Here is a 71038-nt window from a genome sequence, read left to right on the forward strand (position 1 = left end):
AAACAGGAGATGATTGGCTCCATTCTGTCCTGCTCTCTGCCCCCTGTTGTTGTTGTTGTTGTTGTTGTTTTGTCTTGATTTAAGGTGAGCACCATGATCACCTCAGTACAGACGTCATTAATGGATTACTCTTTGATTATTCCCTGACGTCCTCGCGCGGCTCCACGCGCCATGACGCGCCGCCTGGAAGTGGGTCGGCTCTGTATTAGCGCAGTGAAGGTCGGTCTGTTCTGTCTGTTACCGTCTGTTCCTGTCTGTCAGTCAGCAGCACAGAGGAAGGTAAGAACTCTTCTTATTATTAAAATACTTAACAAGTTATTGCTTTAGTGTAAACTATTTCTGGGTCAGTGTAAAGGCATTTATTAGCCTGTTGCTATAGGAGACACCTGTGGACAGAACCAGGACACTACATGGAAGTTAATTAATGGAGGTTAATGGTAAATATAATGCTTGTTATTTCCATATCGTCACACTGTTAAAATAATCGCCTAAGTCATTTTTTTGTCAAAATTGTTTTGTTTTTTTGTTTTGTTTGTTTTTTGCCCAAATCATCTCCTCATAGCCACCTATGGTGAAATCTCCTCCATCCTCAGTTGATCAGATCATGTGATTATACCCCTTTAAGATAATGGCCTATGTCAAGTGTGTGACTTAAGCGGATTTATTATGCCTAAGTCAAAATAAAATGTGATTTTTTTAAACATGCCTTTGTGACTTAAGCAAGATATGGTACCACTTTATTTTGAAGGTGTCTACATAAGAGTGACATGAGCGTGTCATAAACATGACATGGGATGTGTCATGAACATTAATGACACTTTGAAGTAACATTAATGCTCATGATACTTGTCATGTCATGTTTCTGACAGGCTTGTGTGACTCTTATGTAGACACCTTCAAAATAAAGCGTTGCCATATCTTGCTTAAGTCACAAAGGCAGTTTTAAAAAATAGCCTAAGTCATTTATTTCTCTTAAGTTACATAATTTACACACAGTGTTATTACTTTGCCAATAGCCATCCTTTGTTACATCATTTTTGAGTGAAATGATCAATAAATGTCATATGTTACACTTTTGGTGAAGTTTTTGTGTTTCCCGCAAAACTTTTTTTTTAAAATGAGTTAGGTGATTATTTTAACAGGGTGACGATATGGTATTAAGAAAAGCAGCACACATTTTAATGTAATTCTTATTCTATAGCTAGTCTGTCCCTTTAGAGAAACTATTGATTTCAATCCCTTCACCTTTCATCATCAGTAGTGTTCAGATAAAAACCAAAACGGGGAAAAATGATGATGCATTTCAATGCATACCTGAATATGTCAACCTTGGATTTGCAAAAAAAATATGAAGGATGTGGAGACACAAATGGACACATTTTGTCTGTGTGTAATCCAATCCAATCCAATCCACTTTATTTATTTATGTAGCACAATTTTAGCAAACACAAGGTTTCCAAAGTGCTGCACAAACAATAAATACATAACACAATACAAAGAGATGTAGTAAACAATAGAACAGTAAGATGCAATAAGATAAAATAAATAAAAAATGGGATAAAAATAAATAAAATAAAATGTTAAATGTACTGCCCGCACAAAATAAAATATGCATGAATACATGGAGGACAAGGAGGTGTTGGTGGAGATAGCAGGTCATCAATAGATGCCACATAAAAATTAAATCTGAAATCTGGAAACCTGAAGATTAATTTGAGGTGAAAACTGAACTTGAGGTGAAGTTGTTGTTGTCGTTAATCTGTTTTAACATTTTTATGGTTAGGTATCTATTTAAATGTTGAAGAGGAAGCATGTTTACATGTTTAGAATATCAAGAAGGCTCAATTATGTCTCATAAGATGCTGCAGCATTTTTGGGGTTGATACCATTTGTTACACAGATTTGATGCAAAATTTTCAATTTTAAAAGATTTTTTTTTTTAAATGGTCTCACTGCAATAAAAGTGGCTGCTATTGGAGCTAACAGCATCACACATGAATAAAATATGACTCATTGAATCCACAAGCTTCCAAATGTATTTTAGGGAACAGTATGCAGAAATTATATTTGGTGATAAAATAACACATTTGTACTGGATGAGAAAAACTTGCAGGATTTTGCTGCCAACTTCATAAAGTGGGCATGTAAAAATGGGACTTGTGGGGACCCACAGAGCCTGCTTTCATTCAGGTGTCTTGAGGTCAAAGGTCAAGGGACATTTTTGAATATGGCTGACCTTTGCATTGTTGTATCAATAGATGGTCTAGTTTGATATAATAACAGTAACTAAGCGACTGCTTAGGGCCCCGTGGCCACTAGGGGGCCCCCAAGAGCAATTCACAAAAAATATGTACATATTTTGTTTAATATTTTGCATGCATGAGTGACACTTTCTATATGATCAAAGATATATTATTGAACAAAAATACAATTTTATGACAACATCGCCAAGATAAAGGAATGTTTTCACGTTTTTCAAAAATAATAAACCAGATGACACTTTTACAGTAAAAATAATGCTTTACCATTTGGATTGATGTGTAAATCAACCCCAGGTCACTCTATAGTGGAATGAGATACATTTTTAGATTAAAAAACACATGTGACACCCTGGACATCATTCATTCATTGGTATCATTTGTATCATTATTGCATTGGTATTATTTATGTAATTACTGGACCAAGCCCTTAAATGTGTGAAGACATATCAGGCTGACAATAGCATAATGTTAACAACACTGCCATATTTGTACTTTACTTGAGTATTTCCATTTTATGTTACTTTATACTTCTACTTCACTACATTTTGAGGCAAATATTGTACTTTTTACTCCACTATATTTAGCTGACAGTTTTAGTTACTTTTCAGTTCAAGATTTAACATAAAAACATAATTAATATGAAATGTTTGCTAACATGTTAACATGTTTTAAATTGAACATCATAAGAGTAAGTTGTTAAAATGAGCCCTACCTTGAGAAAATTAAAGCGCTCCGTACATAAATGCATCAAAAATAATAACCCAACAATATATTTTTAGAATATATGAAACAATCTGAGTGGGTCCATTCTGCATAATGAGTACTTTTACTTTTGATACTTTAAGTACATTTTGATGCTGATACTTTTGTACTTTTACTTCAGTAAGTTTTGAATGCAGGACTTTTACTTGTAGTGGAGTAATTTCACCGTGTGGTATTAGTACTTTTACTTAAGTAAGAGATCTGAATACTTCTTCCACCACTGTGTGTGAATGATCAACAATCAATATGATTGGCAGAAGTAGAGGGCCCCGAAATTGAATTTTGCTTCGGGCCCCATGGAGGCTTGGGCCGGCTCTGCTTTTACAGCCTCTTAAACACAGTAATGTAGGTCAGCTGTTCTCAACCTTGGGGGCGCGACCCCAATTGGGGTCGGGACCCCAATTGGGGTCGCGAGATGATTTCTGGGGGTCTCCAAATCATTTTGGAAGTCAGCTCTGTCTCCACTGTGTTAAAGTGTTCATGTGTTAATGTGTTTTAGTCTTTTTGGTCATTTAATGTCTTTTTTTGGTCATTTTGTGTCTTTTTAGGTCATTTTGTGTCTTTTTTTTAATCCTTTTGTGGTCATTTTGTGTCTTTTCTGGTCATTTTGTGTCTTTTTTTAATCCTTTGGTGATCATTTTGTGTCTTTTTTTAAATCCTTTTGTGGTCAATTTGTGTCTTTTTTGGTCATTTTGTTTCCTTTTTTTGGTCATTTTGTGTCTTTTCTGGTCATTTTGTGTCTTTTTTTATCATTTTGTGGTCAATTTGTGTCTTGTTTGGTCTTTTTTTTTTTTTTTTTACTTTTTTTGGTCATTTTGTTTCTTTTTTGGGTGACCTGAACTGTGTGTGTGAGATTGTGTTCAGTGAGTGGGGGTCACGGACAACTTGCATGTTAAATTGGGGGTCGCGACTCAAAAAGGTTGAGAACTACTGCTGTAGGTAATGTAGTCTCAGAGGAAGGAACCAATAATGAGATGAGACCTGATCAGACAGGATGGTAGCTGGGTGTTCTGGCTGGCCTGGTGTCTGCTGGCTCAGACTTTATCTTTCTGTGTCTGTGATCTCATTAGTTGACCAGTTTGTTCTCTCCCTCCAGCTTACCTTCCTGTCAGCCACCTCCCTCCGTCACACCGTCCTCCTCCTGAAGCTCTCCACATGGCAGAGGCCCCAGCATGCACCTCCTCTGAGGAGAACCTTCCTGTCCAGTGGACTCTTCCCAACCGGCGCAGCAGGAAGTCTGGCTGCTCCAACATCTTCACGGGGGTCAACCTGCACCAGCTGCACCGGCTCTTCAGAACGGCCGGAGACAGAGACGCCGAGCACCGCGCCAAGCTGGTGTGGCGAGGGATGGACGCCGACATGGAGGGAGCGGAGGAGGAGAAGGAGGAGGAAGGGGGGTTCATCGTGGAGGAGGCGGGGCTGGCTCAGGCCTTGGTGGGGCTCCGGGTCCGAGCCAGGAACAAAGCTGGGTTCAGAGCCGAAGGACACAAAGAGCACAAGTGGCTCAGATCAGCTTCAGGGTACCTGAGGTGAGAGAAGGAGGCAGAAAGTAGAGACAGGATGTGAAAAGTGACGTATAGACGAGGTGTTAAAGGGGAAAAGGAACTATACTCTCTATACTATTCAGAATATTCCCTCCATGTTTATTAATAATGTGTCAGTTTATGTACATATGAACATTTAGCTGAACAAAGTGTTCTAACTTCAGGTCCTGGCTCTTGATTCCAGATTCACTCTGCATCTTGAAATGCACTGTGTAAATTGTCATGTGCCTAACAAACTCAGCATGACCTCACAAGACCGTGTCCTCTTCTCTCCGCATACCATTACACACACACACACACACACACACACACACACACACACACACACACAAACTGTCATGCTTCGACATTCCTCACTTGAGACTAAATTAGATTTGTTGGAGGAGTAATGAAATGCCACAAAATGGGAAATGGTGGTGTGAGTCTGCAGGCCAGAGCAGAAATAACAAAATGGTTCACTGCAACCATCTGTTAGCTAATCTGTTAGCATGTTTCTCAAGAGATGAACATTTAATTTTGTAGACATTATATGTTCAGGAAGAACTTACTGTATCTTTTCATCTAACTTTTAATCTAATCTAATATTTGTCCAGTTTGAATGTCTGTAAAACTAAGTAGTCCATAACACAACATGCTTAAAAACGGCCAACAACAGTGTACATGGCGTTTTTAAAACAGCTGTTAGAAAAGTCACTGTTATTAAGGAGGATATCATACAAACCGTATTGCAAAAAATACTATTCGACTACAGCCTTAGTTTTGTTAGATTTTCAGTCTTGTTTCTAAGAATCTAACGTATTCAGTTAAGTTGTAAAAGTAACTCTTATAAGGCATACTGCTCTCAACATCTATATATTTTAGTTCCTCTTTTCCTTTTCCAGAGAAAAAAAGAACAATTGTGAGTTTTTGTGGTCTAATGTTCTCAGTGTAATGTGAACAGCAGCCTGTAATCATTGAGTCTTTCTGTCTTCCAGGATCGAGGAGCCTTTGTCTGATTACACTGTTGAAGAGGACGAGGCTGACGTAGCAGCCAGTCCAGGAGAGTTCCTGCTGGCGACGGAGGAAGACCTCCCAGAGACCCAGAACCCCTTCAGACCCTCCACATGGAGGCTGGGCGTGGTGAGGCAGGAGAGCGCCGGACACTCAGAGCGCTACCTGCACCGCATCCTGCACTGAAACACTCTGAACAGACTCAACAACCAGTAGTGAAATCATGAAATACAGATTGATTCTGTATCAAAGGGCACTACTGTAAGCGCCTTCTCTACGTCTTAGACCCAGAATAAAGAAATGCCAGCGCACTCATTATGGTAAATGTGGGGATTAGACAATTAGGAAATTCAAATGTGAATCTGTTCCAACACAGGCATGTTGGAGAGACTGCAGACTAACACAGCAGCAGGATCAGAGACACAAACAGCAACAAGCTGCTGTGTAAGTAAGGCCTGAAATTAAAGTTCTGATATAAATGAGCACAATGCACCAATGAAAGGAGTCAGCTCAGCAGCTGGTGTTCACTAGCCAGAGAACTCAGGACTCATTGTTAGATCACACTAACTGCATCAAGGAAGAGCAAGAGTTTACTCTGTACCATGATGTTTTTGATTTTATGACTTAATACTGAAACGTATGAATGTATGTATGAATAAAGATGCCATCAGTCACATTCTTTAAGATCTGCGTTAACAGATTTTAGGGCCAAATCAGCTTCACTTGATAAATTCCAGTCAGATATCTCCTCTCCTTGTAGTTCTGTTTCAGTCCTAATGAAACACGACTTGTTAGCTGCTGAACGCTCCACAACCTCCCAGCCTGAGAAGTGAAGCGATGTGGAAGTGCCTTACGGCTGCATTCTGTCTGATGGCCAGCAGGGGGCGACCATCAGGAGTCTGATCATATGGAAGGCTATATAATAGCCGTGTTTCCATCAACACATTTTTAATGCATATTTTCAGCTGTTTCCACTCAGCCAGTCAACATGATGTGACATTAAAGAACAATTATAAGTTGCCCAACTCCTGAAGACATATTTTCTCTCATGGTGTCCAAAGCCGATTCCCAAACAACTTTTTTTTCCCTTTCTTGCTCAATCTCTTCTTCTTATAGTTTTCTTTCTCGCATAATTTCTTCTTCTTCTACTGTTTACTGACAGATTCTTCTACAGCAATACGTTACGCTGCCCTCTTCTGATGAAAAATACGTTAATGCAGCTTTTTTTATTTGCAGTTGATGGAAACATCCATAATTCGCATTTTCTTTTTAAAAACTTCACTTCAAAATTCGATTTGACTTTAATGGAAACACGGTTTATGAGAAAATGAGCCTACTTCTCATTTGATTTATTACCTCAGTGAACATTTTCCTAATGGGATAATGGTTCCAATCACTAAGTAGTCTTCCAAACCTGAGCTTAGTAATAGTCCACAAACCAACTGGTGTAAAAGAAGCCACATCCACTTCTTTACTGTCTTCTGTTGAGTGCTGAACAGATTTAAAGCTTTTAGAGCTTTTCTACTGAGAAGGAGTCAGGTGAACATTTTCTGTGAGTCACATTAAACAGAAATTTGATCAATTGTTGTTATAAAACTGTTCATATAAACAGCTTTTACCATTAGCATATTAGTGTGAGACATTTCTAAAACCACCTGCAGTTAATTATAAGAACTGTGCATTAACAGAATACAGCAAAGTCCTGAAGGTCCCTGAATGTTTCATCATTATGTTGTCATCACAAACACATGAGTCATCAACTGTATTAATGTAATATGTTTTAATTATAATCTATCATTAAATATTACATACAAATTATACAGTGCATTGTCACAATACATTTCATGTCAGTCGAGTACAGCAGGAAGTTACTTTGTTGTTTATTCAGGTTCACCTCAGCAGCCAGACAGTCAACAGAAACCAAGATGGCCGATCAAAGAGGAGCTTTTGGACATTTTCTTCTTGTTTTGTTGCTTCTTCACCAGAGATTTAACTCATCAGTGACAGAAGGAAACATTAGGCAGCTTAACAAACAGTTTGTGTGTTTCACCAAAAGTGCCTCCACTATCTAACATCACCCAGATGACTTGCAGATCCTAATCTGAACAGTTAGGAGGAGCTTTGAGTAGGTGTGAAACCAGTTCACATGGCTTGTGTCACGGTGTAAACACGCACTAACCCAGTTCCTAAATCTGCAGGACGTCCCCACAATGAACACTTCTCTTATTTGTTTTAAAAAAATAAAATAAAATGCTCTTCTTCACCAGTGGCACCGCTGCTTCCACCTTCACCAGCCCAGGGCTTTACTGCGCGGGAGGGAATATGCAGGTGAATATTAAAAAGGCAGAGAGGTATGAAGACAAAAAAAAAAAAACATGGAATGCAACAACACCTCCCGTCCATAAAGGAAACACGAGGAGCTTCTGACTGGCAAACATAATGTGCACCCAAAAGTCCAAAAGAAAAGTCTGACACTGTGAAACCTTTTTCCTCTCGCAGGAAAGTACAGAATCTTCATCATTTTTAGGCGTTAATTCTTCATTGACATCCACGCAAGGCACAGAGGGCAAACAGGAGAGAAATGTTCTGAAATTCTTCCTCTTTTGGCCTCATCTCTCCATCGCTCTCTGTCAACAAACATCCACCAGGAGAGGAGGAGAAGAGGAGAAGAGGAGGTGATTATTTCCATCTCCGGGACAGAAACCAGCTCTCAGAGTCGGCCGGTCTTCTTCCTCACATCAACACTCCTCGCTCCTTCTTCCTGCTGTTTCTCCTCCTCTTCCTCTTCCTCCTCCTGGCTGCTTTGCTCCTACCACCAGGTGAAGAAAGGTCTTCTGCTCTGGAAGCTCTGTGTGTAGGACTCGCTGTTGGCTCTCTGAGGAGCTCTGGCTGTTTCTACGATCACTGGAGGCATCTGGACCAGCTGCAGCGGGGTTTTACCGTCCTTCAGGGCCTGGCACAGGTTCAGGATCTTAAAAACAGGAGAAAGAAAAAACTTATTTCTCAGAATTTCTTTCACATAACTGTTGCTCTTAGCTGAGTCATTCAAGGCTTCAGAGTTGTGCAGAAGAGTGCAGAATTTGATGTTTTTAACCCTTTGATGCACAACATGGTCTAAAGTGAACCAACAGAGTTTTTATGTTCTATATCTTTGCAATAAATTATTTTCATCATTCAGTATTTCCAGGTTTTGATCATCATACATCCTAATTTTATGTTTTCCTTTATTCATTTTTTAATAAAATTGCACATGTATCCATTTTTTTAGCTAAGTAGCTTGCTAAGCTAACTACTTAGCTAACTTCTTGGCTAAGTAGTTAGCTAAGTAGCTTGCTAAGCTAACTACTTAGCTAACTTCTTGGCTAAGTATTTAGCTCAGTATAATGATCTGTTGTTATCAAAAACAAGATATTTATCTGGTTCTGGTTAGTGCAAATTGTTTATTTTGGGGGGAAATTTTAAATGTGTGTAAAATCATTCTTGTAGAGTAATTTCACTATTAAAAAGCTTTGATTTGATTACTATTACTGATGGAAGAGATTTTCTGATGTGCAGAATTTGATGTTTTTAACCCTTTGATGCACAACATGGTCTAAAGTGACCCGACAGAGTTTTTATGTTCTATATCTTTGCAATAAATTATTTTCATCATTCAGTATTCCAGGTTTTCCTCAATTAGTTTGTTTTTGATCCTCATACATCCTAATTTTATGTTTTCCTTTATTAATTTTTTAATAAAATCCCTTTTTGTGTCACTACTCTTCTAATGCACAACATGGGTCAAAAATGACCCAGATCAATTTTTTTTTTTAGCTAAGTAGCTTGCTAAGCTAACTACTTAGCTAACTTCTTGGCTAAGTAGTTAGCTAAGTAGCTTGCTAAGCCAACTACTTAGCTAACTTCTTAGCTAACTTCTTGGCTAAGTAGCTTGCTAAGCTAACTACTTAGCTAACTTCTTGGCTAAGTATTTAGCTAAGTATAATGATCTGTTGTTATCAAAAACAAGATATTTGAAAAATACTTGGAATATTCAACCATAAAATAAGTTGAATAAAAAGATAAAGCACATGAAAGCATTAAATAACAGAATGAATGCGGGTCATTTTTGACCCATGTTGTGCATCAAAGGGTTAACAGGATCTGGTTAGTGCAAATTGTTTATTTTGGGGGAAATTTTAAATGTGTGTAAAGTTATTCTTGTAGAGTAATTTCACGATTAAAAAGCTTTGATAATAAGCCTTGATAATAACTAAAATCATTATCACGAAAGCCATGGAAAATGTCCAGATATCAGTTCTTAAATTAAACTCTTATGAGCTATTTTTGTTGTTATCATATTTTTTTTTCCAAACAAATGTGCCTTTAGTTGTACCAGGCATTAAAATGAACAAGAAATTGAAGAAAACAATGGTCTAATATATTTTCCATGACTGTAATGCTTGTTACTACATTTTCTGCGTATGATAAATGGTGTATTTTTGGCAATTTATTATAAGAAAACATGCTTTGGGGTTATGAGTTAAAACCTTTGGGTGAATTTAGGATTTAAAGTAGAGAGAATAATTCAAGAGGGAACATTTAGACCCATGAAAACTCACCTGTCCTCTCATTACAGCTACTTGTTTGTGGAACTGTCCTCTGTCGAAGCCGGGATCTTTCTGTGGGACGGAGAGACCAATAGACACATGTTATATATATATACCGGTATATGTATATATATATATACACTACTGGTCAAAAGTTTTAGAACACACCAACTTTTCCAGAATTTAATTAAAATGATGCAGTTTAATGCCTCAGTGTACTCTGAAATTAATGCACATTTGCAACATTTAAAATTCTTTATTGAGCGTGTTTTGAAAATAAAAAAAAGATTCAAATCACATTTTATGTTGGACTAAAGGACTAAAAAAAAGACACAAAATGACCAAAAAAAGACACAAAATGACAAAAAAGACACCAAAAGACGCAAAATGACAAAAAAAAGACACAAAATGACCAAAAAAAGACACAAAATGACAAAAAAGACACCAAAAGACGCAAAATGACTAAAAAAAAAGACACAAAATGACCAAAAAAAGACACAAAATGACTTACAAAGACATGAAAAGAATTCAAAAATGGACAAAATAGCCCAAGACTCCATAGAGTTAAGTTGTTAACCCATTTCTTGTTCCCTGAAAAAGGCCTACTTGTATAATTCTGAAATGTACATTATTTTCCAGTTTTGGTTAAGCTTACCTTTTTTTATTTACCTCTGGCAGTTCACCACTTACCTTTGGACCCTTTCAAGCTGTTCATTTGACTTGAACTGCTTGAATTTCAATAAAAAACTGGAAAAATTGGGCTGTTCTAAAACTTTTGACCGGTAGTGTATATATATATATTATCATGTTTACAGCCACAGAACTGAATCATCTCCATCTTATATTATCTCTTGTTTAAATGTCTGCATTCATTTCCTCATCCCATTCTCTTACATAACTTCTACGTAATCTGACTGCTTCCATCCATACCTTGAATAATTCGTACAGATCCTCTTCCAGGTCTTTGATGAAGTTGGGGTCTGAGAGTTTGGGCAGGACCAGCTCTCTGATCTCCTGGGAGAAGGGAACTTTGGCCTGGGAGAGCCACGCCCAGTAGAAGGGGTCTGGTGATTGGACACACAAACTGTGTCTTAATAATTATCTACACCACATGTTAAGAGCTTGAAATCGCTGTACAGACACTTGCAATCAAAAAGATATGAATAGAAGAGCAATGAAATAGATGAATAGAAAGAAAAGGAGACATGTTTTAGATGCTTTCACTGGACACACTGTTGGAAAAGGGAGTTACGGTTTGTTCAGAAGCATGAATAGCGTTGTGCTGAAGATGCTTACAGGCTCTCCAGGAGTCAGGGTGTTTGAGGGGGAAGGCCAGGCCGTTGTCTATCGCTGCCAGTTTGATGATGGGATCCTTTACCACCACCCAGTCTGTGTCCTACATGGAGACAGATACAGGGAGAAAATAAACATGTTCCACCATTTGGGTCAGAATTGTTTTTTTAAATGTGTGAGTCTGTGTTCCTCACCCTGTTCCCAACAGGATCCATGGGACAGTCATACTTCAGCAGCCAGTTGTCATTTCCCCTGTCTACAATACAAAATACACACAAGACTCAAAAACAAGCAAATAAACAGACTTCCATGGATGAATTCAAGACTGTACCCAACTGTATAACATCTTAATAACAATATATAAACTAATAAACCTCTGCTGAGCAAGGTCATAATAGTTTTGGATTTTTCATTAGTTTTAGTTTTAATTTTGTTGTGAATTTTTGTTTTCAAATTCAGTTAGTTTTAGTTAGTTTTTAGAGTGAGTTTTCTAGTTTTAGTTTACTTTTTATTTTTTGAAAATGCTTAGTTTTAGTTTAGTTTTTATTAGTTTTAGTGTTAGTTTTAGTTTTTTTGTAATGGGCTATGTGTTGGGTGCCAGATTCAAAGAGGTCATAATAAATGTTTCCTTTATTTCCTTTGGTTTATCATCTCAGCCCCAATAAGGTTATTAACTCTTACAGTTCTGGTGTTTTGAATTTTGGTTCTAGTGTAAACATCCCGGTCTCAGTAAACATATTCACCATGTGTTGCATGTTCAAATAGAAACACTGAATTATGAATGAAAAAAGTTAACAAAAACGAAAACTAAGGACATTTTCACTATAATTTTATTTAGTTTTGTAACCACAAAATACAGTTTCAGTTAGTTATCGTTTTTTTAAAAACTCTAGTTTTTATTTTTATTTCAGTTAACGAAAATGTAGTTTTCGTTATTTCGTTAGTTTTCGTTAACTATAATAACCTTGCTGCTGAGTTTATTCTCTATACCTATAACCCAGCCCTGACTACGTGCCTGTGTTCCTGATGATGTAATCGAGGACGACGAGCCGCTCGAACTGCAGCTGGAGCTGCCGGTTGGTGTTCTCAGGCAGAGGCTCCGCTTCAAACCTCCGCAGCCAGAAATCTGCATCCTTGTACCCGTCAACAAAGAGCTGGAAGGAGCCGACCTGGTGGAGCAGCAGCAAATCAGGGTCTTTATGTTAGACACAGCACATAAAGCACAACACAACATACTCAGAAACAAGCTGACAGAGATGGAGAGGATCTTTCCTTCATCTCCTGGATCACAGATTAGCTGACAGGAAGGAAACAGTATGTCAGGTTGGGGAACTGTGTTTCTGGGACATTAATGAGCAGCACAGGGGCTCCACAAGGCACTGTTCTGGCTCCATTCCTGTTCACACTGTACAGGGGCTCCACAAGGCACTGTTCTGGCTCCACTCCTGTTCACACTGTACAGGGGCTCCACAGGGTACTGTTCTGGCTCCACTCCTGTTCACACTGTACAGGGGCTCCACAAGGCACTGTTCTGTCTCCACTCCTGTTCACACTGTACAGGGGCTCCACAAGGCACTGTACTGGCTCCACTCCTGTTCACACTGTACACAGGGGCTCCACAGGGCACTGTTCTGGCTCCACTCCTGTTCACACTGTACAGGGGCTCCACAGGGTACTGTTCTGGCTCCACTCCTGTTCACACTGTACACAGCCGACTTCAAATACAACTCTGAGTCCTGCCGCATCCAGAAGTACTCGGACGACCCTGCTATTGTGGCGTGTATCATGAATGGACAGGAATCTGAATATAGGGATCTGATAAAAGCCTTCAGTGACTGGAGACAAGAACTATCTCCTACTGAACACCTGTGATGAACATAGATTTCCGCAGGTTCATGGACCAAAAAATCAGCAGTGGACGGCTCTTTTCTCACTGTTGCAGGACGGAGAGAAAATAAAAAAGATCCTTCTCTCCTACAGCCACCAGGCTGTCTCATTCTAACAGAGTTACCAAACTAACTGAATTTCCCCTCAGGGATGAATAAAGTAATTTTGAATTTGAATGTATTCTCTGAATTAATAATACATTTTAAATATTATAATTTGTTTTTCCTTGAAGGGATAGTACAGATTTTCAGATTCAGTGTATTACCTACAATAGATGGCAGCTTAGCAAAGCAGCAGCAAAATGTTTTTAGCAAAAAAATCTGTTTAAGTTACGTTATACTACTTATGAAGTGAAGTTTTTTACTTACAGAACACTGAAGTTGTCAATCTACCACTGCCTCAACCAGTTAGTTAGTTTGTGTTATTGTGTGACTTTGGTGCCTTAGAGGGTTAGTTTACAATAACACTAACTAAGTGAAAGAGGCAGTGGTAGACCAGGTCCTGGGTTCTGCAAGGTAAAGTTAAAGTTTCTGTCATAGAAGCCTGGTGGTTTTGAAGAGAACAAAGAACAGTTCCAGTTCCCCTCACATGAAACCTTAAACAAGGCTCTCGGACAGCAAGGTTAAATTATCTAATACAACGTACACTTACACTGATATTGATTTTTTTTATTTTTTTTTAGGCGGCTAAAATGCATTTAGCTGCTTCCCCTGTACAGCAGTACAACGCTTAGCTTCTGCGTCATGCTAACCGCCATCTACTGGTAATACACTGACTATAAATAAGTACCTCATATAAGTCCACCTCAATACATTTGACCTTTCCCTTTGATGCACTAAACAGAGTTAAAGAAAGAATCCCTCCTTAAACCCTTCACATAAACTGACTTGGTCTTTTTGTTGCTTGGGGGTGTATTTTTTTAACAAAAGCCCCGAAAAAAACACAAATCAATCACAGAAATCAATCCCCTGAGTAATACAACAGTTGGTTAGATTACCTTGGGTGGCAGTCCAATCCTATGGAACCGCTGGCCCACTTTCGGGACCTTCTCCAGGGCGAGCCTCTTTCCTCGAGACTTCACTCTGTCTATGGCACTGTAGTTGAATGTTTCACTGGCCAGGTACACCACCTAAAGAGCAACAGACTGATTCAGAAAAAGGGAATTTGCAAAATGGTTTGTAGCTGTTGTAATGCGGCGGCAGCACCGTGTGTTGGTACCTTGGTCCGTGGAACGATGTTGAGCTCCAGTTTCTGGTCTACGAGGCTGGCCCCGGCCTCCGACAGGTAACCCTGGTTCAGGACCAGACAGTCGCGGCCAAAACAGCAGGGACAGCACAGCTTCTGGAGCCATTTAGTCCACTTAGGGTTCAGCTGGCCGTAAGGCTCCTCATTCTTAGGTTTGAACACGCCAATGATTTTCTGTGGAAGGAAACAGAGAGCAGACAGAGGTAAGGAACCCTTAGGGAGTTAGGAAAGGAACATTTAGGAATAGAGCAGAAAGGAAGGTTTGGTTCTAGGAGGGCTGTATGAAAGAGGACTGCAATATTATGTTTCTGGGATACTGTATCCATCCTCAGAAACACTGGATTGATTTTGAATTAATAGTTTACATGTAAAGATTCCAAGCAGACAGATGTTGGATGTGATATACACTACTGGTCAAAAGTTTTAGAACACACCAACTTTTCCAGAATTTAATTGAAAATGATGCAGTTTAATGTCTCAGTGTACTCTGAAATTAATGCACATTTGCAACATTTAAAATTCTTTATTGAGCATGATAGTGTTTTGAAAGTAAAAAAAAAGATTCAAAATCACATTTTATGTTGGACTAAAGGACTAAAAAAGACACAAAATGACCAAAAAAAGACACAAAATGACAAAAAAAGACACCAAAAGACACAAAATGACAAAAAAAAGACACAAAATGACTAAAAAAAGACACAAAATGACCAAAAAAAGACACAAAATGACTTACAAAGACATGAAAAGAATTCAAAAATGGACAAAATAGCCCAAGACTCCATAGAGTTAAGTTGTTAACCCATTTCTTGTTCCCTGAAAAAGGCCTACTTGTATAATTCTGAAATGTACATTATTTTCCAGTTTTGGTTAAGCTTACCTTTTTTTATTTACCTCTGGCAGTTCACCACTTACCTTTGGACCCTTTCAAGCTGTTCATTTGACTTGAACTGCTTGAATTTCAATAAAAAACTGGAAAAATTGGGGTGTTCTAAAACTTTTGACCGGTAGTGTGTGCCAATGCAGATCTCACTGCTTGTTCTGTGTGTGAGGACAGTTTTCCAGGTTTGCCCTCCGTGTTTACGAGGACCGTGGTTAGTGGTTATTGGTTGTCCACAGCCACCGTGCTCTGTAAAAAGTGAAACTACAAACTGTCCTTAAAGCCTTAAAGCCTCGAGGGGTCGAGCGTTTGATCAGCAAAAGATAGATTTGGGGCGTGGTGTCACTTTAAAGTTGTATTTAGAAATCACATGTTGCATTACGCGCGTATCACACGCATAAACACACACACTTACACACCGATTACATGATGAAACTTGGTCATCGTGGGGAATTATATCCTCACAGAGCGAGCACATGACTACTAAGCACACTGGTGACTAACTGAAGAAACGGGAGTGAAGGAGGGGGGCAGAGGAAGCAGGTCACTGGATGAAAAGCTCACAGCCCAGAATACATTTTTCTGTTTGGTAAGCCTTTAGTGAGTGTAGAAAGTGGCACATAAAAAGGATTATCTTGTCTTGAACAGACTTCGATTGCAACGAGTGAAATTTGTGATAATCCGGCCACAAAGTCCAAAGACACACTTCCTTTTTTTTTTTTTTATTGAAATGGGCTAATCACCGCTCTGTCGATAGAGGACACAGTGTGAGGACATCGTCTGGGAGTTGTGCAAGACTTTTACTGGTCGGCTCCATTAGATCAAACTTTACCGCCATTAATCTGCATGATTAGAGTCAGGAGACAGTGTCGAGAGGGACAAATGGGAAGAAATGCTTTATAGCTGTCCTTGTGTGGTAAAATAAAGTAATTTCAAGCGCTCAATAAGCCAGACAGACGTGAGCTCAGCCTTTTCTGTTTGATTAGATAGTTAAGACTTTGTTCTCTGTCCAGACTTTCAATCAGGGGAACGGCAAGAAAAAAACAGGAGAGCGAGCAGAAAGCATGTAGACAAGCATCTTACTGGGACGCTGTTATTGTTGACATTATAGTGACAGCTGGTCAGAGATTTCACTAACAGACAGGTGTGAACACCTGCAGTCACACTGATGCTAGAAGCATTTCAGGGTGAGCTAACAACTGGATCAAGAGGTTAAAATACTAAAAAGTGAATGTAAATGTTGTATAATGTTTTAATGAAATACACTACCGGTCAAAAGTTTTAGAACACCCCAATTTTTCCAGTTTTTTATTGAAATTCAAGCAGTTCAAGTCAAATGAACAGCTTGAAAGGGTCCAAAGGTAAGTGGTGAACTGCCAGAGGTAAATAAAAAAAGGTAAGCTTAACCAAAACTGGAAAATAATGTACATTTCAGAATTATACAAGTAGGCCTTTTTCAGGGAACAAGAAATGGGTTAACAACTTAACTCTATGGAGTCTTGGACTATTTTGTCCATTTTTGAATTCTTTTCATGTCTTTGTAAGTCATTTTGTGTCTTTTTTTAGTCATTTTGTGTCTTTTTTTGGTCATTTTGTGTCTTTTTTTAGCCATTTTGTGTCTTTTTTTGGTCATTTTGTGTCTTTTTTTAGTCCTTTAGTCCAACAGAGTACACTGAGACATTAAACTGCATCATTTTCAATTAAATTCTGGAAAAGTTGGTGTGTTCTAAAACTTTTGACCAGTAGCGTATATGCAATTTATGTATCTATATCTTAATGGCTTTAATAGTGTAAACTATGGCTGTACAATTGATCAGTTTTATTTAAATACTGACTAGTGCAAAATCCAAATTATAGGAGGAGTAATACTTGTTACAGGCAAAAAATATTACCAAAACAAATCACACCATGGCCATTTAACATCATTTTAAATGAAAATAAGAATAATGATGGAGTATCAGAAGTGAAATATCAGTCAAATATAATTGCAAATCATGCGGCTCCAGTGTAAAAGTGTTCAGTCAGACAGTAAAGACAGGAACCAGCTGCAGGGTCACCAACAGAAACAACACAGCTTCATTACTTGTAGTATTCACTCTGTCATGCATTATAACGTTGCATTGTATTCTTTTGACACAGTTAAACATGCCACATCAGTAGCCATTTTTAAAAACAGATTAAAAACCTATCTTTTCTCTACAGCATTTGGTTGAACTGTGTGCATGTGTGGTTGTGGGAGTGGGTGCACATGTGTGAGTAAGTCAGTGTGTATGTGGTGAATATGGAATAGCTTGTCTACCTGCACTCTTCAATTAATTTGTAATCGATTGTTGTTTGATTTTTCTGTGTTTTTTGTTGTTGTTGTTGTTGTTTTTAACCGTAATTATGTGTATTGTGAAGCACATTGAGTCTGCCTTGTGCATGAAATGCGCTCTATAAATAAAGTTGAATTGAATTTAATTTAATTTTGTATTCAAAGGATCTGTTGTTTACAGCTCGGTTAGCTCTCATGGACTCAAGTGCTCTTATTGAATGTACCCAATGTTTGTATAGCGTTTGAATATGTTTGTCTATGTACTTTGTATATCTATGTCAAAACTCTAATAAATATATTGTTGAAAAAAAATATATATATATAATTGCAAATCATGCGGCTCCAGTGTAAAAGTGTTCTGTGAGACAGTAAAGACAGGAACCAGCTGGCAGGGTCACCAACAGAAACAACACAGCTGCCATTAGTTGTAGTATTAACACTGTCATTATAGTGCATTATAACGTTGCATTGTGTTATTTTGTATTGAAAGAATCTGTTGTTTACAGCTCGGTTGTGTCTAAGTTTAACCTGCAGGCTCGTGTTGTGTTTTGATGCCTTGCAGCCTATTTGCCCAGTCATCCAGGCTGCTGGAGGCCTTTTGATTTCAGGAGCCACTTTATCAAAACACTCATACGACACACAAGACTTCACAGAGCTAAGACCGCTCATAGGACCGTGACATGGCAGCAGCTGTGTGTAATCAGTAGATATAAGTGGCATCTCTTCTTACCCCCTGTGAGTCTTTGACAAAATAGCTCCCACTGGATCCCTGGTAGATCCTCTCCGGGTAGATCCCCTCCTCGATGGCTCGCTCGGCCTTCCGGATGATCTCTCTGAACTCGGGATCCTCCGGGAACTCGTTCCGGTGCGGCTCCCGCGGCGAGCTCCCACGATCCCGGTCCAGGAGCGGCTGCCTCTCCCGGCTGCGCCCCGGACTGCCTGCCGGGATGCGCACCACCGAGCCCGGGGTGCTCCCGAAGCCGCCCCGGGGGCTGGGGGGCTCCGCGGGACAGTAGCTGAAATCACCGGAGTCCCGGAGCGGAGAGACGAGCGGACTCGTCTCGTCCATGACTGCGGAGGAGGAGGAGGATGAGGATGAGGAGTTGCTTTAACTCCTGGAGGAAGAAGAGAAAGAGAGGAAAGAGAAAAGAGGACAAAATAGAAGAGGGAAAGAAAGTGGGACGGTTGTTTTGTTGGCTAGTTGTGACGCTGGCTAACAAGGAAACACGGGAGAAAAAAAGAAAAGTCAGCTGACTGTCAGCTTCCGGGAAGAGGCGGGGCTTAATGAGTGTTTTGATTTTCAACCAATCAGCATTCAGATACTCCTGTCAACAACCTCATCTCTTGCGCTGATTGGACGCAATCATTCCGCCTACGGAAGGCACGTGAGACCATAGAAATCAATTCATTAACGCCATACCGTCACCCTCATAGACATATATACATATATATATGTATATATATATATATAATAAATATATATATATATGTCTATGATCGTCACCCTGTTAAAATTATGGCCTAACCCATTTTTTCAAGTTTTACAGGAAACACAAAAAACTTAACCAAAAGTGTAACATATGGCATTTATTGATCATTTCACTCAAAAAGATGTAACAAAGGATGGCTATTGGCATAGTAATAACACTGTGTGTAAATTATGTAACTTAAATAAATAAATTACTTTGTTGACTTAATTTTTTGAACATGCCTTTGTGACTTAAATAAGATATGGTAACACTTTATTTTGAAGAGTCACACAAGCCTGTCAGAAACATGACATGACAAGTATCATGAGCATTAATGTTACTTCAAAGTGTCATTAATGCTCATGACACATCCCATGTCATGTTTATGACACGCTCATGTCACTCTTATGTAGACACCTTCAAAATAAAGGGTTACCAATATTAGTGTCAACAATAAAACACTGATAAACTAAAGTGATAACTAAACAATCTCCCTCTAGCTCTTCTTTGCTGGGTTCTTATCTGATGACTATCAATGTGGAAAATTGTCAAAGAAGTGATTATTTTAAAGGGGTAAAATCATGATCTGATCAACTCCAAGGTGTGTTTACACCCTATTTTAAAACTTCCCCAAATAAATTAAACAAAATGTAATCATTAAATGTTGATATCAACATATTATTAAGTCATTTTATTTCACGTCTAAAAGAGCTGGTGGCTTCAGTTTTGTTTTTGTTTTTTAAAGCAAAATTAAAAAAAATATTGTTCTTTTAACTTTACCTTTGCCATCGGTTAGTCTTCAATGACTTCCTCTAGTTTCAAGCCAGTGAGTATGGATATAAAAAATGTGCTACTCCACCCTCCGTTGGAAGGTCAAAGGTCATCTTTGAGTAATACTTTGAAAATCCAAAGAGTTCCAGAGTCAGTGTGTGTCATAGCTGGAGGGTCCAAGTCACAAGTCAATGAGTCTTCATTACCAAAAGATAATAGTCTCTCAAGCTGTTTTATAGTGTTTTGCTCTGTTTATGCCTCACAATAAACGTGATAATTTTTGTAATAATCATGTGTTTTCCTATTTTTATGTCTGTCTGATCCAGGTTCAGTGTTAAAATCTACAGTTCTAGTGTCTGCAGCCGTGTTTGAGAGAGAGAGAAGGAAAACAAGGCCACCGATAGATAGAAAGTAAAAAAGTAAATATCATCTGTATTGTGTGTTTGACGTCTTATAACTGACTGGGATTTGAACATGTGTATTGTGAGATGTGAACCTGAGTTACACAACTGAGACTCGGTCAGATTCGAGTCACAAATAACTCCACCCCAACACTAACACTCACACGCACACACACACACACACACACACACACACACACACACAGATTCATGAACACGCATACATGCACCACCGCTTATTTTTTCATTATATTATTACCCTTTTTTTTGTTTTTTTTGTTTTGTTTGTTTTGTGTCATTAGTTTGTTGTTTATTTCTTTTCTTAGAGATCCTCATTTGGGTAATACCAGTTAGCCTTGTATATATGTTTGTCTGTTTACCCTATGTTTTTGTTATTTACTTTGTGAATATATACCTTGAAAAAAAAAGGGGGGGGGGGGGGGGGGGGGATGCAAGGTACAATTTTGTAAAGAAAACGAAATGACTCATTATGTTTGTGAAAGTAAGAAGCCTTGCAATAATAATAATATAAAAAAAATAAAAAAAAATAAAAGTTTGGGACTTGTGCACCAAGACTGACATGTGACCTGCAGACCAATGAGTCCCTCTGGTGTCTACTAGTATATTATATATATTTTCCAGTTAACGTGATGATCATGATGCATGCTGATGTAACCATGTTCTGTATAAATGCAGTGGTGGAAAGTAACTAAGTACATTTACTCAAGTACTGTACTTAAGTACAATTTTGAGGTACTTGTACTTAACTTGAGTGTTTCTATTTTCTCTAAATGTATACTTCTACTCCACTACATTTAGAGGCAAATATTGTACTTTTTACTCCACTACATTTAGCTTTAGACAGCTTTAGTTACTTTACAGGTCCAGATTTAACATAAAACAAATGATCAATTTAAGGTGATTAGACTTTTTTTTATTTTATCAAATCTTATAACAGTATATTAAATACTTAAATGAGCCATGTCTTTACAAAATTAAAACCCTGCTTACATAAAATCATCAATACAAATAATGTAATAATATATTTAGAATATATAAAACAATCTGAGTGGGTTCATTCTGCACAACAAGTACTTTTACTTTTGATACTTTAAGTACATTTTGATGCTGATACTTTTGTACTTTTACTTAAGTAAGTTTTGATTGCAGGACTTTTACTTGTAGTGGAGTCATTTCATAGTGTGGTATTAGTACTTTTACTTAAGTACGGGATCTGAATACTTCTTTTTTTTTTTTTTTTTTTTTAAATAAACTTTATTAAGGCAGTTGGTTGGGGTGTAATACAAAAAAATACATCAGAACGTCGCCAGGGGGTTTCAATAAATCATAAAGAGGTTGTCATACAAAAATATTATAAAAATTACAAATATTCAGAGTTTTAGCAGCTTTCAAATTAGTAGAGTCTTTAATAGAATTAATATACTGCTTGGTTTCACTTATAAATATAGAAAAGAGGGGATTTTTTTTTGTGTATCGAGATTTATGTATGTGATATTTTGCCAATAGTGTAATTAGATTTATAATGTAATATTGATTTTTTTTGTGTGTATGGGAAGTCAGTGAAACCAAACAGTATATTTTCAAAACAAAGGGACAAATTAGGTTCAATTGAAAAAAAAAGGAAGTTACAAATATCTTTCCAGAACATGTGAATACTTCTTCCACCACTGTATAATGTATCATGGCAGGTTTCCATATGATGCAGCAGGAGGCCTGCTGGCCGGGTGGACGTGCCGCTGTGCGCATCATCATCATCCTCCTCCTCCTCCTCCTCCTCCTCCTCCTCCTCCTCCTCCTCCGGCGCACTCAGCTCGCTCTCTTATTGGCTGAAAGCAGCAGGAAGAGCGTTTGTGTCGTGAGATCTGTCAAGTTCAGACAGGCAGACCAACTCTACCCAAAAACTCTCCTCCAGCTCTCCAAAATACTGCGCCCGCGTCTCTGCAGCCGGATTTGGAGTTGCGGCGACACCAGGACGCATCTGCGGACTCTTCTGTCGCGTTATAAGAAGACTCACTCACCACACACTTCCCGGAAATACAGCGCAGAGGGCATCGGTGTGAGGATGGCTGCCTACAAGCTGGTCCTGATCCGCCATGGAGAGAGCTGCTGGAACCAGGAGAACCGATTCTGCGGCTGGTTTGACGCGGACCTGAGTGAGACCGGAGAGCACGAGGCCAAGAGGGGCGGGCAGGCCCTGAAAGGTACCGGATACCGGATCATGTTGTGGTGTTAGGGCCCTAATCTGGATCTCTCTCGGTCATTGGATTAATGCAAGCCAGTGCTTATTATGCAACTCTGGCGGATAGAGGAACAGGTAGTAGAGGGCCCACTGCGACACCAGACCAGGGAGAGAGAGAGAGAGAGAGAGAGAGATGCAAAAATGAAAAAAAAAATGCTGTGTATAGAGCACCATGTGTGTGTTTAATGGGAAAAGGTCGCTACACTGCACTGCTCTGAAGGATTTAATGCCTTTTCATGACATTTGGTCACATTTGTCATCACACTAGAGTACCAGCCGTTTTAGTAGATAACAAATATGCTACGGATAAAACATTTATCACACTAAGAATGGCAAACTTTATTGTTTACATCTCAAATAAGCAAACTGTGACATTAAAATATGAGAGAGAGAGTTTACATTAGAGAGAGAGAGAGGGAGAGAGAGAGCATTACTAGGCTGGATTCTTGCTGTTAGACCTTGGAACAATACCAAACTGGAGAGTTTTCACTTTTCTAGGAGGATTTAGATGTTTCAGATGGTTTGATAAGTCATCAGTCAGAGTTTCCCTTGAGCACATGTGTCCCACACCTCTAGTCAGGACTCTGGCCCTTGTCATATGCTCTTTATTTAAGGTATTATTTGCCTTAGATATATGCATTAAATTAAATTATATAAAATGTATAATACAGTTGTGGGGAAAGCTTAACACTAGAGAAGGTGTTGGGAAGAGATGATATTTTACTGGAATGTGGGAACATTTTAAAGATATACATTTCCTTTACTAAACATACTAACTTGGATGTTATATGTTCAACAGAAAGATGAAGACTGAGCCACAATGTAACTGTCAGTAGACAGACTGTCTATATAAATGCTGACATCTTGATAAAATCCTTCAGATCTGAGGAATAATGCAGCACAAGGCCAGATCTCTGAGGACGAATGCTTTAGTTATCAGTAGAGATGCTGTGAAGAGAAATGCGTGAAATGTTGCAATTCATTGTGCTGGATTTTGCAGTTTTATGTAGAGGAAGGTGGGCAAGGCCAGGATGGTTTAATTCTATGTATTTCTGTCTGTGTGACACAGTCCCTGTTGTTTTTCTGTGACCCAGAAATCCTCTGCAGGAACCACCCTGCAGGCCTCAGGCTGCCTGAGTCCCCTGACCAAGCAAAAGCAAATATATATCTAAATGTTGGAAGAGAAACAATACATAATGCTGCTTTTATTCCCCTCGCAAGTAACAAAAAACATGGTTATTTGTAGGGCTGGTGATATATCAATATAAAAAATATATCGATATATATTTTAAATGTGATATAGAATTAGACCATATCACATATGCCAATATAGTTATTTTTTTTCTTTCGTTATATATTAATGCTGCCCTTACAGGGTTTGTCATATTTAGTTCTTTTGTAATGTTCGTTAGTCTTTTCTCATAGAAAAATGTTATTTCAAAAAAAGATTGGCCCATTTTATTTCTTAGGCTATTTTTATTTAAGATATTTTTTTATTTAAATGTGCACTTTATGGAGCTTTGATCTTTTTAAAAAAGGTTCTCCTGTTGTTATACAGTATTTATGTTCACTTAAATAAACGGTTTCACTAAAACTACTTGTGACATGTCATATTTGGCTTTAACTGAACATTTGCTCTCTAAAGATATCGGGATGTATATCGATATTCATCCTAAATACACTACTGGTCAAAAGTTTTAGAACACATCAACTTTTCCAGAATTTAATTGGAAATGATGCAGTTTAATGTCTCAGTGTACTCTGAAATTAATGCACATTTGCAACATTTAAAATTCTTTATTGAGCATGATAGTGTTTTGAAAGTAAAAAAAGATTCAAAATCACATTTTATGTTGGACTAAAGGACTAAAAAAAGACACAAAATGACCAAAAAAAGACACAAAATGACAAAAAAAGACACAAAATGACAAAAAAAGACACCAAAAGACACAAAATGACCAAAAAAGACACAAAATGACTTACAAAGACATGAAAAGAATTCAAAAATGGACAAAATAGCCCAAGACTCCATAGAGTTAAGTTGTTAACCCATTTCTTGTTCTCTGAAAAAGGCCGACTTGTATAATTCTGAAATGTACATTATTTTCCAGTTTTGGTTAAGCTTACCTTTTTTTATTTACCTCTGGCAGTTCACCACTTACCTTTGGACCCTTTCAAGCTGTTCATTTGACTTGAACTGCTTGAATTTCAATAAAAAACTGGAAAAATTGGTGTGTTCTAAAACTTTTGACCGGTAGTGTATATGGGGATATGACTTTATGTCCATATTGCCCAGCCCTCCTTATTTTACCTCTCTCTCTGTCTGAAGCATCAGTGAATATTCACATTAACCATGTTTTAATGTCTCTGACTCTCCTCAGATGCTGGCTATGAGTTTGATATCTGCTACACCTCGGTCCTGAAGAGAGCCATCCGCACGCTGTGGTTTGTCCTGGACAGCATCGACCAGATGTGGCTGCCGGTCCAGCGGACCTGGAGGCTCAACGAGCGCCACTACGGTGGCCTGACGGGGCTCAACAAGGCTGAGACGGCGGCGAAACACGGAGAGGCCCAGGTCAAGATCTGGAGGCGCTCCTTCGACACGCCTCCCCCCCCCATGGACGAGGGCCACGACTACTACCAGAACATCAGCAAGGTGACGGGTCCTTCTCCTTAACGTCTCCATGACAACAGTGTGAGCTAAAACACAACTGACCACTATAACTATAACCTCTGGTGTTGTAGGACCGGCGCTACGCGGAGCTGACGGAGGAGCAGCTGCCCAGCTGTGAGAGTCTGAAGGACACCATCGCCAGAGCTCTGCCCTTCTGGAACGAAGAGATCGTCCCTCAGATCAAAGACGGGAAGAGAGTGCTGATCGCTGCCCACGGCAACAGTCTCCGGGGCATCGTCAAGCACCTGGAGGGTGAGAAACACAGGAGACTTGTTTCTAGATAGATAGATAGATAGATAGATAGACGATGACGCGTACTACTCGGCACTTGGAAGCTTTCCGGATCCAACATGGCTGCTGCAGACGCGAAACTCTCTTTAGCTGCAGATGGTGTTTTAAATAGTTTAGAGCGAAAGTTGAAAGGCGATAGGTCTCTCGGCGTCTCCGCTGTCCCGCGGCTTGGAGCCAGATCGCCGGTAGCACCGGCTCGTAGCGCCGCACCGGCGAGACCGCCGGTGATCTGGCTCCGAGCCGGGGGACAGCGGAGCCCCCAGAGACCCCCAGCAGCTTGTTTATTGCCCATAAAATCAGTGGATGTGTGGCTGAATGACATGAGGGGGAATAAAGCGTGAAAATAAATAATCTTGCAGAAAGCGAGAACTGGAGAAGCAAAGCAGCAGCAACACTCTCTCACAGACACACACACAACAAACATCCATCTCTGTTGCTCTACTACGTCATCTGGTATAACTGATCTGATTGGCTAAGAGCTACCTACAGACGCTTTGATAGACATTCTAAGCGTCCAATAAACGGCTCCGGAGGATCGTAAACCACACCTCCTCTACGGAGAAATGAATGGCTGGTATGTACCAAATAACATTTGGTACCAAGTACCAAATCTCAAATGAGATTTGGTCTGGACACCAAGGCTAGCCAGGTGTCCACCAAGGTGTTAGCCAGGCTATGAATTTCAATAAAAAACTAGAAAAATTGGGGTGTTCTAAAACTTTTAGTGTATATATTACCTCTGGACACACTGCTTGAAATAAAAGTGTATTGTCTCAAACTGATCAGATGATTGTAAGTCTTCTCTATGTAGATGATAAAGTCTTTTCTATGTAGGTTATAACTCTGCGTGTGTGTTTCTGTGTCCAGGTATGTCTGAGGAGGCCATCATGGAGCTCAACCTGCCGACAGGAATCCCCATCGTCTACGAGCTGGACAAGAACCTGAAGCCTTTAGGACCCATGCAGTTCCTGGGAGACGAGGAGACCGTCAAGAAAGCCATGGAAGCTGTGGCGGCTCAGGGCAAAGCCAAGAAATAGACTCCCCCGACCCCTGACCTCTGACCCCTGACCCCTGACCCCTGACCCCGGCTGAGCTAGAGTACACATCTATCATGTGCTGTTCAGTTACCACCAGGTCATTTACTGTTACTGTCATCACAACCTTGCACCCACACAGACATATAATGTGCACTTTATTTTGATAATTCCCTGCTTAAACACAATGATTTGATTGGTCTTTACTTTATGACATAAACTGAAACATACATGTCGTTATGATACGCTGGATCAGCTGTAATACAGTTTAAGCACTGACCAAAAGGCTAAATTGGGGACCAGGAAATAGACGAACCTGCAGAATCATCCCATGTATTCTTCCTGTGTGAGTGAAGCTCAGAGGAACAGTAGAACTAGAGAGAAACACTGGTAGAACGCTCTGCACTGCTGATATCTGTTTGTTTGCTGTGGCATTGTGATGAGAATAAATGTTGTCAGCCATTATGTGATGAAATCTGTGTCTGTGTTTCCTTCCAGTATACAGGAGCATCTCAATACATTAGAATATCATAGAAAGTTTATTTATGTCAGCAGTGGTGGAATAAGTATTCAGATCCCTTACTTCAGTAAAAGTACTAATAGCAAACTGTGAAATGACTCCACTACAGTAAAAGTCCTGCATTCAAAACTTACTGAAGTAAAAGTACAAAAGTATCAGCATCAAAATGCACTTGAAGTATCAAAAGTAAAAGTACTTGTTATGCAAAATAGACCCACTTAGACTGTTTTATATATTCCAAATATATTATTACATTATTATTATTGATGCTTTTATGTAAACAGCCTTTTAATTTTCTTAAGCCAGGGCTCATTTAAACTACTTAATATACTGTTATGAGTCTAATCACTCTAAATTAATCACATTTTTTGCGTTAAATCTCGACCTGAAAAGTAACTAAAGCTGTCAGCTAAATGTAGTGGAGTAGAAGTATAAAGTTACAGAAAATGGAAATACTCAAGTAAAGTACAAGTACCTCAAAATTGTACTTAAGTACAGTACTTGAGTAAATGTACTTAGTTACATCCCACCACTGTATGTCAGTAATTCAATTCAAAAAGTGGAAATAACACATTATATAGATCCATTACACACAGAATGCAACATTTCATGTCTTGATTTATTTGATTTCTTCTAATTATAATGATAATGGCTTACATTTAATTAAGACCTTAAGCTTCAGTGTCTCAAAAAAATATATTACAAAAGACCAATTTTAAAAAGTATGTTTAATATGGAAATATTGGCGTCTAAAAAGTACGTCCACCTATATGACTGGTGCTTAAAAATGAAGAATGATCTGAGTAATTGTTATCCCATCATGGTTTTCTGGTGGTAATTTCCCCACTGGTCCTTTCACACTTTGGAGATTTAACTTTTTTTATTTCCCTCTAATGTGATGTGCCATCAACATTTGCTAATATACCTTATGTTAAAGGTAGGTAGTAATATAAATTCTGTAGCTTCTGTTCATTGTTTGTTCCCCCTAAAATAAATTATTTTATTCCTACTTGCAGTTCGGATGTACTGAGAGCTACATATAAAATAACAAGATGTATATCAATTCTAAATATACTTTCAAAGTTGAAAGTAAGATGAAACATACCTGATATTGCATCCTAACAAAAACAGTATCTCTCTAAAATGTAAACATGAGATTGTATTACCTGGAAAATTCCATCATAATATGCAAGCCCACTTTAGTATTTTATTTCCTGATTTCATAATTGTTAATACTGAAACAGTGATCTCCAAAAGGAGTCCCATTAGCCAACTGCTAATATTACACACAACAAAAACTAAAACATTTTTGGCCCTAAATAAACAGTGTACTGTAAATATATCAACAAAAGTCTCTCATTTTGTTTATTCTATTATCTTTTTTCGTCCTATTACTTTTATTTACTTTATTGTTGTTTATTGTCTTTATATTAATTCTATTTTATAATTTGCAGACGTGTGAAATGGCATATCAGTAATCATTACTATTATAATGAATATGTGCTAAATAAATAAAAAGAAATACAATCTAACTGAATAAATTGTGGCTGTAGAAGTAGGCAATCATACATTTTAACTTGTTAAAATGTTTATAATAATAATTTTAACTTATTAAACTGTCTGCGGATGTTTCTGCTACTATGAGGCAGCGCTGCATGGATTGACATGTGCGTGCCTCAACAAAGATGGCGGACCGAGCCGTCCTTATTCTCCTTCCGCTCAGCCTAAGACTGGCCAATCAGAAGCGACCTGAGCCTACGTCACAGCCAATCAGCGGAGACTCTGCTCTTCTCGAAAACATGTCGCCCATGAAGCTGTGTGTTCCAGGTGGGTGCTCTACATTTTCTGTTATTACTATTAATTAGGATGTATTTAAACCACATTTTAGACTGTTTTCTGCTTCCGTATTGTTGTTGGCATCCGTACACGTCACCGTGTTGTTATTAAATGACGTCACGCTGCCGTCTGATGGTGTTAAACTCTGTTAATTATTTCCATCTGCCATGAGTGTTGAGAGCTTTGGCGTCTAGCACATTTTAGTTTCATTCTCAGTCACTTTTAAACGCATTGCTGGTTCTCTCAGGTGATTAAAGGTGTGCTAGGTGAGTTTGGAGCTATAATGTAATTGTTTTACAGTAATTAGTGCTCTTGTGCAGAGCTGTGAGCTCTTAACTTTTACTTTCCTTGGAAGGTTTCATCCTGCCCTGCCCATGGCCGCAGGCAGCACGGCAGCATTCCTTCTCTTGTTTTGACTCACTATGTCAGATCCTCAGATCCTCGGTGTGTGTTGTGGGTTGGTTGGCAGCAGGAAATGTCAGCAAAGCTGTTTAAATCCAGTTCTGATAGTGACCTTTAAGATGGGTCTAACATTGCATGGAGACGCCAGTTTTCAGAGTTGTAATTTCATGTTAATGTCAAAGTTAAGTGGAGGAGTGATCCTGGGGCGGTAATTATACCTCTAGGGTCTGACAGATATGGCATTTAACTCTTAAGAGGGGGAACTCACTAGTAAATGAAAGTGGAAAGTGATCTGTTTCATTGTGAAGAGTCAGCTTTTTCTAAACCAACATGGCTCAGTTTGACATTTTGTTTCAAAACCAAACTTCTCATCTCTTGTCTGACATGATTCTGACATCAGATGGTTTGCTGCCACTACACTTCATACTTCATCTGTCACTGGGTTTAAATTAATGCCTGACTAGTGAATGTTTCAGCTGGAATGAAAACAGACCTTTTCTGTTACGGTTCTGAACTAATATTTCATGCAGAGATACTAAGAACTGCTTTCTAAAACAAACAGACGGCTGTTTTTTAGCCAGATGAAGTGAGGAAAGAACATTTTATCTGGACAAAATATGTGATGATGAAACTATTTCTAAAACAGCATAGATTTCTGCATTATGTTCTGTAAAATAATGTTTTTATATCGGTGCATAACGGACAACATAACAACAGATACAATAACAGATGCTGATATGTCTATGACAGGCTGGTAATATCGGCCTACTGATATATTGGTCTTGCTCCATTGTCCTTCTAGACCAGGGGTCTCAAACTCAAATTATCTGGGGGCCACGGAGGCAGTATCAAAATGACCAAAAAAAGACACAAAATCACTAAAAAAAGAAACAAAATGACACAAAAAAGACACAAAATGACCAAAAAAAGACACAAAATGACAAAAGAAAGACACAAAATGACTGAAAAAACACTAAATTACTTTAGTACGACACATAATTAACCAAAAAGACACAAAATTATTAAAAAAGACACAAAATGACAGAAAAAAGACAAAATTATTTTTTAATAATAATTAAAAGTGACACAAAATTACCAAAAAAGTAATTAAAGGGACCTTCCACACACAACACGGTAAAGTGCCATTCATATAAAAAAGGTGGGGGCCACAAAATATCTTCATGAGGGCCGCAATTGGCCCGCGGGCCGCAAGTTTGAGACCCATGTTCTAGACGGATATTTTTGGAAATCATGTTGAATGAGTTACATTCTGTTCTGACAGGACTGTGTTTGCTACTGTAAGGGGGAATCACTTTCATTCCTAAAGTCTGCAAATGTTCTCAGAGTCTCAAAGTAAACCAGTCTACAGCTGGATGAAGTTCTTGTTAAAAGTCCCGTATTACCCCAGTTACCCCAGTAAAAGTGTTGTGGTAATCCACCCTGATCCTGATGTCTCATGATCAGTTCAGTTTGCAAATGAACGCCTAAATTTTATTTTATTTATTTATTTATTTTGTTCCTTTCATGAAAGTGGACAACAAAATGTGTACAGAGACTCTCTCTACACCTTCATGATTAAAAGGAGCAGCAAGAAGAAACATTTCTTATGTTTGTCTGCCTCCTACTTGAACAATAAAAGTAAAAAAAGATGGTCTGACATCACATACAATGGATTTTCAGTAGCCTACACCAACAAAACTTTGATTATAACAAAACACTTAAAACAACAAAAACAAACAAGACAAAAACAAACAAAAACCCATACAAGCACATGTTATCATCTCAAAAACAAAAGACCAAAAAAACAACTGATCATAAACAATCAGTTTAAGATTCTAGTACATATTGACAATTTTTTCTGCATTTATAAATTTTTTTAAATCTATTAATGTCTGTACAACCTTTTAAATCCTGTAATCGGGAATTCCATATTTTTACACCAACAACAGAAACACACATTTGTTTTAAAGTAGTACGAGCAACTTGGTGCTTAAAATTAAATCTTCTTCTATGATTTTCTTCTTCTGAAGTGAACACAAATAGCTTTTTTAAATAAAAGCTGCACTCTTTAAATATCTGGCATTAGCATTGTAAATGAGTGCCTCTGGTCTTTTTACTCCAAAGGTTAAAGTTTTATTTCACAAAAGTGTTTTCTGTGACTCTGATTTTAGTTAGATGATCCACCTCCGCTACAGAAACGTGTCTTCCCTCTTGTCTGTGTGCAGGTGACAGGCTGTGCAGTGTAGAAGACTGTATCCCTGGTACAGGAGTCTATATGAGGCACGGCTACATTTACTCCTCGCTAGCAGGCTACGTGCTGAAGAAGAACGAAGGAGAGGAGGTGAGGGGAGTGGCGGAGGGGAGGAGGAAGGAGGGGAAGCTGCTGGAGCAACCAGGTGTGGACAACACCTGAGTCAAACTGTTACGCAACGTCTGTGAATGTGACAGAACATGTGAACAGAAATGTTTGCTCTGTACATGTGATGAAATATGTCCCATATTTAGCCTGACAGGTTTTTTTTTCTCTTCGGGCTGTTTTGAGCTTTTGAATGTTGTGCATAAAACGTGACATTGTTTCTCTCTCTAGTTACCAGTGATCTCAGTGGTGAGGGAAACAGAAACACAGCTACTACCTGATGTAGGAGCCATAGTCACCTGTAAGGTATGAATGGAACTTTATATCTATAATTAGATGATCTGATGAAGTGATCCTGAACTTTAGATCAGATTCAGAGTGTTTATGGTGTCCTGAGCCTCCTGTTGTGTTGACAGGTGACCAGCATCAACCCCCGCTTCGCCAAGGTCCACATCCTCTACGTGGGCTCCACGCCGCTCAAGGACCGCTTCAGAGGAACCATCAGGTAACTCAACACACAGAAATACATGGCGGTCTTTGCCTCCCCGGAGTTAGAATCCTTCATGGGGAGCATTAATGAAATGCTGCATACAAGACCAGGAGTGGGTTCAGTTTCTAGCCTGGTTGACCGATAATATCAGCTGATGTTGCCTTATCAAAGGCCTGTTGTAATGAAGGGACAACGAAGCTTCGTGAAGCATTCACTTTATTTTTTGATCCCACTAGATGGCGGTCTTTGCTTAACCCATTGAGGCCTGAAAAACCGCTGGGCGATTTTAAAATAAGCCTCTAATTTTCTGGAAATTCTCGAAAAATTCTGGAGAAAAAAAGTGTCAACTCTTCTAATAAATAATAGATTTTTCAGCCTCTGTAGCAGATAGAAATGAAATTCAAAAAGGTATTTGAGAGCTTATACAAATACTACAAAACGACGTATCCGCTTTCCAGGCTTCAATGGGTTAAAAAAAGGCTTCAGCAAGAGTAATTTGGCATCAGTGTTTATGATGTCTGATATGAAAACTTTTTCTTACACAATATCTACAGTACAGGCCAAAAGTTTGGACACACCTTCTCATTCAATGTGTTTTTCTTTATTTTCATGACTATTTACATTGTAGATTCATCAAAACTATGAATGAACACATGTGGAATTATGTACTTAACAAAAAAGTGTGAAATAACTGAAAACATGTCTTATATTTTAGATTCCTCAAAGTAACCACCCTTTGCTTTTTTGATAGAGCTGCAAACCCTCAATGAGCTTCATGAGAAAGTCACCTGAAATGGTTTAGACTTCACAGGTGTGAACGCCTTGTCAGGGTTAATTAGTGGAATTTTTTCCCTTATTAATGGGGTCGGGACCATCAATTGTGTTGTGCAGAAGTCAGATTGGACAGCTGTTAGAACTCATATTATGGCAAGAACCAATCAGCTAAGTAAAGAGAAACAAGTGGCCATCATTACTTTAATAGTTTTGATGAATCTACAATGTAAATAGTCATGAAAATAAAGGAAACACATTGAATGAGAAGGTGTGTCCAAACTTTTGGCCTGTACTGTAATTTGGAAAACGATTCTTGGAGTGATTTATAAATGGTGTCAGACAGATATTTCCTTTATTTAATGATCAGCAGTCGGCTGATACTGATAGTGAGTAATGAACTAATGAGGATTATTTAGCTTTATTGCCTCTGTTATCATTTCTAGAATCGGTTGGCAATCTAATACATTGCATGTAAACTATTTTATGATAAAGTAACTTGTACTGAGTACTTTAGAATGGACATATTTGTGCAAAATCTGTTTTCATTCCAGTTAAAATCTCACTATATCTGCCACCACATCAGTATCAGCAGTTTTTTCCTCCCGTGTCCCTCTGAAATTGATGTTGTGTCCGTCATAAAAGTCCCATATTGGATCAGTTTATGAATTTATGACAAAGGTTAACCACAAATCCAATCCAATCCCCTTTATTTATATAGCACAATTTTAGCAAACACAAGGTTTCCAAAGTGCTGCACAAACAATAAATACATAACACAATACAAAGAGATGTAGTAAACAATAGAACAGTAAGATGCAATAAGATAAAATAAATTAAAAATGGGATAAAAATAAATAAAATAAAATGTAAAATGTACTGCCCGCACAAAATAAAATATGCATGAATACAATAAAAAAATAAAACATAAAAAATAAAAAAAAAACCTTGTTGTTGTCCTCTCATACTCTCTCTCTTCTGTCATCATCTTCTTTTATTTGATGGCATCAAACGCCCTTGAATGATTGAATTCCAGGCCTGCTCCCAAATGAAACCATGTTTTATGTCGTCTTTCCTCAAACTAAGCCACTCCGTCTGTTTCTACAGGAAAGAAGATGTTCGTGCAACAGAGAAGGACAAGGTGAGTCTGAATCCATCAAGCTTGTTTAACCCATAAGAACCCAGACCCATTAATCCTTAAAGTAAAATTATGGGGGATATACCACAGACCAAGTGAACCACATAGAACACATTTATGATGTTTTAATTTTTTTTTTTAAATCTACCCCTAAATGTCAAAGATCTGTGATATGACATATATTTTACATTGGGCGTTTATGGAAGCTATGTTTATGATATTTCTTATTTTAAAATAAATAAAGGAGACACCTTTTCTGCTCACAGAAACACAAATTTGCCTTTTTCTTTGCATCTCCACAACATATATTGAACTTGTGACAGGATAGGATAGGATTATTGTTTGTTTATATTTGGTCTAATGTACTTAGATTATAATTAGAATTGTTAAATGGGTTTAAACTGAGCCTAGTAACAAAAAAAAGCTTTATGAAATTAGCTACTACAGTCACACAGTGACACAGTCTTGCTAAGGGATTTAATGAGTTAAGGTGAAGCATAAAGCTGAATATGGGAGATTCTAGAAGATTTAAAGTGTTTGTTACATGCGTGTCACTGTGGGTTAATATAAGATGACGTGCTTCATGTAAAGCTTTTTCTTTATCGTTACAGGTGGAAATATACAAAAGCTTCAGACCCGGAGACATCGTCCTGGCCAAAGTTGTATCCTTCCCCTGCCCTCGGCTCTAAGACATATAATAATAATCTGTTTACCATCTATAAATGATGGTTATTGTAAAGTGTTACCATACCTTCTAGTTCTCCTGTTCTCTCTTTTCTTAATCTCTTGGTTCCTGACACATTTTCACTCATCACCTGGATGTTTGTTGTTCACTTCTGTCGTTGACCTTTGACCCTTGACCTGTGATGTCAGATTTCTCTGGGTGACGTTCAGTCGAACTACCTGTTGACCTCAGCGGAGAATGAACTGGGAGTGGTGGTGGCACACAGTGAAGCAGGTAGCTCTCCATCATCTATTAAAAAATACTTTTATTTTATTTTTCATTATTTATTTAACCTTTATTTAACCAGGGAATATCCCAGGGAGATGAAGAAGCTCTTTTTCTTTAAGGAGCCCTGGCCAAGAGGCAGCAAACACAGAATACAGTTACATATTTACAGAACATACAGACCTTAAACACGTCATGAGAAACTAGTGCGTGTTGTGGAATTGGCCTCAATAACTCTTAGTTTGGATTTAAAAGTGCTCAAAGAAACAAATTCAGTTAATTTCCATTCTTTCTGGAGCATATTCCAGCAGAAGGTGCAGAGTAAACAAATGCTCTTTGACCCAACTCTGTAGAGCAGCTGTTCTCAACCTTGGGGTCGGGACCCCAATTGGGGTCGTGAGATGATTTCTGGGGGTCGCCAAATCATTTGTTTTAGTCTTTTTGGTCACTTAATGTCTTTTTTTGTTCATTTTGTGTCTTTTTAGATCATTTTGTGTCTTTTTTAATCATTTTGTGGTCAATTTGTGTCTTTTTTGGTAATTTGGTTTCCTTTTTTTGGTCATTTTGTGTCTTTTTTTTGTCATTTTGTGGTCAATTTGTGTCTATTTTGGTAATTTGGTTTCCTTTTTTTGGTAATTTTGTGTCTTTTTTTGTCATTTTGTGTCTTTTTTGGGTGATCTGAACTGTGCGTGTGAGATTGTGTTCAGTGAGCGGGGGTCACGGACAACATGCATGTTAAATTGGGGGTCACGACTCAAAAAGGTTGAGAACTACTGCTGTAGAGCATAAAGGGACAGAAAGCAACAACTGATCTAGTGAACGAAGAGAATAAGATCCTGCATTTCTCACAGTAATTAAGCTGCAAATGTACGAAGGCAGCAGTCCCAATATTGCCTATAAATGAAAGTATACCAATGACTCTGAGCCCTTCGAGTGACCCGAGAGTATCATTCACAATGGTGAGTGGACATCTTACAGTTAGTAATGAACCTCAAAATAAGCTGATAAACAGGATCAATCATTCTGAGACATTGAGCAGCATTCATGTACAAAAGATCTCCGTAATCCAACACAGATAAAAACGTTGCAATTTTAATTTTAAACTTCTAAACCCAGGAGGCTCCAGCTGCTCCACAGTCTGACAGTTTCCTGTTTGACCACCAGATGGAGCTAGAGTCCCTGCTCAGATATCAGTGTTGTCACTTGGACGACACACAGCTATTTGCATAATGAGTCATGCTTATTGAGCATTTGCTGTTGCATTATTGTAGTTTGGCAGGATTTTACAATAGCACCAATCCAGTCATCTCTGATCCTGCAACAAAGAGTTTCCTTTGTGCAGCATTATGAGAGAGAGAGAGCTCTTTCTATCCAATAATTAATATTCTCCTCCTGAGAGCAATGCAGCTACAAAACTCATCATCTGAATTTGTTGTGACTGAAGTTCTGCACGACGAGCACCAAATAAAAACTCATTTTAAATTCGTACTCATTAGTCTAAATCAGTAGTTCTCAACCTTTTTGAGTCGCGACCCTCAATTTAACATGCATGTTGTCCGCGACCCCCACTCACTGAACACAATCTCACACACACAGTTCAGATCACCCAAAAAGAAACAAAATGACCAAAAAAGACACAAATTGACCACAAAATGATCAAAAAAGACACAAAATGACCAAAAAAAGGAAACAAAATGACCAAAAAAGACACAAATTGACCACAAAATGATCAAAAAAAGACACAAAATGACCAAAAAAAGACATTAAATGACCAAAAAGACTAAAACACATTAACACATGAACACTTTAACACAGTGGAGACTGAGCTGACTTCCAAAATGATTTGGCGACCCCCAGAAATCATCTCGCGACCCCAATTGGGGTCCCGACCCCAAGGTTGAGAATAGCTGGTCTAATGCAGGGGTGTCAAACTCTGGCCCGCGGGCCAAATTTGGTCCGCAGTGTAACTTTATTTGGCCCGCGAGGCAATACCAAATTATTATTTTATTATTGTACTATAAAAGCTGACCCGCCGGTATTATACGGCGCATTTACCGCTAATACTACAAATCCCACAATGCCCTGCTGTTGTTTTGGCGCGTCAATCAGGACAGGACCCAGAAACGCGCTCAAACACAATGACCAAAAAAAGGAAACAAAATTACCAAAAAAGAAACAAATTGACCAAAAAAAGACACAAAATGACCAAGAAAGACACAAAATGACCAAAAAAAAGACATAAATGACCAAGAACGACACAAAATAACAAAAAAAGACACAAATTGACCAAAAAGGAAACAAAATGACCAAAAAAAGACACAAATTGACCCAAAAAAGACACAAAATGACTAAAAAAAGAAACAAAGTGATCAAAAAATGACACTAAATGACCGAAAAAAGACACAAAATGACTAAAAAAGACACAAAATAACAAAAAAGACACAAAATGACCAAAAAAGACACAAAAAAAGACACAAAATGATGAAAAAAAAGACACAAATTGACCAAAAAAAGGAAACAAAATGACCAAAAAAGCGCTCCTCTGGGACAGTCGTCATAGCAACCTCAAGCTAGAGCTGTCTCCCAGCTACCCCTTCCCAAAAATGGAGAAAAGAAAGGCAGAATTTATTAACCTGTTGAAAAAGTTTATTTTGATATTTAAATCAGAAGGATGCAAATAGAAAAGAGGCATACGATTTTTATTTAATTTTTATTTAATACATTAATGACATTGATGTGTTTTTTATTTGAAATTTGATTTTGCATGTCTGCACTATTTAGTTATATATTGTATGTTTATAAGCGTTGCTGGTTCCATATTTAATGTTAAAGCAAAACATGTTTGGTATACACTACTGGTCAAAAGTTTTAGAACACACCAACTTTTCCAGAATTTAATTGAAATTTATGCAGTTTAATGTCTCAGTGTACTCTGAAATTAATGCACATTTGCAACATTTAAAATTCTTTATTGAGCATGATAGTGTTTTGAAAGTTAAAAAAAGATTCAAAATCACATTTTATGTTGGACTAAAGGACTAAAAAAAATGACCCAAAAAAGACACAAAATGACAAAAAAGACACAAAATGACCAAAAAAAGACACAAACTGACCAAAAAAAGACACAAAATGACTAAAAAAGCGCTCCTCTGTGACAGTCGTCATAGCAACCTCAAGCTAGAGCTGTCTCCCAGCTACCCCTTCCCAAAAATGGAGAAAAGAAAGGCAGAATTTATTAACCTGTTGAAAAAGTTTATTTTGATATTTAAATCAGAAGGATGCAAATAGAAAAGAGGCATACAATTTTTATTTAATCTTTATTTAATAAATTAATGACATTGATGTGTTTTTTATTTGAAATTTGATTTTGCATGTCTGCACTATTTAGTTATATATTGTTTGTTTATAAGCGTTGCTGGTTCCATATTTAACGTTAAAGCAAAACATGTTTGGTATACACTACTGGTCAAAAGTTTTAGAACACACCAACTTTTCCAGAATTGAATTGAAAATGATGCAGTTTAATGTCTCAGTGTACTCTGAAATTAATGCACATTTGCAACATTTAAAATTCTTTATTGAGCATGATAGTGTTTTGAAAGTTAAAAAAAGATTCAAAATCACATTTTATGTTGGACTAAAGGACTAAAAAAAATGACCCAAAAAAGACACAAAATGACAAAAAAGACACAAAATGACCAAAAAAAGACACAAACTGACCAAAAAAAGACACAAAATGACTAAAAAAAGACACAAAATGACCAAAAAAAGACACAAAATGACTAAAAAGACACAAAATGACCAAAAAAAGACACAAAATGACTAAAAAAAGACACAAAATTACAAAAAAAGACACAAAATGACAAAAAAAGACACAAAATGACTAAAAAAAGACACAAAATTACAAAAAAAAGACACAAAATTACAAAAAAAGACACAAAATGACTAAAAAAAGACACAAAATGACTTACAAAGACATGAAAAGAATTCAAAAATGGACAAAATAGCCCAAGACTCCATAGAGTTAAGTTGTTAACCCATTTCTTGTTCCCTGAAAAAGGCCTACTTGTATAATTCTGAAATGTACATTATTTTTCAGTTTTGGTTAAGCTTACCTTTTTTTATTTACCTCTGGCAGTTCACCACTTACCTTTGGACCCTTTCAAGCTGTTCATTTGACTTGAACTGCTTGAATTTCAATAAAAAATGGAAAAATTTAAAACTTTTGACCAGTAGCGTATATTAAAAGGTTTATTTGTTCAATGTTGGCCCGCGATTTTATTCAAGTTTTACATTTTGGCCCATTGTGTATTTGAGTTTGACACCCCTGGTCTAGTGATAACCTCAGACTGAGACGTGTCTAATCTGGGTTTTATGTTTTTTGTCTCTTATTTAATCCCATCTCTGTGTACCAGGAGCCCAGATGGTTCCCATCAGCTGGTGTGAGATGCAGTGTCCGCGGACGCACAGCAAAGAGTTTCGTAAAGTAGCTCGAGTTCAGCCGGAGTACCTGCAGGCCTGAACCAACATCTTCCTCCACGGGACACACAGCTTCCTCTTCCTCCTTCTCTCAGCAGCCTCTGGGTGACGTCCATATCCAAGGCTGCTTGTAGTTTTGCGTCTTAACTGTTATTTTTCAATAGCTTTCCCTCCGCACACTGTCATCATGTGACTGTGCCAGCTTGAAAACACTGAAGCAGCGTCAGACCAAAACTGTCAGGACATATTCTATTCTCTATATTCTAAAGTAGATAGAGAAACAGCTGTAGAGACATTTTATTAACTGAAGTCGGTGCGTGTTGCCTCTAAACCTGATAAACTCTCTGAGTCAGTCAGTCACTCTGCAGCTGCTGAACTTTCTAAGTGACCACTATGTTGAGAAGATAAAGCAAAATCATGTTGTACCTAGTGAAGAAAGGTCTTTAGTCAGTTTTGCTAATAAATATTGTGGCAAAGCCAAGTATATGATATATTATGGCTGATCAGCAGCATGTTGGTGCATGTTTAGTAACCAGAGATCATTTGAAGGGCAGGATGCTGCACATAAGACACTTCTTTACATTATGTCATGTCTGTGAGGGACTTTAGTTTGTTTTGGGGTTTCTTTTGTCCACAACACTGACAAAACATTCATCTCCTCAGGCTCATTGTTCTAACTCCTTCAAACTTATTAAGTTTCATGTTAACTGGAGTTTAAAAGGAGAGTGAATGGAATAAAGAGCCTCATGTTCAATAAGTCACAACACAGCTCCCAATGTGCCGAATATTGAAGTTCACATGACTTTTTTTTCATGATTTCTAGCACATTGTAATAAATGATTATGAGCCGACAACAAGCAGAAATGTTTCCATTTTTATCTTTGATGTAAAGTTACTCTGACTTTCCTGATTCCTTCTTTACAGCAGATGTCATTCATGTGCAAAATGGAAATAAAACGACTGTCAAAGCCATTAATGAGTTTCTTCTTTTAAGCCAGATAGATTTACCCAAAATAATAAATACATGTTATTTTTCTCTAAACCCTTTAGTGCTATTTATCAGTGTAGATGGTTTTGGTGTGAGTTATTTAAGAAGGCAGCCTTCTGACTACTTTTAAATACTCATTGGTGGTAAATCAGTGCATAACTGAAAAAAAAGCGTTTGACACCGTTGATCATGATATTTTAAAACTTAGACTGCGTCACTCAGGATTTTCAGAGCACATAGTTGCTTGGTTCTCAAATTATCTCAGTAATAGGTCCCAATGCATTAAATATGATGGTTTGTGTTCTGAATTTGTAACTGTCCACAAGGGGGTGCCACAGGGTTCTGTTTTGGGGCCCCTCTTATTTATCATTTATATCAATGACTTGGGTCTAAATGTGTCCGATGCAAATGTGCATTTCTATGCTGACGACACAGTTAATTACTGCTGTGGATCAACTCTTGTTCAGGCTGTTGAATCTTTGCAGAAAGCTTTTGTAGCTGTACAAAACTCATTAATTCACTTGAAACTGTTTCTCAATGCCGATAAAACAAAGCTTATGTTATTTTCTAACAGTAAAAAAATGCCTCAAATGTTTCCCCAAGTGTCCACTCTTGAGGGCAGCGAAGTAGAGTTGGTTCATATGTATAAATACTGAGGAGTCTTAATTGATGACTCACTCACCTTCAAGCCACACATAGAAAATCTTGTGAAGAAGCTGAGGTTAAAATTGAGTTTTTGTTTTCGAAACAAGTTGTTTTTCTTTTAATGTCAAAAAACGTGTCTAAAGTGTAGATGGTTTTGGTGTGAGTTATTTAAGAAGGCAGCCTTCTGACTACTTGTGAATACTCTTTTTGGTGTATTGGTGGTAAATCTGCATAATCCACATAGAAAAGGTCCACTTTCATTCCAGCTTTAAAACATTCTATGTACTGGCCAGAACAGACTGATCAACAGTAATGCAGGAAGAGAAATCATGTCATCTTTATGTAATCTTTTTGTGGTGTTGCTACACGTGGTGTAGTGGTTCACTGGTTTGATTCCATCTCTTCTGTGTGGAATTTGCAGGTTCTCTGAAATTGAATTATTTGTTACCAATTGTGATATTAGCTGCTCAACTATTTAACTGGCAGGAAAATCATCAAGCTATTCATTAAAGTAATGAACAGGATGAACTTTTTTTTACTGGAACTACTGAAACTGGAATATGGAAAACATTTATATGGACTCAGGGTAAACAGTGACTGACTGAATTCACATGAACTCTGTTACAATCTGTGAAATAAGAGGCGTCCAGGTTCCTGCAGCAGGAGGATGTTTAATATACAGTATGTACAAATGGCATTGTGTGGCGTGTTCGAACCTGGTCTCACAGGAATCCGTGAAATAGCCACGGATTCGCTTAACTCAAAATCCGTGGAATAGCCACGGAATCACTCAAATTTCCGTGAAACTGACACGGATTTCGCTACAATGCAAGTTAATGATGAAGTCATATCCCGTGGCTATTCCATGGATATTTGTTCCTATTGGTTTGTTCCAAGTCACGTGACTTTCAAGGTCCCGGCGGTCAGAACAAAAAACATGGCGGACAGTTCTCTCATTTTTAGTGAAAAAATCAATATTTTGACTTTGTTTCTGCATAAAAATGGATTTTGATCACATTTCTAGCCAGAAATATATGTTTTATTTTCTAAATCTTCACTCAGTGAATGTACATAATCACTTTGTATGTTGGAATAGCCACGGGATATGACTGTCATTCACTTGCATTGTAGCGAAATCCGTGTCAGTTTCACGGAAATTTGAGTGATTCCGTGGCTATTCCACGGATTTCTGTGAGACCAGGTTGCGTGTTCAGTCTGATATTAATTCATACACAAGTTTTAACAGTGAACCTGAGTAAACAGGTTGTTAATCTACAGTTAAAACTACACATACAAAAAACATTTTTGTACAACAACACACACTGATCAATCATCAAAGTGAACCGATCGACGTGAATTAACGTCGATGAAGAACTTCTTACTGGACGGTGGGGAGAACCCGAGTCCTGTCCCCCTGGTGCTGAAGTCCATCCTGCGTGACTGAGCCCGTTGAAACTCTCCCAGCAGGCCTTGCTGCAGCTGCTGCTGGGCGTCTCTCCCCAGAGCCATGTTAGCGTTAGCCTTAGCGCTGCTCTCTGCTGCCGGCTGGAAACTCTTCTTGAAGCCGCCCATCAGCCGGAGGAACTTCTGCTGCTGCTCGGAGCTTTTGAACTCGGCGGTGCTCCACTGGCCCAGTCCCTGAGGGCGGAATTATGGGGACAAATATGAGAAACAACGTGCAGCAAAGGAGCTCTCCACTGTTATTATACAGAACAGAGAACACACAAGATCTGTGTGTTCACCTGCTGCTGCTGCTTCAGGCCCATTTGCACAATTGCTGTAAGTTTTCACTGGTGTATAGTGTGTAATCCATCCATCCATCTATCCATCTATCTATCTAGCTATCCATCCATCCATCCATCCATCCATCCATCATCCATCCATCCATCCATCCATCCATCCATCCATCCATCTATGCATCTACAGTTGAAACCAGAAGTTTACATTAGGGCTGGGCGATATGGCCCTAAAACAATATCACGATATTTCAGGCTATTTTTGCGATAACGATATTCTTGGCGATATTAGGAAATACTTAACAAGATATAAAAAATATGAATATTTAGTCTGTATAAATAAATACAAATCTAACATGTAGTGTGAAGTGCAAATCTCAACAGTTGCCAAATACAAAAAAATACTCTTGACTCTTGAGTATGCGCAAAGAATAAAAATAACCATTTAGGGGTTCTGGGGGCATATTTTAATGACATTTTGTAAAGGAGAATAAAGGTTCTTGCATGTTTTATTTAAGGCATCTTATTTTGACAGTCTTCTTGTAAATTCTGTGGTGGATTCTGTTAACACACTGTGCTCTTATTTTGAAAGCTGCATGTGTTTAGCAACAGAGAGTAAGTAGCTTTTTGTGATTAAAACAACTTTAACCACGACATCAAGAAGTACGAATGTTGCCAATATCATGATATGCATTTTTTTTTAACCATAAAAAAAAAAATACCGATATTATCGTGAAAGATACGATATGGCACACCCCTAGTTTACATACACTACATAAAAAGACACATATGCTTTTTTTTCTCACTGTCTGACATGAAATCAGAGAATCACTTTTCCTGTTTTAGGTCCGTTAGGATTACCAAAATTATTTCTATTTGCTAAATGCCAGAATAATGAGAGAAGGATTTTTTTAGACAATTTTTTATTACTTTCTTCAAAGTCAGAAGTTTACATACACTAACATTATTATGCCTTGAAACTATTTGGGAAAGCCCAGATGATGATGTCATGTCTTTGGAAGCTTCTGATTGGTTTATTGACAACATTAGAGTTAATGAGAGACACACCTGTGGATGTATTTTAAGGCTCACCTGACTGTTATTATACATAACTAGTGGTGGAAGAAGTATTCTGATCCCTTACTTAAGTAAAAGTACTAATACAACATTGAAAAATTACTCCACTACAGTAAAAGTCCTGCAGTCAAAACTTACTGAAGTAAAAGTACAAAAGTATCAGCATCAAAATGCACTTAAAGTGTCAAAAGTGAAAGTACTCATTATGCAGAATGGACCCACTCAGATTGTTGAATATATTCTAAATATATTATCACATCATTTGTTTTAATGTTTTTATGTAAGCACTGTTTTAATTTTAAGATAGGACTCATTTAACAACTTAAAACTGTTATAAGATTTAATTAAAATAAAATAAAATAAATGAATCACTTTAAATGGATCATGTCTTTTCTGTTAAATCTCGACCTGAAAAAGTAACTAAAGCTGTCTAAAGCTAAATGTAGTGGAGTAAAAAGTGCAATATTTTCCTAAAAATGTAGTGGAGTAGAAGTACAAAGTTACATAAAATGGAAATACCCAAGTAAAGTACAAGTACCTCAAAATCTATCCTATTACTAATCAGTCTGCAAAAACTGTTGTATAATATTTCTGTGGGTCTTTTCAGATGTCTGATAAAATAACCCTGCTGATGTTCTCAGACTAAAGTAAACTAAAGTGTAGAACAGAAAGGCTGTGTTACAAACTGGGGAAGTGAAGTTTAGAGCATTTACCAGGAAAGGTTAGTCCAATGAAGATGCTGTTAAGTTGCATTGTGGGAAATGTAGGGTTTCCCAAGGTTTTTTTGTGCTTCACCAATAAACAAAAGTAAAAATCAGGAAATCTCTGTAACACCATGTATAACCATTCTTTTTCTCTCTCACACTTCCCCTGATCTTGTGAAATGTAACACTTAAAGCCCGGAGTGCCTTTATTAAAAGGGGACATATGCTCATTTTCTATCAGAGCATATTTCCCTGCTTTAATGTTCAAAAAACACTTTTCACATTTTCTTATATCTGTTTGAATATACCTGTATCACCCTCTGTCTGAAACACTCTGTTTTAGCATGTGTCTCTTTAAAACAGAAACAAAGAAGTAGTAAGTAGTAGTCAGTATATTATTCTATTCCAATGAGTCTGCATGTGACATAGGAATGAAAGCCAAATCTGAATGGTTCTGTAGTGCTACAGAGCTAACTGTTAGCCTATTAGCACATACACACTGTACTGCTACAGAGCTAACTGTTAGCCTGTTAGCACATACACACTGTACTGCTACAGAGCTAACTGTTAGCCTGTTAGCACATACACACTGTACTGCTACAGAGCTAACTGTTAGCCTGTTAGCACATACACACTGTACTGCTACAGAGCTAACTGTTAGCCTGTTAGCACATACACACTGTACTGCTACAGAGCTAACTGTTAGCCTGTTAGCACATACACACTGTACTGCTACAGAGCTAACTGTTAGCCTGTTAGCACATACACACTGTACTGCTACAGAGCTAACTGTTAGCCTATTAGCACATACACACTGTACTGCTACAGAGCTAACTGTTAGCCTGTTAGCACATACACACTGTACTGCTACAGAGCTAACTGTTAGCCCATTAGCACATACACACTGTACTGCTACAGAGCTAACTGTTAGCCTGTTAGCACATACACACTGTACTGCTACAGAGCTAACTGTTAGCCTGTTAGCACATACACACTGTACTGCTACAGAGCTAACTGTTAGCCTGTTAGCACTGTGCTACTGTGTACCTCGTTCCGCGACGCCAGACTGCACTAGGAAAGGGCTGATGTTTCTTGTTACCTTTGACTACTCGCTACTTCGCCGGCTTTTAAAAATGGCGCGTGTTGTTGTGCACGTCACATCCTGCTTAGCATCTATCCAATCAGCAACCAGGCTTTTTTCAGGGGAGAAAGATGGCCCTGCTCTTTGACAGGGCCAATAAACAGCCAGTCAAACGGCTGTTAGGGCGGCTCACATTCAGATTAGGGGCGTTTCTGTGAGGGGGACCCGCCTCATTCTGGGTGTTCGACTATAGTGGAAACACTTAAAATGATCCCTGTAAAAGGAAAACAGCTAAAGGTAAACTCCATAGTCTGGAGAGACACTGGTACTGACCGTAGGTTTGGCTGGTTCTTGAGGTTGAGATGCTTTATCAATCTCCTTCTGTAAAGCCTGTCTTCTTTCCTGTTGCAAACCAAAACACACTTTATTAAGTATTGTTGCATTAAACAGATATACCAACACATTTAACAGCTTTATTTGGACAAAAACATTTTTTTTAAATACAACAAAAATACAGCTTTTTAGGAAACGCTTATTCACTTATTTTGCAGAGTTACATGACAAGATTGATAATTCTCCTATTTTAAATAGCCAAGCTACCGTGTTACGACCTTAGTTTGAGGTCTAGGGGTAACAGGAAGTAACATATTTGGTAACATAAAACTATGCAGAAAAATGGCTGCATCAACAGCATCAAGAAAACAAATAAAGAGTGTTTTCCTTAATGTCTGTTAACATTAATGCACAGCATTAATTATCACACCTGACACAGAGAGCGACTACATTATGAGGGCGTGTTTACCTGGTCGATGGCGACCTCGTCAGTGTTTCCTGCTTTCTCTGACAGGAACACCACGTCCTCCTGAAACAAGAAAACACCAGCAAGGTTCACTCACAACACAAACAAACAAACAAATAAACAAACAAACAAACAATATCCAAGCAGTCACAGCCAATACACACTCACATGTTGCTCTTTCACTTCTTCTTTAATCTTCTTCTTCATCTTCTTTGCAGTAGTTTTACAGCTCTCGGCCTCCTCCTGTGTTTCCTCCGTGGAGCTCTTCTTCTTCTTCTTCTTCTTCTTCTTCTTCTCTGTCGTCGTGTCTCCATCAGCTGCAGCAACAGTTTCACTGCTGAGTGTGACCTGTTCTTCCTCCTCTCCCTTTTTCCTTTTCTTCTTCTTTGGCTCCGTCTCTTCTACTTCACTGACCTCCACAGAAGCTTTTCTTCCCTTTCCTTTCTTTCCTTTCTTCTTTGTCACCCTCTCCTCTTCTTCTTCTTCTTCTTCTTCTTCAATAACAATCTCAGTCTCTGTGGATTTGTTTTTATTCTTTTTTGATTTCTCATCTTTATCCACCCCTTTGCTCTTTTTGTTGTTTCCTTTGATCTGAGGCGTTCCTAATTCATTTTCTTTAGTACTCGCTTCCTTTTTTTTCTTCTTTTTCACCTTTACCTCTGTGACCTCACCTGTCTCTCCCTCAGGTGTTTCTGACTTCACTCCATTTTCAGCCACTTTCGTTTTAGCTTTCTTTTTTATTTTTTTTACACTCACTCCATCCAAAGCTTCAGTAGTTTCTTCATCACTAGTTTTCTTCTTCTTCTTCTCTTTAACTTGCTCTTCTATTCTTACATTTAAAATTTTGTTTTTTGTCTTCTTGGCTTTTTTTGGCACTTGCTGCTCTTCCTCCTCCTCTTTCTCTATATTTACTTTTTCTATTTGTACAGATTTATTTTTGCCTTTCTTCTCCTTCCTCTGTTTCTTTTCTTCTACTTCTTCTTTGACTAAATCCTCATCATCTGCCAGCTGCTTTTCCTTCCTCTTCTTCTTCTTTTTGCTGACTTCTTTGTCAGAACCAGAACCATCGACTTCATTCAGACATTCAGAGACAATTTTCCTCTTCTTCTTTTTCCTCTTCTCTTCCTTTTCACCACCTCCATTGACAGAATCTCCTTCTGTATCTATAACAATTATACCAACTGCTTTACCTTTCTTCTTTTCTTTTTTCACCTCTGCTTGGCTCCCATTATCAACACTAGAGTTTTTATTTTCAGGCAGAGAGTTTTTCTTGTTTTTCTTCACTTTCTTGACACAATTGTCCTCACTCTTCAGTTCCTCCTTCTTCATTTTCACCTTTTCCTCTGGCCTCTCCACAGATCGCTGGCTTGACTGGCAAGAAGAATACAATTATTGCAAGACAACACCTTTTGATAATATATTGAATTGTAAAACCAGGCGTATAGACTGTATGTGTGTGTACCAATGGTTTGGCCTGCTGTCTGGGCTGGGACAGCTGATCAATGTCTCTCTGCAGGGCCAGTCGCTGCGTCTGCAGGGAACACAGCAGAATAAAGGGACAAAATGTTTAAACTATAATATAAAAATGAATCAAAACCTGTTTTCATGGATCATACACTTATACATACACTACTGGTCAAAAGTTTTAGAACACACCATCTTTTCCAGAATTTAATTGAAAATGATGCAGTTTAATGTCTCAGTGTACTCTGAAATTAATGCACATTTGCAACATTTGAAATTCTTTATTGAGCATGATAGTGTTTTGAAAGTAAAAAAAAGATTCAAAATCACATTTTATGTTGAACTAAAGTACTAAAAAAAGACACAAAATGACCAAAAAAAGACACAAAATGACTAAAAAAAGACACAAAATGACCAAAAAAGACACAAAATGACTTACAAAGACATGAAAATAATTAAAAAATGGACAAAATAGCCCAAGACTCCATAGAGTTAAGTTGTTAACCCATTTCTTGTTCCCTGAAAAAGGCCTACTTGTATAATTCTGAAATGTACATTATTTTCCAGTTTTGGTTAAGCTTACCTTTTTTTATTTACCTCTGGCAGTTCACCACTTACCTTTGGACCCTTTCAAGCTGTTCATTTGACTTGAACTGCTTGAATTTCAATAAAAAACTGGAAAAATTGGGGTGTTCTAAAACTTTTGACCGGTAGTGTAGGTCTGCACATGACAGCCAATTCAATCTATGCACAGGTTGAGGTTTACTGCTGCTTCTACTCATCTAATCTTCATCATTCATCATTTTGTCCTTCAGTTTGTGGAGTGAGGCTGTAGAACAGACCAATGTCCCAGCATGATCCAGTTTAAAAAGCAGTACAAACACTTGTTTTTCACCAGGTACAGGGAGGAAGAAGGGCTTTAAAAATAAAAAAGAAGGAGTGTTTTCATAAATGATAAATTAATTATTTATGTATTTATTTATTTAATCTATTTATTTTCTATTTTTTTGTAAATGTGTATTATGTCAATATGTAATTTTAGGGGGGGGAAATGTTAGTTGAGTAGTGGAGAAGGTTTAAATCAGCATATTATGCGTCATCTTTCTCCTTTTCGGACATGTTGCTTTCACATTATAGCTTTTGTTTTGACTATTGCTGTTGTTGTTTTGATTATTCTCATTGGATTTGTTTGTTTTTCAGTTTACTTTGTTGTGTTTCTCGCACATGTTCGAATGAAATGAAAAAGCTGAACTAAACTACATTTTAGACTTTAAGAGATTCACTCTTGCTTAGTAATGTGTTACAAATTTTACATGAATGCGATTCTCAGACTTTGAACGTCTGCTTGTATTGTTTTTTCTGCACAATGTCATATAGTAAAAATGTATTAATCGTCAGGGGGGGAAATTGATTTAAAGTTGAATACCAGATGGTAAAAATCAGTACCTGGTCAAGGACAATCTCTCTGGATTTAGGAGCACACTTCTCAGAAACGAAGATCACGTCCTCATCGGAATCCGTCTGAAAAAATAAAATGTGAAACGTGTTGTGTTGTGTGTTTCAGTCCCACTGTTAGTGAGTTAATAATCCATGGCGCCTTCACTGGACTCAGTGAAGATAAACTGACTCACATCAAGTTAGCATGCAACACATTCAGAGTTATAGCGTGCTGAGAGCAACACTTTTCATGCAGAATGAGACTTTTTCCATTTTTATTTAAAGCACTGGCTGGTAAACCGTGCTGGCTAGCAGCTAACAGCAGCTAACGTCTAATAGCAGAAACATATTAAAACAATGAAGAACCAAACTAATCAGTCAGACAGACAGTTAGACTGTTTAATCATAATCTCACAGTGAACTATAAAATGTAAAGTTAATAAGCGGTTAACTTACTTTGTACCTTTTAGGTAGTTCACGTGGATAGCAGTTTACTTTTTTCACCCGGAAGTAGTTTCTCCTCCTTCCGGTTAGTGACGAGCCGGGCGTCCGTAGCAACCAGCGGGGAAGACTTTCCCGGTTGCACCGGACTGAGCAACCGGAGCTAAGCAACAGGTAAGCCCGCCTTTTTTTTTTGTGATCAATTTTTGATTGTTTTTTCCATTTAGTTTAAAACAAACAAACAAGCATCAATGACGAAAAAAGCATCAATTGGGCAATAATAGCAACACCAACAAAGAGTAGTAGTGTAGCGCAGCGTTTCCCAACCTTGGGGTCGGGACCCCAGTTGGGGTCGCGAGATGATTTTTGGGGGTCGCCAAATCATTTTGGAAGTCAGCTCTGTCTCCACTGTGTTAAAGTGTTCATGTGTTTTAGTCTTTTTGGTAATTTTGTGTCTTTTTTGGTAATTTTGTGTCTTTTTTTGGTAATTTTGTGTCTTTTTTTGGTAATTTTGTTTCCTTATTTTGGTCAATTTGTGTCTTTTTATAGTCATTTTGTGTCTTTTTTATCATTTTGTAGTCAATTTGTGTCATTTTTGTTATTTTGTGTCTTTTTTAGTCATTTTGTGTCTTTTTTTTTATCATTTTGTGGTCAATTTGTGCCTTTTTGGTCATTTTGTGTCTTTTTTTGGTCATTTTATGTCTTTTTTTAAATCCTTTTGTGGTCAATTTATACCTTTTTTGGTCATTTTTTGTTAATTTTGTGTGTTTTTTTGGTCATTTGTGTCTTTTATTGGTCATTTTGTGTCTTTTTTGGTCAATTTGTGTCTTTTCTTGGTCATTTTGTGTCTTTTTTGGTCAATTTGTGTCTTTTGGGTGATCTGAACTGTGCGTGTGAGATTGTGTTCAGTGAGTGGGGGTCGCGGACAACATGCATGTTAAATTGAGGGTCGCGACTCAAAAAGGTTGAGAACTACTGGTGTAGCATAACAAACAAACAAACAATAAATAAATAACAAAGGCAATACTACCAACCAAACATATCAACAATATTGAGTGTTGAAAAATAAGCCTCAACCAATACTGCCCTCAAAACCCAAACACCCAAAGGGCCCTTAAAGGGGACTGGACCTCTTAAATGGAGTCAAAGCTGAAAGAAACTCAGAATAAGCTTGCTTTTTTAATCTTATGTTGGTTTATTTTGGTTTTGTTGGTTGATTTTAACAATGAAACACTTACTTGTGAAATTAGTTACTTGTGAGCGTCTGTATGCCATTTTTTGGATGTAAAACACTAAACGGTTGGTTAAAATAAAGCTAATGCTAGCTCAGCCAGTTTTTAAAATATAATTTTCCCCTTTATTGAACCAATAAATTCACAAAGACGCAAAAATACAGAGCATGGCACAGTTACAAATAATATTAATATGTAAACACATACACTCATCTGCCACTTTATTAGCTAGTAAGGTGTACCTAATAAAGTGGCGGTGTGGTCTTCTGCTGCTGTAGGTTGGACATGTTGTGTGTTCAGAGATGGTCTTCTATCATCTCAAACCAGTCTAGCTTTGACCTCTGGCATGAACAAGGCATTTCAGCTGCTCACTGGATGTTTTCTCTTTTTTGAACCATTCTCTGTAAACCCTAGAGATGGTTGGTAGTTCAGCAGTTGGTGAAATACTCAGACCAACTGGCACAAACAACCCAGGAACATTCAAAGCCACTTCAATCACTTTTTCCCCATTCTGATGCTCTCTTTGAACTTCAGCAGGTAGTCTTGACTATATCTACAGGCCTCAATTGAGTTGCTGCCATGTGATTGGCTGATTAGATATTTGCGTTAATGAGCAATTGAACAGGTGTACATAAAAAAATGGCCAATAAGTGTACAAATAAACACAAATATAACTGAATATAACTATTAATAGATATAGTAATAGGAAATAACAATCAAACCATGGTATAACTAGGTAAACTAGCGGTGACTATGATAAAGATGGAGCTGTGGTGTCAGTATGATGATGGTCAAATGGTTAAAAGGCTTCTGACACATCCCTGTCTGATCATGGCAGCCTTTCTGCCACGTGTCAAATGTGAACGACTTGTACCAAGATGTGATTCGACAACACTTGATACAGACGGGTAATTGAGGCATTCCTCTTTTAATCTTTTCATCTTTTAATTTGTGCCTGGAGTCAGTCTAAGCCAGTCCCCTCACCTTCAGCCTCACAAGTTAAAGGGCCATTACCAAGACCATCTTCTGCTGAACCTGGTCTCACAGAAATCCGTGAAATAGCCACGGATTTCGCTTAACTCAAAGTCCGTGGAATAGCCACGGAATCGCTCAAATTTCCGTGAAACTGACACGGATTTTGCTACAATGCAAGTTAATGCCAGTCATATCCCGTGGCTATTCCATGGATATTTGTTCCTATTGGTTTGTTCCAAGTCACGTGACTTTCAAGGTCCCGGCGGTCAGAACAAAAAACATGGCGGACAGTTCTCTCATTTTTAGTGAAAAATCAATATTTTGACTTAGTTTCTGCATAAAAATGGATTTTGATCACATTTCTAGCGAGAAATATATGTTTTATTTTCTAAATATTCACTCAGTGAATGTACATAATCACTTTGTATGTTGGAATAGCCACGGGATATGACTGGCATTAACTTGCATTGTAGCCAAATCCGTGTCAGTTTCACGGAAATTTGAGTGATTCCGTGGCTATTCCACGGATTTTGAGTTAAGCGAAATCCGTGGCTATTTCACGGATTCCTGTGAGACCAGGTTGTTCTGCTGCATGTGCATGTGCCTCTACACCATCTTGCACTTGCAACTTCCGCTGGTCATCTGCAGCCCAGAAATGTTGCTTCATCATCTGGTGGGCAGCCAGTGCAACAGCAACCATCCTTATGGTTTCCCATTTACAGCAACAAACTTAAAGCCTTTTCCATCAGCACCAGCCTCAGTGTTCTCATGGAGGTTGGCTGTATCCACTTTCAACCTCAGCCTCTGCCTGCTACTTCTAAATTTAAAACCACCCACGTTTACCAGCTGAATCCCCATCTTCTGACTGCAGCTTCCAGGAACCAGCTGGTGTCTCCTGCCTGCTGCCTCTCACAGCCAACTGCAATACCAGCATCCAACTACAGCCCATCAGCTGTTAGCAGCTTTAAAGGAACACTTCACCGTTTTTTCATATTAAAACATGTTATTGGGTCAAGTAAGACGAGTTGATACAGACCTCTTGCGTCTCAATGCGTGCACTCAATCGCCCTGGCGCGCGGCGCCACTTGGCTAGCACTTAGCTTAGCCCAGTTCATTCATTAGGATCCAAACAGATGGACAGTTAGAAGCGACCAAACTCCTCCACGTTTTCCCTATTTAAATACAGCTACACGAGTAGTTAAACGGCGCAGTATGGCGACACAAAATAAAACGTGGCGCTTTTCTAAGCGGATAAAAAGGAGAACTATAATGTATGGCGGAATAGCACTTGGGAGCACTTCGACTCGGCGCAGTAATATCATCACTCCTGAAAAATCTTCTCCCCTCAGGAGATTATTATTATTTTGTGTGGCCATACTTGGTCGTTTAACTACTCGTGTAGCTGTATTTAAATAGGGAAAACGTGGAGGAGTTTGGTCGCTTCTAACTGTCCATCTGTTTGGATCCTAATGAATGAACTGGGCTAAGCTAAGTGCTAGCCAAGTGGCGCCGCGCGCCAGGGCGATTGAGTGCACGCATTGAGACGCAAGAGGTCTGTATCAACTCGTCTTACTTGACCCAATAACATGTTTTAATATGAAAAAACGGTGGAGTGTTCCTTTAACCTGCAGCCTCTCTGCTCTCAGCCTCCAACCTGCAACCTGAGCTAGAGCTCCCAACCTCCATCTACAGCCTCCAACAGCCAGAGGATTTAAAGTGCCATGACTTGAATATGGCACAGGTTACTTTAAAACACTCCCACATGCAGCGAGGGATTTTAGAACAGCTGCTCCGTTGCTATTTTTGATGGATGGAGCTATGAGGAACTGGCTCACGATTCAACAACACAGAGGGAGACATCCTGCATGTCTTCATTTCCCTCAAACCATCCAAACTCCTTATACTTGTTCTAAATGATACAGAAATACCATAACACAATCTGACAAGTGTGAAAACCATTATGTACTGTGTAGAGTCCCAATGATCTATCTATAGGTTGATTTTATGGGTTTTATATCGGATCAGATCACAGACAGATTGGTATCTGTTGATATATACGTGCATATAGGTTTTCCAATATGTGCTGATTCGAAAATCTTTTTTATAGAACATTTTATGCAGAAAATGTATGATATAGAAAGGTGTCAGCTATTCATTTGAATTGTATTTATTGTTAATTAAAAGGTCAGCTATTAACTGATACTGGACATACACTGATAACTGTCTATTTAGCTATTTGTTTTATTTTAATTTATTCTTATTTAAATGATCAGCAGTGCGATACATTGTATTGATAATAATAGTAATGTGCAATAATGTGAAATATACTTTCATAATATATTAATAATATTTGTTTGAAAAGCCTTCTGGGTACTTTTCAATAGTCATATTGGTGCAAAATTGGTGCACAACCCACATTGAAAAAAACATTTTTTAAAGAAAAAAATTAGATCAGCTCTGTTATCTGTTCTTGGTGCCTTTCTCTCTCACTGTAAAATCAGTATCAGGCTCAAAAAATCCCATGTCGGCCGGGCTCTAATTCTTTGTTTGAAATGAGCAAAACCCACTCTGATTCTGTAATGTTTTATAAATATATATTTTTAAAATGTGTTATTTTTCAACACCCAGTTTGTGTTACCAGTAGGTAACTTGGGAATAAATGTATTTATTGATGTGTGCACTCTAGACATCTTTATGGAATAATCTTTACAGAAAAGCACACATGGACATCAGTATTTAGTGTGAAAACCTTGCATTTGATAATTTGCTTGTGATTCATGTATTTGCAGCTTCTATGTGTTTTCAAAGTTGTGAGGGTGTTTTTTGTATTAGTTGCAATGCATTGAGCTCTTTCTGTTACTATACACTCTACTCTTCTGTTTTCACAGTCATTCATTTGTACAGCTGCACCTCTAAGAAGTAAAGAGGCCTATAGTAAACTGGATCCATTAGTGCAGTAGTTCTCAACCTTTTTGAGTCGCGACCCCCAATTTAACATGCATGTTGTCCACGACCCCCACTCACTGAACACAATCTCACACGCACAGTTCAGATCACCCAAAAAAGAAACAAAATGACCGAAAAAAGGAAACAAAATAACCAAAAAAGACAGAAAAAGACGGAAAATGAACAGAAAAGACAGAAAATGACCAAAAAAGACACAAATTGACCACAAAATGATCAAAAAAAGACACAAAATGCTCAAAAAAAGACACAAAATGACCAAAAAAAGACACAAAATGACCAAAAAAGACACAAAATTACCAAAAAAAGACACAAAATTACCAAAAAAGACAGAAAATGACCAAAAAAGTAAACAAAACGACCAAAAAAGGAAACAAAACGACCAAAAAAGGAAACAAAATGACCAAAAAAGACACAAATTGACCACAAAATGATAAAAAAAAACACAAAATGATCAAAAAAAGACACAAAATGGCCTAAAAAGAGACAGAATGACCAAAAAAGACACAAAATTACCAAAAAAAGACACAAAAAAGACACCAAATGACAAACAAAAACCCCCACAAAATGACCAAAAAAGACATTAAGTGACCAAAAACACATTAACAAATGAACACTTTAACACAGTGGAGACAGAGCTGACTTCCAAAATGATTTGGCGACCCCCAGAAATCATCTCGCGACCCCAATTGGGGTCCCGACCCCAAGGTTGAGAACAGCTGCATTAGTGTACCATAAGGACAGAGGGATGAATAAAATAATTTCAATGATCAGACAATAATTAACAGAAAAACTGCACCCATGTATTTGCCACTTTGTGCGAATCACGTTACAGACATTCATGTTACGCTGCCATAAAACAGTGAAAGTGCTATCATCATAAGAGCATCTCAAAAGGAAAATACAATTTTCACATCTTGATTATTTACATGATTAAAACTCAGTTATATAGGGATAATACATAAAAATCCTGTGATGATAATATTTTCATTGTACAATATCTGAGCACACACTTGTACACAAAAGCAAATTATTTAGGTTAGTCTTATAGAAAGAAGAAATGTCACGACGTGAACATGGTGACTGTTCTTTGAATTGTATCTCAACTGGATGAAGAATTCACTGCAGCTCAGAGATCAACACTGCTTCAATCCAGTCAAGTATGAAGTTGCGTCAGAGTTCAAAAGCCAGAACAGCAGCTGTCGACTAGAAATCTGCCTCGTCGTCTCGGAGCCAAACTTTGCTCCGTCACTAATGTAAGCAGTATAAATGCATTTGAATCTGTTCCAGTTAAGTTCACAGTGATGGATGACTAAATGTTTTCTCTATATTCGATGGAATTTTAAACTTAAAGGGATCCTGAATACCAGAATATAATGAGATGTCCCCAAACATCTCAAACAAAGTGTATAATGATCCAAAGTAACCATAGCAACATGATTGAGACTCAAAGTCCATTGAGTAGCTGTTCCACCCCGTGGTCCTCCTTCGCAGATAGTTTTTCCCAGTTGTTATAGAATTGTAGATGATTTTGGCAACTGCTTTTTCCAATGTGAAGAATGAACTTATTAATTCAACACTCAAACTGGTATATCTCTTCCATATGTATATCAAAAGTCTATAAAACATTCAAAATACAATTAATTCTGACAAAATACATTATCTGCGTTAAACTGAGCTTTTACATGCATCTCAAATATCACAATGCCCAGACATGATAAAGTGCAAAATCACAACCTCCAACAGTAATCCCTATATACTGCAGCATTGGTATTGCAGTATTAAATGGCTTTTCATGATATGCTTATTAAAAAAAAACATTTCTGTGAGTGTTAGACTGGTTTTAGCCTGTTAAATCACCAGTCAGCTCTGTTAAATACATGGCAGCTATCAATACACCATGAACTGTCCAGGAGCTGATAATAGAATGAGATACGGAGAGAAAAACACTCCAAGTCCTTTGGGTGTTTCCAGCATGTAATACTGAGGCCAAGCAAGCTTTGTAGGCGTATGCAGGTAATTTACATAAACACCCTAAAGGTTTTTCCGACTTGTAGCTTGACGCCAGATAGAAAGAGAAGAAAAGTGTTTTTATGAAGCAAACTGATGAACTGGTTTCACCACATAACAGCATTTGTTCAGTAAAATCTTTACTTCATTACATTCAAATCATTTCATCTTCATGGTCTATCTCCCATTGAACACTAGCCTTTGATATTCATGTTATATATAATAAAATAAGCCCTCCTTATACACTCCTCATCAGTGTATTTATTTACATATTATACTAAAGAATATCTGTGTTGATCAGAATAAATGCACTCTGCTTTTGCTTTATGGCCAACCTCCCAAACAGTGGAAGCGCCGTTACTTTCACTTCCTCCTCTTGTGTCCAGTCTACCGGGAAACCCAGAAAACTTCAGCAAAATATTATTAGGATTGTTTCTAAAAATGTAAAATTCATACACGAGTGAAGAAACATAAATGCATTAAACATTTTTTTTAGTTCCTATTAAATCCATCCTGTGTGATATGTAATGTTTCAAATATCTCATTCTTCTTTTTAGGCAACAGGAAATTCTGCAATCACACACCAGTGTTACACCAGTGACTCCTGGTCAAGTCCCACTTTACCATAACCGTCGTCCAGTGTAGTTAACTGGAGCGGTGGGCATCTGAAGAGAAAACAAACAAGTAGTGAATCAGTACATAAAGCTGTGGTTGGTTATTTTGAAAAAGTGTGGAGACCCTTATTGAAGTTTCTTGCAAATCAGGGTGCGCATTCACCTTGACTCGGTTGTGAGGTGCTGAGTTGTTGCTGAGTTTGTTTGTTTGTTTGGTTTTTGTTTGGTGGTTGTTGTTGTTTTTCTCTCTTTTGTTTTGTTTTGTCTGGTTTTGTTTGTCAATTTACTTGTGTTATGTGGAATATGTGAAATGTGATGTATCTTTTTTTAATGAGAAATGTAACTTGGTGATCATGTTCCACTGCTGTCTATAAATGTGTAAACTTCAATAAAAATATTGTGGGAAAAAAAAAAAAAAAAGCTGTGGTTGGTTATTTACTAAATGAAACAGAGTAAAATAAGGCGTGTTTCCATAAAGTACTTTCTAAATACTTTTTGGAGAGCGGCTGAGTGTTTTGGCTCCGCCCACTAGTTAGTTTGTTCCCATACACTGAGCTTTTGTAGCTGCTAACCAATGGAGTCCAACTGTGTTAACAGACCGACGCAGCAAGCAGTGTTGCCAACTTATATTTTGCAACTATTCAGACCCCTCTAGCGACTCTTTTCCAAAAATGCAACGAGCGACAAATCTAGCGACTTTTTTGTTTTTTATTGGAGACTCGTTCCTACTCTTCTTAGCGAGTAGCGCCGTCCCAAAGCACTCACAAGCGGCCCAGTCCTCTCCCAGCTGCAGTCAGCAGAACAGGAGCTGTTAACCACTCAGAGTCCAGTTTGCACCAGTCTGCAAATTAATCACACATGCACGAAATCACTCCTCAGTAGAGGCTCAGAAAGTACCTACCTGAGGCAGGTACTTTCTACTAGTGATGTGCGGATCGATACTGAAATATCGATACTTCCGATACCAGATCTGTATGCTCTAAAATCGATTCTCAAATGAAAATATCGATACTTTTGATACTTCAGTCATTTGTGGTAATGTATGTCATTAACAGGAATACGGTGGAAAGTAACTAAACTATTCCGATCTTGTCTAAATGACACGCTGCTGGTAGGAACTACTTTTTCTTCCGCCTGGGTAAGAGCCTAATACGTAAGCGATGTGGCACGCTGCTGCTCACTCTTCTCTCTCTCAGTGTGTGTGTGTGTGTAATTCAATGGCGGAGCGGAAAGAAGCTATATTGTGAATGAGTCCGTATACTTCTGAGTTTAAAATAAATAAGTGACTCTGACGTCTTCTATTCATTCTTAAGCCATTTGAAATACACTCTTTTTAGATTTACCAGGCAAATTAGGTGTATTTGCACAAAGTATTGGTATCGGACTGGTATCGCCGATACCAGCCTGAATTTTACTCCGTATCGGATCGGAAAGGAAATCGATGGTATCGAACATCACTAGCCGCTACCTGAGCAGCTAACTGGTGGAGTTGTGCGGATCCTCTCTCCCAAGTCACACCCATAGCGCCTCACTAGAGGGAAAAGAACCTAATGGAAACGTGCCTACACAGTGTTCCTTCCATACTTACTGTTCCACCGTTCATGACCAGAGCCATCTCAGTGGGCTGGTAGACGTGGCCTCTGAAGGCGATACCAGGACGCATGCTGCCGTGGCTGCTGTGGTACGTTCCACTCCGGAGAGCTGACGGACCAGCAAAGCAAAGCACAAACACAAGTTACAGGTGTTTTGCTAACAAATGTTACATCTTCTAGATCAAAAATGATTCCAGTTCCAAGAGAAGCTGCTTTGATAAATGACTGTTACAAAGCATGCATGCATTAAACCTGAGGTTGAAGTATAATTTTCCCAACCAGTTGATAACTCCCTTCACATCCATAGCAAACCCACGCAGGTGATTCTAATTATTATGGTGGATCAGACCTCTTTCCAGTTCTGTGTGGGCGTCTGCAGACTGTGTTTGGTTCATTTCTCCCTCACTCTCCTGTAAGGTTTGTTGGGCTGGATGGATTTCTCCATCATGCTTATTGGTGCTGGAGTTTGGTGCCCTCATGTCATAAAGGTCCAAGGTGGAAGGAGTTATTTTTTGTAAAATCCTGTTTGTTTTTTCCATCAACAAAGTAATGTGACTCACTATTACTTGGAGCACTTCTCAGGTGTCCTTTTAGCTTCAGTAATCTTTATTGTCAGATATTAATGCAGAATCTGTAGGCAACAGGACAGATTAGGGTCATCAGAAGTGTTCTGGTTTTCATTTGTAGTCCGATTAGTGTTGACCAGTCATGTTTGAGCAGGTAAACAGACATAATCTGCAGCTTAAATCGCTTCATTTACTTGAATTCGCTACTGCTCAGATTTCCGTCTATTGGTGCATTCAAAAGGTGTCATGTTTACAAGATCAGCCAATATGGACACCACCCTCTTATCACATCCATGAAAATAATTTCTGAATTGTTTGGTTTTGTTTTTTTTCTGTTGTTTTGTCTTGTTTCTTAACTGTAATTATGTTTATCCATTGTGAAGCACATTGAGTCTGCCTTGTGCATGAAATGCGCTCTATAAATAAAGTTGAATTGAATTGAATTGAAATATCTGAAAGCTCTGAGTGTACAAATTATGATGCGTATGCTGACGTTTACAGAAAAAGGTGGAGGCCATGGATGTTAGCATTAGCATTTCCTGCATTAACATTATGTTAGCCGTTGGCTACCTTGCTAACCTGTTGGCCTCAGGGTCTTTGAGACGTAACCACTTGAATACAAAGCATCTTGTGTATTAACGAGTTCACAAGTTCATTTGAAGGCAGCTTTTAACTGTCCTTTTCTCCATGACCATGGAGGTCAAAGAGGATTATGGGTGTTGTAATATTATGTGTCGTATACAAGACAAAACATGGCCATAACACGATTTTTATACATCCAGGAGAGTCATACTCTTTGTTTACATTGGTGACAAATTAACTTTAAATTATAGAAAATAGGCAAAACACCCATCTAACCAGCAGGCCACTTTGTGATTCTATTTCTAGGAACCACCTTCAACCTGAGTCGAGCTCTAATAAGACAGTAATTGCAAACAGCTGTTAGCATCTGCAGAGCCTTGAGAGGGAGACAAGGTGTGTGTATGTAAACAAACTGGGCCTTTTGTATATTAGGATGCTGTTATTGATATTAGGTGCTGTTTGAATATATGAATTAAGTTATTCAGAGCACCAGGCCGGGCACTCTGTCTTAATGAGCACCTGAATCATTCATTAAGTCAGATTGAATTTCCAACCACACCCTATGTTTTTGCCCCAAATCACTCACTTGTTCACTCATTCACTACTGTCTAAATCAGCTATTCTCAACCTTGGGGTCGGGACCCCAATTGGGGTCGCAAGATGATTTCTGGGGGTCTCCAAATCATTTTGGAAGTCAGCTCTGTCTCCACTGTGTTAAAGTGTTCATGTGTTTTAGTCTTTTTGGTCACTTAATGTCTTTTTTTGGTCATTGCGGGTTTTTTTGTCATTTTGTGTCTTTTTTTTGTCATTTTGTGTCTTTTTAGGTCATTTTGTGTCTTTTTTTTGACATTTTGTGTCTTTTTTAGTAATTTTGTGTCTTTTTTTGGTCATTTTGTTTCTTTTTTGGGTCATTTTGTGTCTTTTTTGGTCATTTTGTGTCTTTTCTTTGGTCATTTTGTGCCTTTTTTTGGGTAATTTTGTGTCTTTTTTTGGTCATTTTGTGTCTTTTCTGTTCATTTTGTGTCTTTTTTGCTCAATTTGTGTCTTTTTTTTGGTCATTTTGTTTATTTTTTGGGTGATCTTAACTGTGCATGTGAGATTCTATTCAGTGAGCGGGGGTCACAGACAACATGCATGTTAAATTGGGGGTCGTGACTCAAAAAGGTTGAGAACTACTGGTCTAAATAATCCACACAATAGTTATTAGTTATCTATCGTGTCACAATGTAATCTCCACAAGCCACAGACTTTACTGTTTTCATTCCATTTTAGGAATATTTTAGGGCACTGTTTAAAATGATTCAATAATTCAATATTAGGATTTGGAGATGCTAATAAAAGGTCAAACATTGAATGTTTTCCACTACTTAGTAGCTAAGTTCATTGCAGGATATTGAAACATTGGATTTTTCTCTTCATTTCCCAATTGTAAATGTGTGCCTTTAATTCTGTCTCATGTGTTGTATTGCCCTTTATTCAACTTGACATTGGGAAGAGGCTGATTGTCTTATGTCTTCCTTCAAATATATCACTTCAAATTTTTTTTTGAACCTGGGTCACAAGCTGTACTTGTAGATTACAGAGACAGGGAGTTACTGTTCATTAAGGAAAGTGATAGGAGACATAACCTCATCCTTAATAGATCCTCTCATGACTTGCTCACACTGTCACATGACTTTCCTTTCTGTATGACTCCTCCGTAGTCGGCAATACTTTTTATAAAAACAATATAATCTCTCCTGAAGTCTTCTTTCCTACAAGACTCTGACTGCATCCTGCTGCTGCCTCCACTGTTTGTTTATCCAGGTTGATCATAGTTTAGCTCTTCATCTGTGCGTTTGGCTTCAGATAAAAATAGAGAGCAACCAAAGTGAAATGACTCATACATTCCCCTATAAGCCTGCTTGATAATCAGGCATTTCATCAGGTTCAATTGGATTTCAGATGGTGTAGGCCAGTAGCTCTCAACCTTTTTGAGTCGCGACCCCCAATTTAACATACATGTCCCCGCTCACTGAACACAATCTCACAAACAAAATTACCAAAAAAAGACACAAAATGACCAAAAAAGACACTAATTGACCACAAAATGATCAAAAAGACACAAAATTACCAAAAGACACAAAATTACCAAAAAAGACACAAAATGACCACAAAATGATAAAAAAAAAGACACAAAATGACCCAAAAAGAAACAAAATGACCAAAAAGACACGAAATGACCATAAAAAGACACAAAATTACAAAAAAAAGACACAAAATGACCAAAAAAGGAAACAAAATGACCAAAAAGACACAAACTGACCAAAAAAAAGACACAAAATGACAAAAAAAAACCCACAAAATGACCAAAAAAGACACAAAATGAAAAAAACAACACAAAATGACCAAAAAAAGACATGAAATGACCAAAAAGACTAAAACACATTAACACATGAACACTTTAACACAGTGGAGACAGAGCTGACTTCCAAAATGATTTGGCGACCCCCAGAAATCATCTCACGACCCCAATTGGGGTCCCGACCCCAACGTTGAGAATAGCTGGTGTAGGCTACAGTCATTTAAAGTGAGCCACACTTTGCAGCAAACAAACCTACCAGTGCATTGGTCTGCAGTTCAATAAAAGTTTACATTGCATATTTATATGTATTTTATCCAGTCTAGTTCCTTTTCATGCATCCATGTATTGTGTATTGCTGACAACTTAATTAATTCGATGACACAGACAGGCAGATACCTATCAACCAATCACTGTAGACAGACAGTAAATTAATCTACGGGACATGATGTCATCCTTCTATTAGCTTAGAGTTCTCTGAGTCCCTTAGTGAAAGTTGCTCAGAAGCTCTTCACCAAAAAGTATTGTTTAAAATCCATTGCAAATGAGAAATATTCAGCTGACCAGAGCCATGTTGACCATATTTCAGCCTCAGGTCAGACAGCTGTGATCGCTGCATTGTAATATTTAGAAAATATCACATTCCACTGAAGTGAATAACTTTTGTTTTCTCCTTTTTCATTCTTCTACATGACACTGAATGCAGGAAAAACAAAATCATTCATAATTTTTTGAAGCGGGATCAAGGCAACATCCGTTTTTGTTGCACGTTGCCAGGCAACAATGTTCTCATGACCCCATGAATTACCATAAAACATTTAAATGCCAGACTTATTTTGTGCTCAACCTAAAATGTTAAAAAATACAACCTAATAACTGCTATTAGTAGGCACCATCTGACCCAGGCTGAATTTTTTTTTCCTTTAACCCATTGAAGCCTGGAAAGCGGATACGTCGTTTTGTAGTATTTGTATAAGCTCACAAATAGTTTTTGAATTTCATTTCTATCTGCTACAGAGGCTGAAAAATCTATTATTTAGTAGAAGCGTTGACACTTCTGATGAATTTCCAGAAAAACTTCAGGTTTTAGGGGCTTATTTTAAAAGGTTTTACAGGCGTTTTAGGCGTCAATGGGTTAAAACTTTTTTTTCTGCTATACAAAGCTGCACAGGTACACACAAATACACAAACACACACATTACATAAGCCTACTTGCGCCGTGCTCCTCGATAGAGAAGGACTGGTTCTCGGGGAAGGGTCGGTGAGAGTGCGCTGGGAGCTCGTCTCCGAAATGTGGAGGAGGGGAGGTGTTACTGGTGTCGAAGAAGTCCTGCGTGGTGGTTTGTGGCGGGTTCCGGAGACACAGGTGGGCCTCTGGGATGGCGTGCAGCAGCAGCAGGATCCAGCCCTGGATGACCAGCGCCACCGCCAGCGCCGGCTCGTCCAACACCTTCGCCTCCTTCTTCCCTCCTCCCTTCCCTTTCCCCCTCAGCGCCTGGCTGCCGTACAGGTAGAAGCCCAGCCAGGCCACCCAGAGCAGCGCTGAGGCCAGACTGGACAGGAAGAGCCAGACGGCGTTACACTTCCATCTCCGTTTTTCACTATCTCCTTCTCGATCTTCTTCACTCCCACCTGCTCCATCTGACACCATCTCTCCTCCACACAGCACCACGGCCAGGGAGAGCCCCATGGCGATGAGCAGCAGCCCCAGGGTGTAGCTGCACGTCAGAGCAAAGTCTAAAGGCGGGTATTCGCAGGCCGGGTGCCCCTCTCTAACTACAGTCAGCAGGACCCATTCAGCAGAGATGATCCCCTGGACCAGGGCCAGGGCCAGGCCCAGCGCCGCCAGAGAGCTGCCCGACGGGCTCGCCTTCCCCGCCACCAGCCTCCGGAGCCTCACGCCCTGCACCAGCAGGCTGGAGAAGCAGAGGGCGAAGAGGGGCCCCCAGAAGGCTCTGCGGACCACACAGAGCGCCTGGTTCTTCCCCACCAGGAAAGCCAGCGAGATGGAGAAGAGCCCCAGGAGCGTGCCCAGCAGCAGGAGCAGAGGGCCCATCCCGGAGCGCCGGGCCGGGTCGGAGATGGAGCGCAGCTTGACCAGCAGCAGCACGGCGAGGACCAGAGAGGCCAGGCCGCCGCTGCAGGCCACGGCCTCCAGGACCACACCCCACACCGCCTCCAGGTCACACAGCACCCGGTACGGAGGGTCCACATCCACACTGCAGCCCCGAGGAGGTGGAGGAGACGGGTGGGCTGAGCCAGAGACAGCTAGTGACAGCAGGAGGAGGAGGATGGTAGGGCTGACAGCCATCTTAGAGACACAGAGACAGAAGATACGTGTTGATGGAGAGAAAGGTACAGAGAGATAAACAAGGAGAAAGATCCAGAGAGGAGGGAGGCAGGAAGGTGAATGTCGTGATACCTGACTGTATATTAGTTCATACATCACCTCCATGACTCACAACATACAGTAGAAACAGCTGTCAGTAGATATATTAAGCTCCAATAAGCCTGTTTTACTTTAGAGATTAATGTGTTTTTCTCCCTCACACACAAACATGCACGCACACACACACACACACACACACACACACACACACACAGAGCACAGAATAGAACTGCTTTTAGCACTGGGCAATGGTTTCCATGGCAACGGGAAACAGCGTGGGCTGACTACATCGCATACTGGGCTTTTGAGAAGTCGAGTTTCGGTACCCAAAAGCACAGAGAAATGCACACACACACACACACACACATAATGTTTGTCCCTGCTTGTGAGGACCCTCAGTGACATAATGCATCTCAGCACTTATATGAGCCTAATTTGAAGCGTTTCCCTAATGCCAAGTTTTAATCCTCAACCAGTGAATGAGTGAAGCCAGAATGTTCTGACTTGTCTGGGTTTGAAACTCAACTTGTTCCAAACACACACATGCGCACATACAAAAACCAGCAACAAAATGATGTAATTCCTCAATCAAACTCACCTCAGACAAATTCTTGACTCGAAATCTTGCTTATTGACAGTGAAGAGGCATCATTATATTCCAGTCTGCATCACTCCAACTAGTTCAAGTATTTCTTATAATCCCAGTTGATGAAATCCTTGAGGCAGCAGACACAAAACGGTTTCCATTTTGTCTTTGAAAGCGTCTCTTGTGTTGCCCTCTGCGCTCTCAGCTCCCACTGTTTTAAAGTAGAAAATAACACACTTTGTGAGAGCAATAATGTCCTGCTGCTGCTGCAGTGACACGTCCGGCTGCTCCGAGAAGAATCCACAATTATGATGCATGCCTTGATACTTCACACACCCACATAGTCAAATATATCTTGTGTCTCTTTCACTCTTCTCTCTCGCTCCCTCTGTCCTCCTCTTTCTATTCATTCTGTCTGCATGTCTGTGTTTCTCTCTCCTGCTTCACCATGAATGTGCGGAGGTGTCAACAGAGACTAAATCCCAGCCTCACTTCTCTTCACCCACACATGGGGACTATGATTTGCTGATGCACCTGTCTAAACAGGAAGAAAATAGGAAATAAGTACAGTATATGAGCATGGTAATTCACAGCTGGTCCAGTATTAGTCACTCGTTTGCACATCTCGGTGTTACTTCCTGCCTGCCTACAGGATCCCACGTCTTCCTCATGCCACTTATACAATCTTCCTCACACTCAGAGCTGCAGGTTCATCTCTGAGCTCCAGATTGGACCAAAACAAATGGAGGTGTCTTCAGCAGGAGGATGTCCAGGGATGCTGTGTGTTGCAGAGTGTAGATGGTTGTGGAAGCAAAGGGGCAGATGGTGGATCTAAACACAGGTGAGCTGTGTCCACGTGGCTAGTAGTCCTACTAGAGGGGAGTGTTACATAATGATGCAGCCAAGTCTTCCTTTAGAGTGGAGTAATCTCCTCCCCTGGAGAAGGCTTCATGTTGGGATTGGAGAGCGACACGACATGACCACGGTCTCAAACCATTGTATTAGCTAACTGAGTCAGTTTGGATCAGTGTGACAGAGATTGATGCTGACAGACTCTTGTGAGCTCAGTGGCAGATAGAGAATCCAAAGCTGGTTTGTGGTTCGCAAATAAACTGGCAGACGAACAGATGTAAGGAAAGGAGTGCACACCTGCACCCTGCTGCGTCCATCAAGACACTCTAATACAGGTAATACAGGTAGAGTACGGTGGCCCTGAGGGCTCACAGCGCTGCAACTTAACAAATCAAACACACAAAACACAAGCAAACTGAGAAAACATCTTCGTCAATCTGACAACACAAGCAGCATTTAGAAAACACGCTGCAAAGACCACAACACAACAGAAGTGTTTCCAGAGGACACTTTAAAGTGATGCACATGTCTGGACACCCATGTGATATTATCAAGTTATTTCAAGATAATGATAATTTCACATTATGACATGAAATGATCACGTTATTTCATGATATATATCGTGTATATCACGTTATAACGTGATATACACGATATATATCATGAAATAACGTGATAATTTCACATTATGACATGAAATTATCACGTTATTTCATGATATATATTGTGTATATCACGTTATAACGTGATATATAGCGTTAGCTCGCTTGCCCGTATCAATCAAACTGCAGTTAAACAAATCAAACAAATGAATGATTCACGTGTTAGTTGGTCTCTCTCAACGCAACCCGCTAACGCTAGCATGCTATCGATCAGATGCTAACGTTAGCCAGCGATGTTCTTTATAACATTAGAATGTGAAATTATCATTATCTTGAAATAACGTGATAATATCATAAGCGTGTCCAGACGTGTGCATCACTTTAAAGTGTCCCCTGGAAACACTTCTGTTGTGTTGTGGTCTTTGCAGCGTGTTTTCTAAATGCTGCTTGTGTTGTCACATTGATGAAGATGTTTTCTCTATTTGCTCATGTTTTGTGTATTTGCATGTGTTTTCTTAAGCTGCAGCGCTGTGAACCGTAAAGATAGTAATAGTGTAATAGTGTTTTTTTAAACACTACATTAAGGTGTGTTCTCACCATGGGTGAAGAAGTTTTTTTGTGCAGCACGAAAACATACAAAGTCAAAGCAAAGACACAAATATGCATTGTTTACATGTTTTAACTGTGTGAGAGTTTGGAGTGACACTGTTGCAAAAGCCTGTCAGCATTAAACAGCTGATGTCGGCAGGAAAGTGGGGAAGGCAAAAATATATTTTCTAAAAATGTTTTAGGAGAGAAATAGGCAACACAGTAACAGGATCTTGATTCATATTTCATCAGTGCTGCCTAGTTTGACATTGACATGATTGACAGCTGCGTTAGAGAATACAAGCACGGATTCTTACAAATGCAATTATGAGCACCAGGAGGTGGCTGGTTTTTATTTGTTTTTGTTTTTTTACAGTTTATCTTTCTCATCTACTATCAGGATTTATTGACAGTTTCAACAAATATGACAATTTCTTATGTTTAATACAAAAAAAGTTACCAACTGTAGCTTTAAGATTCCTGATCCTTCCCAACGCATATCAGTATAATTTGGATCTGTTTATTGCAATTAAATCAGAGAAAAATCTTTTTATTTTGCATTCATAGGCAGTTTATAGCGGCTCATATTAGTCAGGTAACATGAACAAACACAGACATGATCCTATGGTCAAACTGGTGCAAGAAACATGAGGGGAAAAGTTCCTTTGTGTCCACTTTTAAAACATGATCCAGCCTGTTTTTATTATCTTTTATTATCCACCATGTTCAGTATGGTGCTGAAGTCCTTATTTAACTTTCATGAAGAAAGTGAGTAAGTATCTCCTTAAATTTCAAACTATTTCTTTAACTCTTTTCTGACATGTTATTACAATAAAATAAATTAAATTAATTTACTAACTGAGTCAGATGGGCGTCACACAGACAATAAATCGAGGTCTGAGCCCAGCAGCCTTCTGATTTGCCTTGAGAGAGAAACTGAAGGTGTGTTGACCTCCAGCAGACTTTACTCTCAGATATTCTTGAGGCCTCACATATGAATAAAGACGAACTTTAACTAAATCACACAAAAAGTTTGCGGGAACTTTCTCAGCTGGTGTGTGATGTGTGTGTGCTGAAAGAAAGAAAATAAGACAGCTGTGGAGACAAAAGGGCAAAGAAATGCTGACTAACTCAGCACATCTCTCCTAATCTGTGTAATCCAGTGGTTACTATGGTCACAGTCTAATAGGACCTTGTTAAGTATGGCCCATCCCATAATCCAGCTTTATCCCCCTCAGGTCTCTCCTCACACAGCTCACACACACAGGGAGGATCGGGTGGAGCTGCATGTTATGACTCTGCAACATTTTATTAGTAGTTTAGAGCAGTAGTTCTCAACCTTTTTGAGTCGCGACCCCCAATTTAACATGCATGTTGTCCGCGACCCCCACTCACTGAACAGAATCTCACATGCACAGTTGACGCAAAATGACCAAAAAAAGGAAACAAAATGAACAAAAAAGACACAAATTGACCACAAAATGATCGAAGAAAGACCCAAAATGACCAAAAAACACACAAAATGACCAAAAAACACACAAAATGACTAAAAAAAGACCCAAAGTGACCAAAAAAGGCACAAATTGACCACAAAATGATCAAAAAAGACCCAAAATGACCAAAAAAAGACACAAATTGACCACAAAATGATCGAAGAAAGACCCAAAATGACCAAAAAAGACACAAAATGATCAAAAAAAGACATTAAGTGACCAAAAAGACTAAAACACATTAACACATGAACACTTTAACACAGTGGAGACAGAGCTGACTTCCAAAATGATTTGGCGACCCCCAGAAATCATCTCGCGACCCCAATTGGGGTCCCGACCCCAAGGTTGAGAATAGCTGGTTTAGAGTGCCTTGCCCAAGAGTAAAGTTATTAATCGCTTGATTTGTCATGTCTCTGTCCAGTTGGCTGAAGTCCTTTTAGGTTGGTGCATTGGGTATTTTTTTTAACATCTCTTTTGCACCTCGGTGCTCTGTCCCTAATTAGTGCCCTTCATATTAAAGAGGAAGCAGCAGGTGGAGGTGGTGATGCATGAGATAAACAGCTGCAGCTCACAGTCTGTTGGCTCCATCTGCTGTTGAAACAGAGAACTGCAGTCAGATCCAGTCTGACCTCACAGAACTGGGACATTGTTCAGTTTTGGGGGGTTGTAACTACACCGGTCCCACGAAATGAATGGCCACGATTCATACAGATGTCTCGAAGCTTTATTCTCTCTCTCTCTCTCTCTCTCTCTCTCTCTGTACTTCAGCTGACACCGTGAAAACTACAATAAATAAAGACATACACACTTGAAAACACATGCAACTCCCACTGACTGTTAATTATCATTGTAAACATATAAACAGAAAGTTACCGTGTCCGCCACTTGGACCACATGTAGAATTATTGTTTTGCCGTTTCTTGCTCTCCTCTACAGCCTTTTCTGCTGCTCTGACCCATAATGCAACTGAACCATAACAAAACTGACCCGGCCTCACATTTCCCACAATGCCTTAAAATCAGACCCTTACATTTCACATTAAAAGTCCCTCAAAAAGAAATACATTTAACCAAACATTTTATGACATATTAATAAACCATCTTAATTATTACTTAATTAAATCACCTTTTTATAACCAGGAACCTGAATGACTATGAATGTCTATAAACAATACAAACACATATAAACTGTTTCAGAGACAGTTACAGGGGTCTTTGAGACGTGACTCCTTTTTGGAGCCAGCCTCAAGTGGCCAGTTGAGGTACTGCAGTTACTGGCGCTCCCACATTCCCTTCACTTCTCTGCCCTGAAAGCTGCAGTTTGGTTGTGATGCTGTCACGATGACGAATTCAGTTTTTCAGTGAGCCAACGCTGTGATGCAAAGTACCTGATGCAACCATCATTAAAGTTCTGATTAAAAACACCTGTGCTGTTCCTACATTGACATCACTGAATGTGTACTGAGAAAAAGGCCTACTCTGTAATAATCTCCTGCATCCCTTTCCTTCCAGGAGTGAAAAGGCACTGTAACGGTCTCAGAGACAGTTTTGTGCTTGTTGTGTATGTTTAAGAAAATTCATAGTCATTTAAGTTCATAAAGTCATAAAAAGGTGATTAAAAATGTAATTGATACAATTTTAACAAGGTTGATAAATGTCTAAGGTACTTTAAATGCTTGGT

The 71038-nt window shown here is 38.6% G+C and overlaps 5 protein-coding genes across 6 annotated transcripts; 2 read left to right on the forward strand and 3 right to left on the reverse strand.

Annotated features, from left to right (window-relative positions):
• Positions 1–7320: 7320 nt before the first annotated feature.
• pi4k2a (phosphatidylinositol 4-kinase type 2 alpha) lies at positions 7321–18996 on the reverse strand. Its single transcript, XM_059346190.1, has 9 exons — positions 18490–18996; positions 14542–14742; positions 14321–14452; positions 12452–12605; positions 11631–11692; positions 11440–11539; positions 11074–11207; positions 10156–10215; positions 7321–8528 (listed from the first exon to the last, which is right to left on the reverse strand). Exons 1-9 carry the CDS (start codon positions 18826–18828, stop codon positions 8367–8369), a joined length of 1344 nt encoding a protein of 447 aa, XP_059202173.1. The 5' UTR covers positions 18829–18996; the 3' UTR covers positions 7321–8366.
• A 3263-nt stretch (positions 18997–22259) lies between these two features.
• pgam1b (phosphoglycerate mutase 1b) lies at positions 22260–27134 on the forward strand. The gene is made up of 4 exons (XM_059347741.1): positions 22260–22622; positions 25042–25316; positions 25406–25586; positions 26493–27134. Exons 1-4 carry the CDS (start codon positions 22484–22486, stop codon positions 26660–26662), a joined length of 765 nt encoding a protein of 254 aa, XP_059203724.1. The 5' UTR covers positions 22260–22483; the 3' UTR covers positions 26663–27134.
• Positions 27135–28817: 1683 nt separating this feature from the next.
• Positions 28818–40572, forward strand: exosc1 (exosome component 1). The gene is made up of 8 exons (XM_059347978.1): positions 28818–29006; positions 31643–31758; positions 32005–32079; positions 32190–32278; positions 34142–34175; positions 34784–34834; positions 35046–35130; positions 39537–40572. The coding sequence occupies exons 1-8, from the start codon at positions 28865–28867 to the stop codon at positions 39641–39643; spliced, it is 699 nt and encodes a 232-aa protein (XP_059203961.1). The 5' UTR covers positions 28818–28864; the 3' UTR covers positions 39644–40572.
• A 1868-nt stretch (positions 40573–42440) lies between these two features.
• On the reverse strand, positions 42441–50084 carry knop1 (lysine-rich nucleolar protein 1). Of its 2 annotated transcripts, none has more exons than XM_059345955.1 (7): positions 49995–50084; positions 49541–49615; positions 48093–48161; positions 46799–48001; positions 46634–46693; positions 46165–46233; positions 42441–42871 (listed from the first exon to the last, which is right to left on the reverse strand). In XM_059345955.1, exons 4-7 carry the CDS (start codon positions 47957–47959, stop codon positions 42560–42562), a joined length of 1602 nt encoding a protein of 533 aa, XP_059201938.1. In that variant the 5' UTR covers positions 47960–48001; positions 48093–48161; positions 49541–49615; positions 49995–50084; the 3' UTR covers positions 42441–42559. The 2 variants fall into 2 exon arrangements, with proteins under 2 accessions (XP_059201938.1, XP_059201850.1); XM_059345867.1 differs by having other exon boundaries at positions 49988–50071.
• Positions 50085–57773: 7689 nt separating this feature from the next.
• gprc5bb (G protein-coupled receptor, class C, group 5, member Bb) lies at positions 57774–66435 on the reverse strand. The gene is made up of 4 exons (XM_059326286.1): positions 65836–66435; positions 64061–65159; positions 59356–59468; positions 57774–57818 (listed from the first exon to the last, which is right to left on the reverse strand). The coding sequence occupies exons 2-4, from the start codon at positions 65157–65159 to the stop codon at positions 57774–57776; spliced, it is 1257 nt and encodes a 418-aa protein (XP_059182269.1). The 5' UTR covers positions 65836–66435.
• Between the last annotated feature and the right edge of the window lie 4603 nt (positions 66436–71038).

This window comes from Centropristis striata, chromosome 1 (genome assembly GCF_030273125.1).
Source record: "Centropristis striata isolate RG_2023a ecotype Rhode Island chromosome 1, C.striata_1.0, whole genome shotgun sequence".
NCBI classification, from domain to species: Eukaryota; Metazoa; Chordata; class Actinopteri; order Perciformes; family Serranidae; genus Centropristis; species Centropristis striata.

What these genes read in the sequence shown, in the direction of transcription:
- knop1 (XM_059345955.1), bottom strand. Translation starts at nt 47,959, where the DNA reads ATGAAGAAGGAGGAACTGAAGAGTGAGGACAATTGTGTCAAGAAAGTG. An exon ending in ACGAGGTCGCCATCGACCAG is followed by an intron (nt 46,234 to 46,633) that starts GTAAACACGCCC and finishes GGTTTGCAACAG; the next exon opens with GAAAGAAGACAGGCTTTACA. An exon ending in AAGAACCAGCCAAACCTACG is followed by an intron (nt 42,872 to 46,164) that starts GTCAGTACCAGT and finishes TTCCGCCCTCAG; the next exon opens with GGACTGGGCCAGTGGAGCAC.
- exosc1 (XM_059347978.1), top strand. Translation starts at nt 28,865, where the DNA reads ATGGCGGACCGAGCCGTCCTTATTCTCCTTCCGCTCAGCCTAAGACTG. An exon ending in AGAAGAACGAAGGAGAGGAG is followed by an intron (nt 31,759 to 32,004) that starts GTGAGGGGAGTG and finishes TTCTCTCTCTAG; the next exon opens with TTACCAGTGATCTCAGTGGT. An exon ending in GGTGGCACACAGTGAAGCAG is followed by an intron (nt 35,131 to 39,536) that starts GTAGCTCTCCAT and finishes TCTGTGTACCAG; the next exon opens with GAGCCCAGATGGTTCCCATC.
- pgam1b (XM_059347741.1), top strand. Translation starts at nt 22,484, where the DNA reads ATGGCTGCCTACAAGCTGGTCCTGATCCGCCATGGAGAGAGCTGCTGG. An exon ending in GGGCGGGCAGGCCCTGAAAG is followed by an intron (nt 22,623 to 25,041) that starts GTACCGGATACC and finishes GACTCTCCTCAG; the next exon opens with ATGCTGGCTATGAGTTTGAT. An exon ending in ACTACCAGAACATCAGCAAG is followed by an intron (nt 25,317 to 25,405) that starts GTGACGGGTCCT and finishes CTGGTGTTGTAG; the next exon opens with GACCGGCGCTACGCGGAGCT.
- gprc5bb (XM_059326286.1), bottom strand. Translation starts at nt 65,159, where the DNA reads ATGGCTGTCAGCCCTACCATCCTCCTCCTCCTGCTGTCACTAGCTGTC. An exon ending in TATCGAGGAGCACGGCGCAA is followed by an intron (nt 59,469 to 64,060) that starts GTAGGCTTATGT and finishes CTGGTCCGTCAG; the next exon opens with CTCTCCGGAGTGGAACGTAC. An exon ending in TGGTCATGAACGGTGGAACA is followed by an intron (nt 57,819 to 59,355) that starts GTAAGTATGGAA and finishes TTTTCTCTTCAG; the next exon opens with ATGCCCACCGCTCCAGTTAA.
- pi4k2a (XM_059346190.1), bottom strand. Translation starts at nt 18,828, where the DNA reads ATGGACGAGACGAGTCCGCTCGTCTCTCCGCTCCGGGACTCCGGTGAT. An exon ending in TTACATCATCAGGAACACAG is followed by an intron (nt 11,693 to 12,451) that starts GCACGTAGTCAG and finishes TTTGTATTGTAG; the next exon opens with ACAGGGGAAATGACAACTGG. An exon ending in CCCTGACTCCTGGAGAGCCT is followed by an intron (nt 11,208 to 11,439) that starts GTAAGCATCTTC and finishes TCCAATCACCAG; the next exon opens with ACCCCTTCTACTGGGCGTGG.